The sequence below is a fragment of the Carex rostrata genome, chromosome 9 (genome assembly GCF_964058835.1).
Source record: "Carex rostrata chromosome 9, lpCarRost1.2, whole genome shotgun sequence".
In the NCBI taxonomy this organism is placed as follows: Eukaryota; Viridiplantae; Streptophyta; class Magnoliopsida; order Poales; family Cyperaceae; genus Carex; species Carex rostrata.
Genome location: NC_135926.1, coordinates 5,606,916 through 5,679,004, shown reverse-complemented (window position 1 = coordinate 5,679,004; position 72,089 = coordinate 5,606,916). Strand labels below are relative to the sequence as shown.

The 72,089-nt window shown below is 33.0% G+C and overlaps 6 protein-coding genes and 2 long non-coding RNA genes across 8 annotated transcripts in view; 3 read left to right on the top strand and 5 right to left on the bottom strand.

The window, feature by feature from the left end:
* LOC144559201 (protein DETOXIFICATION 27-like) overlaps positions 1-9,899 on the top strand; it is a 10,137-nt gene extending 238 nt beyond the window's left edge. Inside the window, exons 1-9 of the mRNA XM_078308195.1 lie at positions 1-145; positions 6,562-7,103; positions 7,221-7,307; positions 7,499-7,555; positions 8,764-9,002; positions 9,172-9,290; positions 9,382-9,468; positions 9,564-9,663; positions 9,724-9,899. The exon at positions 1-145 is cut by the window's left edge and continues 238 nt beyond it. Of these exons, the coding sequence (XP_078164321.1) occupies positions 1-145; positions 6,562-7,103; positions 7,221-7,307; positions 7,499-7,555; positions 8,764-9,002; positions 9,172-9,290; positions 9,382-9,468; positions 9,564-9,650 (1,363 nt within the window). The 3' untranslated portion in view covers positions 9,651-9,663; positions 9,724-9,899. The remainder of the gene's footprint in view (positions 146-6,561; positions 7,104-7,220; positions 7,308-7,498; positions 7,556-8,763; positions 9,003-9,171; positions 9,291-9,381; positions 9,469-9,563; positions 9,664-9,723) is intronic.
* LOC144559202 (uncharacterized) lies at positions 680-3,060 on the top strand. Its single transcript, XR_013513103.1, has 2 exons — positions 680-760; positions 2,990-3,060. It is a non-coding gene; the product is annotated as an uncharacterized LOC144559202 (long non-coding RNA).
* A 6,882-nt stretch (positions 9,900-16,781) lies between the features above and the next one.
* LOC144559766 (RING-H2 finger protein ATL32-like) lies at positions 16,782-17,936 on the bottom strand. Its single transcript, XM_078308883.1, has one exon. It carries the CDS (start codon positions 17,845-17,847, stop codon positions 16,813-16,815), a length of 1,035 nt encoding a protein of 344 aa, XP_078165009.1. The 5' UTR covers positions 17,848-17,936; the 3' UTR covers positions 16,782-16,812.
* Positions 17,937-22,805: 4,869 nt separating this feature from the next.
* Positions 22,806-24,049, bottom strand: LOC144559910 (putative RING-H2 finger protein ATL36). The gene has a single exon (XM_078309078.1). The coding sequence runs from the start codon at positions 24,047-24,049 to the stop codon at positions 23,042-23,044; it is 1,008 nt and encodes a 335-aa protein (XP_078165204.1). The 3' UTR covers positions 22,806-23,041.
* Positions 24,050-29,393: 5,344 nt separating this feature from the next.
* On the bottom strand, positions 29,394-29,891 carry LOC144559909 (putative RING-H2 finger protein ATL35). Its single transcript, XM_078309077.1, has one exon. It carries the CDS (start codon positions 29,889-29,891, stop codon positions 29,394-29,396), a length of 498 nt encoding a protein of 165 aa, XP_078165203.1.
* Positions 29,892-35,032: 5,141 nt separating this feature from the next.
* On the bottom strand, positions 35,033-36,576 carry LOC144559908 (E3 ubiquitin-protein ligase ATL9-like). The gene has a single exon (XM_078309075.1). It carries the CDS (start codon positions 36,287-36,289, stop codon positions 35,033-35,035), a length of 1,257 nt encoding a protein of 418 aa, XP_078165201.1. The 5' UTR covers positions 36,290-36,576.
* Positions 36,577-46,401: 9,825 nt separating this feature from the next.
* On the top strand, positions 46,402-47,149 carry LOC144558934 (uncharacterized). Its single transcript, XR_013513058.1, has 3 exons — positions 46,402-46,535; positions 46,628-46,741; positions 46,871-47,149. It is a non-coding gene; the product is annotated as an uncharacterized LOC144558934 (long non-coding RNA).
* A 6,274-nt stretch (positions 47,150-53,423) lies between these two features.
* Positions 53,424-54,759, bottom strand: LOC144559205 (E3 ubiquitin-protein ligase Os03g0188200-like). The gene has a single exon (XM_078308198.1). It carries the CDS (start codon positions 54,529-54,531, stop codon positions 53,536-53,538), a length of 996 nt encoding a protein of 331 aa, XP_078164324.1. The 5' UTR covers positions 54,532-54,759; the 3' UTR covers positions 53,424-53,535.
* Positions 54,760-72,089: the final 17,330 nt, after the last annotated feature.

Here is a 72,089-nt window from a genome sequence, read left to right as displayed (position 1 = left end):
CGTAGGACCCGCCATATTTAGTCGCATAGTGACCTTCAGCATGAACGTCATTACACAAGCTTTCGCTGGGCATTTAGGAGATCTCGAGCTCGGTGCGATTTCCATTGCGAATACTGTCGTGGTTGGATTCAATTTCGGTCTAATGGTACGCTTACTTAATTAGTTTAACGTAATTTTTTTATTATTGGCATTTTTAATCAAAATAGTTAGATTCATGATCGGTTCTCAGCCTTTCTCGAGTGCCAGCATGGTGGCGTTACTTCATGTGTATATATGTTATATTTTCTGGCATTTATGATTCATCTAGAAGATACACGGGCTGACGGTGGTTGTCGTTATTTCAATCGTGAATACAGCTGTCAGTAAATGTAAAAGATGGCTTGTTTCTGTTCGTGTATCCAATTCTGTTAGGTAGAGATGTAGAAGGCAACACATGAAAGAAGGTGCAAGGCGGTATCAGTTACAGCTAGAACCTTCTTCATAGCCATTTTTTTTTTCTTCTCCTTCTAAAGAAAATGAGTTGTGGCCCCTAGAATTTAGTTTCTTTGATCCTTATTTTAGAGGAATTTTTAGTGTGCAATTTGTGCTAACATTAAACAATACCATATTTTAGCAATATGTACGTATCCCCTGCGGTACTATAGGGGATGAGGTTAGCTCGTTGACGAATAAATTAAAACGGACATGCCTTAGATTGACGGCCACCCTTGAAAAAAATCGTGTCAAATTAAAACGGACTGTTAGGATCTCATTCTACGCGGTGTGGTATCTCATTGGATCAGAATTCCTTCAATCCACTTATCCAAATAGGAAGATAAGTTCAAGCAAAAAAAAAAAAAAAAAAAAAGGAAGAGAAGTTGGAATTGGCCAAACTGAACATTGGACAGGCTTGTCTGGTTATACAACAAGAATGAGACACCTTTCGCGAGGATAAAAAAGTGACTTTTTGCGACGGACTACTCTTATTCTTCAGCTTTTTCTTTTTGCGACGGTACTTTTCGCGAGGGAGTACCGTCATAAATTTGCTTTTTCTCTCGCAAAAAGTATCTACATTGTTGTAGTGAATTAATTAGTAGTATCTTTTACAATTTCTGTTACTGACCCCTTGTTGATCTAAGAGTACAAATTATTCTTTTGCTTCCAGCCTTCCACTATTTAATTTGGAGTATCAAAATGTATATTTAAAAAAAAATTTGAAGATTACAACTTCTTTTTACAATTTACATTATGATTTGGGTCAAAGTGTTTGGGAGATATTTATGAATTGACCTTTTCTATTTATTTTATTATCTGACATGTGCTGGGATATCTCAGATAAAAATACTTTCTTGGGTACTCGTCCTATAACTATTAAATATTAGTTTTTGTTTCTTAACCTTGAGTTGGTAGGTCTCATACCCTTTCCACTGTTCTCTTCTCAAATAGATGTATTATTGCTTGTGGTGGTGTTAGTGTTAGGATACAAAAATTAGCTATATTTTCATCCTAAAAAATGCATTATTATCAAAACAAATTACACTTTTTTTTTATGTCATTTTGTAATCCTTTCCTTCTAATACACCCTTGCTACTTCACCACAAATATTCTGACCAACATGTCATATCCAATTTTCTTTTTGGTGTGCTTATATATGTTTTTTTTTTGTTACTTCCTATATTATTTGGCAGCAGTTTCTTTCTCTGATGTGTGGCTATGAGGAGCTTTTATTTTTCTTGAGACACATAGGATCACTTCAAATGAGGAAACCAACAAAAAAAGTTCACTGTCAGACCCCATTTTACACGGAATTTTGATTTACGAAACCGACTGTTCACTTGTAAAGTTACTTTAACACATTGAGCATCGGATACTTTTCTTGCTGTCTTTCTACAATAACTCGAATTCGCATCCTCTGAGATATCTCATATTTTGCGTGACTTTTTGGAAAATCTCAACCATTGCAATACGTTCTGCTTGAATTTCAAAGCTCAAAACTGATCCCCTACGTCACCCCTGAATAGGCACCGGACACGTCGGTCACGTTGGTCACGCAAAATATGAGATATCTCAGAGGATACGCACTCCAATAACTCGGGGGACCTTAGGAAGAAGCGATCAAACCAGAGAATGATTAAATGTACCAAAAGTCTAACCATCTCATATTAAATTCAATGGAGGATCGAGTACATACGACATACAGCCTATTATAATTTGTTTTTTCTGTCAGTACTCAGTACATCAGGACAGAATAAAAAATATATTTTTGTGGAAATTTCAATCTGAACAATTATTGGGTCCAGCCAGTTTTTTTTATCTCTATCAAAAAGCTTATGCAAACATAAAGTTCTTCCAATGATTTAGGGCATTTAAAATAATTTAAGAGTTGATTGAATGATTGTATTATTTATTTATTCGCTATATTGTAATATTGATAGAAATCATAACTTTACAATGTACATACAGTTTGAGTATTTATAAGATTACAATGCTAATTGAGCCTTTAGGAATAATAATATAATTAATTGGCTTATGAGCCGTTGGAAATAAACCAAAAAGGAAATAGTGGAAGCAGAAAGGAAAAAAAAAAAACAGTGATGTAGATTTTGCATATATTCACATGGTTAAGCTAAGTATCTCCAACATAGAGCTCTCCAATGTAGAGGGGCGGTTATATATCTCCAACATCATTAATTATTGCATAATACCTAGGCAACATTATATTAGGTTAATAAGATTAAGAATTCAATTTTAGAAACTTCATTTGTAGATACAAACAAAAGAGGAAAACAAATTGAATGTATGGGCATACAAATAAAAAAATTTTGCGGTTTTTTTTTAACCGCTGTTTTGGAAATCCAAAACCGCAAATTTTTTTTGCGATTTGGGTAGATTTTAAAATCCCGTGTAAATTTGGTTAGCTTTTGAAATTTAATTATTATTTTTTGAATATTTATAAAAAATTCGGCTGTTAGGATCTCATTCTACGCGGTGTGGTATCTCATAGGATTAGAATTCCTCCAATCCACTTATCCAAATAGGAAGAGAAGTTCAAGCAAAAAAAAAAAAAAAGAAGAAAAGAAAAGGAAGAGAAGTTGGAATTGCTGAACATTGGATAGGCTGTCTGGTTAGTAGTATCTTTTACAATTTTTGTTACTGACCCCTTGTTGATCTAAGAGTACAAATTATTCTTTTCTTCCAGCCTTCCACTATTTAATTTGGAGTATCAAAATGTATATTTAAAAAAAAAAAATGAAGATTAGAACTTCTTTTTACAATTTACATTATGATTTGGGTCAAAGTGTTTTGGAGATATTTATGAATTGACCTTTTCTATTTATTTTATTATCTGACATGTGCTGGGACCTGAGAGATCTCAGATAAAAATACTTTCTTTGGTACTGGTCCTATACTGGCTATAACTATTAAATATTAGTTTTTGTTTCTTAACCTTGAGTTGGTAGGTCTCAATATCTCATACCCTTTCCACTGTTCTCTTCTCAAATAGATGTATTATTCCTTGTGGTGTTAGTGTTAGGATACACAAATTAGCTATATTTTCATCCTAAAAAATGAATTATTGTCAAAACAAATTACACTTTTTATTTATGTCATTTTCTAATCCGATCCCAAATTTTTTATAAATACCCAAAAAAAATACCAAATTACGAAATCTTTCTAGTTTTTGAATGGATTTTGAAAAATACCCCTTCCGGTTACTAAATAACCAGATATTGATCTTCTTTCCGGTTATCTAATTCCTGGATATGGGAAAAATGTCCGGTTATTGAATTCCCGAAAAAGGTATTTTTTTTATAACACGGTTTAGGTAGAGGGAGAGAGAGAAATCGATGTTTGTTTGGCTTTTTTTTTTGTTTTTTTTACAAAACATAAATTTTTTAAATTTTTTTATTTTTTGTATTGAAATATTAGAAATGTTAAATATATTTCTTTGAAAATAGATATAATAAATATAATTTGATTTATTAGAAAGACTGCAACAAATAATCTGGATCAACATTTTTCAGGTCGGATTTTTCGTGGCTGTAAGAAAAATTAATATATTTCTTTATTTGTTATTGGATAAAAAATAAAAAATGCTTAGATTATGAGTTATTGATCTCGGTTCAAAAGTCACTTCTAGATAAATACATAAAATATTGTTATCCTTCTAGTACATATAATTACTAAAAAGTTGTATCTATTTTTGAAAAAAAAATTTAAGTTATTTAATGATTGATATTAAAAAAGAATTCTCAAAATAGATACAACTTTTTAGAAATTAAATGTACCAAAAGGATCACAATATTTTCTGTATTACCTAGAAGTGAATTTTGAAACGCGATCAATAACTCACATTCAAAACATATATTTTTTTTTTCCAATAACACATAAAAAATATATTAATTTTTCTTACAGCCGCGAAAAATCTGGCTTGAAAAATGTTGATCCGAATTATTTGTTGCAGTCCTTCTAATAAATCAAATTATATTGTATTCCATCTAATTTCAAAGAAATATATTAAACATTTCTAATATTTCAATACAAAAAATAAAAAAATTTAAAAAATTCTGTTTTGTAAAAAAATAAAAAAAAACCAAACAAACGCTTTCTCTTTCTCCCTTTGCCTAAACCGTGTTATAAAAAAAAATATCTTTCCGGGAATCAATAACCGGATCCGGAACCAACTTTCCGGTTATCAAGTAACCGGACATTTTTTCCATATCCGGGAATTAGGTAACCAGAAAGAAGATCAATATTCGGTTATTTAGTAACTGGAAGAGGTATTTTTCGAAATTCATTTAGAAACTAAATAGATTTCGTAATTTGGTATTTTTGTTTGAGTATTTATAAAAACTTCGGCCATTAATTCCTTCTAATACACCCTTGCTACTTCACGACAAATATTCTGATCAACATGTCATATCCAATTTTCTTTTTGGTGTGCTTATATATGTTTTTTTTTGTTACTTCCTATATTATTTGGCTGCAGTTTCTTTCTCTAATGTGTGGCTCTGATGAGCTTTTATTTTTCTTGAGACATATAGGATCATTTCAAATGAGGAAACCAACCAAAAAATTTCACTGTCATATAAAGTAGAACCCCATTTTACACGGAATTTTGATTTATGAAACCGACTGTTGCACTTCTAAAGTTATTTTAAGACATTGAGCATCAGATACTTTTCTTCCTGTCCCTCATAGTTTCTACAATAACTCATGGGACCTTTGGAAGAAGCGATCAAACCAGAGAATGATTATTAAATGTACCAAAAGTAATCATCTCATATTAAATTCAATGGAAGATCGAGTATATACAGCCTATTATAATTTGTTTTTGCTGTCAGTACATTAGGACAGAATAAAAATATATTTTTGTGGAAATTTCAATCTGAACACTTATTGGGTGCAGCCAGTTTTTTTTTTATCTCTATCCAAAAGCTTATGCAAACATAAAGTTCTTACAATGATTTAGGGCATTTAAAATAATTTGAGAGTTGATTGAATGATTGTATTATTTATTTATTTGCTATATTGATAGAAATCATAACTTTGCAATGTACATACAGTTTGAGTATTTATAAGATTACAATGCTAATTAATGAGCCGTTAGGAATAAACCAAAAAGGAAATAGTGGAAGCAGAAAAGAAAAAAAAACAGTGATGTAGATTTTGCATATATTCACATGGTTATGCTAAGTATCTCCAACATAGAGATCTCCAATGTAGAGGGGCGGTTATATATCTCCAACATCATTAATTATTGCATAATACTTAGGCAACAGTATATTAGGTTAATAAGATGAGGAGGGATCGGATGACACCCTTTTTTGGTGACATCGGATAACATCATGCATTTTTAAAGTTTTCAAAGTCCAAACAGTCGATCCAAACCGTTCAACATAATAGATATGTTAAAATGTGCTTGTAGATCAAATTTTACATTTTTTGGAATTTTTTTTACTATTTATTAAGTATTTAACAAAATCGCTATATTCAGACTGTTGAATTTTTGTATCCATCTTAATAAGTAGTAAACAAATTCAGAAAAATGTAAAATTTGATTTGCAAGCACATTTTAACATATCCATCAAGTTGAACGGTTTGGATCGACTATTTAGACTTTGAAAATCCACGGTGTCATCCAATGTCACCAAAAAACGGTGTCATCCGATCCCTCCTCTAATAAGATTAAGAATTCAATTTTAGAAACTTCATTTGTAGATACAAACAAAAGAGGAAAACAAATTGAATGTATGGGCATTTACATTCTATTGACCATTTTTTTGTTGGGATTGCGCCTTTGCTATTCAGGGATGCGAGGTTCTTTCTAGACTTCTAGTAGATCACTCATATGCTTTGACATATAAATAACGATTTGCCCTTAAGAAGCTACACCTAGAAACATATCTGTTTTTTTTTTTTTTTTTTTTAAATTATTTCCTTTTCTTTCTCCTCGTGCAATAATATCTGTATGACAGGGTTGCCATTTTGGATAAAGCTAGATACAATTTCCTGATATATCTCTAATATTATTAATCAAAAATTATTTTAACAATGTAACTGTTCCATCACTATGTACAGCTTGGTATGGCGAGCGCACTAGAGACGCTGTGTGGCCAGGCATTTGGCGCAAAGAAGTACCACATGCTAGGAGTATACATGCAACGGTCATGGATTGTGCTTTTCTTATGTGGAATTCTTCTCCTACCAATGTATTTTTTCGCGACGCCAATTCTTCTTTGGCTGGGTCAACCAGCTGACCTGGCAGAAATGGCAGGGACAGTCTCTGTCTGGTTCATTCCCCTCCATTTCTCCTTTGCCTTTCTCTTCCCGCTCCAACGGTTCTTGCAATGCCAAATGAAAAACTTTGTCAATGCTGCCATATCGGGTGTGGCACTCATAGTGCACATATTTGTCACCTGGCTTTTTGTGTCCAAGTTGCAGTTTGGGTTGATTGGAATTGCACTAACTCTCAACTTCTCTTGGTGGGTTACTGGAATACTATTGTTCGGGTATGTTGTGTGCGGTGGATGTCCACTTACATGGAAAGGATTTTCCATGGAGGCATTTGCAGGTTTATGGGAATTTTTGAAACTATCTGCGGCTTCAGGTGTTATGTTATGGTTAGTAATTAGAATGTGTTATTCATATGCAATTCCCTTTCTATTTTATATATTTATATTTTGGTAGTTTATGCAAATTTTTTGTGTATCTTTTGTTATAAACTTTTGTTGGAACAGCTTGGAGAATTGGTATTATCGAGTACTTATACTATTGACGGGCAATTTGAAGGATGCCACAATAGCTGTTGATGCCCTCTCGATCTGGTATGTAACTCCCAGTTTCTTAACCATTCTTTAAATATTATCGTGTCACTTGTTAATTAGTTAATTACGATATTGCGCGAAACAATTAAGGAATAATGTTTTTGCAATTTAATGTTTGTAAATATTCTGACAAGCTTCCTCTCTCTATTATATATTTGAAATATTTTTATTTTTTAATTGGTGGCATGCAGCATGAACATAAATGGATGGGAGATGATGATTCCATTGGCATTCTTTGCTGGCACCGGGTAAGTCAAGAAATCCCTTTGGACCCAAAAGTTGGATTGAGAACTCCCTTGTATATCTTTTAATTGTAGAAACATCTAGTAAAAAAATAGGGAAATCAACAAAATTAATGGTAAATACATAAATATAAAGAACTCTGTTTTTGGTGGTCTCCCGAACATGTGTATTTTTCTATCTACATCTAACCAAAATGGAAAGAGATGTCAATAAAAATTTTCTAGGACCGCATTTTGTCCAATTATGTTCACAACATAGACTTGAAGCAGAAAAAATACAAAGAGCAGGTATGTTGTCTAGTATGGTCAGAATTAGCGGCTCAAAAGCTACAAACACCTGAGTATTCGCAATCAATTTTAAGAGTTGTTACAGCACATAATCCCAAAAGGGCTGGAGAAGAGGCCATACCTAGTTTTAAAGAGGAAACAAACAAACAAAACAGTTCAAATCCGGATGATTGCTTCCACAAATAAAATTCCAATTATTTTATATTTTATATTTGTGTCATGAAGTTGAATTTCACCATGCATATGCTGATATAGTGATATGCTTGAACTATAAAGGACAAACTAAAATGAAATAATTTCTAAGTGTTATTTTTTTTTTTAAATGGTAGGCTACCTATACTGTATCAAAAATAAAATAAAATCAGTACATAGCTATTATAGTATTAATATGTTGTTATATAAGGGGCGGGAGGAGGGGTAAAGTAAAAGGTAGAGAGGGAGACTAACATCCTAGAAATGGTTGAAAAGATCCAAAATTTGATATTTTACTTTGAGTGAGTCTATGGTACTATGCATATTACGATTTGGCACCGTGCTACGGCTCTGTATTCGAGTTTTCAAATCCTAACGGTCGATCCGAACCGTTTATCTTGTTCTCCATATTAATATGTGTTTGGAGACCAAATTTTACATTTTTTGAAATTTTTTTACTATATTTTAGATTTATTGAAAATCACTGTTTTTGGATGGTCCAGAATTTGGTCTCCAAACACATATTTATATGGAGAACAAGATGAACGGTTCGGATCGACCATTAGGATTTGAAAACTCGAATATAGAGCCGTAACACAGTAACAATCCGTGATATGCATAGTACCATAGACTCACTCTTTTACTTTATTGCCATCCCTGCTCCATTTTTCATTTCACTGATAGATTAACTAGTTTACTGTCTAATAGCATATTATTTACTTTGCATTTTAAAGAGTGAGAGTAGCAAACGAGCTCGGAGCTGGAAATGGTAAGGGGGCTAAATTTGCGACAAACGTGTCAGTTGTGACCTCTTTTATTATTGGTCTATTCTTTTGGGCTCTTATTATGGGCATTCATGACAAGATTGCCCTTATCTTCACCACAAGTCAAGTTGTACTAGATGCTGTTGATCGGCTAGCCATTCTGTTGGCTTTCACTATTCTTTTAAACAGCATACAGCCGATTCTCTCTGGTTAGTTTTTTTTCTTTTTATTTAGTGCTGTGTAGTCAAGTATGACAGGACCTATTTCTGATTTAAAATATATTTCTTCTGACCAATATCTGCATATATTTCTTAGGGTCGAGCAAATTTTGTCATTTGTTCTAGATTTCTTTCTATAACAATTTCTTAATATAATTAGGAGTTGCTGTTGGCTCTGGATGGCAATCAACTGTGGCCTATGTTAACATAGGTTCATATTACTTCATTGGGGTACCTGTTGGTGTTGTTATGGGTTGGCTCTTCAATTTGGGTGTTTTGGTAATTGCTTTTTGATGTATCTTTTGTTTTCACCTAATAAAAATAAGTAGAACCTAATTGTAATTATTGACAAACTTTTCATTAATAATAGGGGATCTGGGCTGGAATGATCGGAGGAACTGCAATTCAGACTCTAATACTTGCTATTCTTACCATAAGATGTGATTGGGAGAAAGAGGTTTTTTTTTTTTCACTTACCACCCTTCATTTCCTTGTAATTTTTATACAAACCCTCATGCATATCATTCCTAATACAAATCGCATATGTTGTAGGCAATGATTGCAAGTACGCGTGTAAACAAGTGGGCTGGTCCTAAGGACGAAAAAGCTCGAGCTTGTAATGTAGATGAGGCGGCTTAAGAGGATTAATGAAGCAAGTAATGATGCAGGCTTTTCACCTACTAATTATCAAAAACAGGGGGGAGGGGGGGATTCAATTAAGTAGTACTTTTAAGAGTATTCATGGGAGTATCAATTGTAATTCATGATTATTTTCATGTAGTCTTGTATATCCTTGTACAATTTTCGAATGCCAATGGTATAGCTTGTTAGGATCAGGGCCGAAGTGAGAAAAATAAGACCCCAGGCAGTGTTAATTAATTTTTTTTGCCTCTTGGTTTTCTTTTTGTCAGTAGGTGTCTTTCCAGTAAAGATTTAGTTTCATTGTAAATGCTAAATCAATAATTGCATGTGTAAGCCGTTGGATATGTCTGTCAAGCGTCAAGTACGTCATTTATCGGTAAGCCATTGGAGGAGAGATGGTTGGAGCTTTCTGGAACTAGTGCGCGGCCACACAAGGAGGATAGTTAGAGCTTTCATAGACAGAAGTTTTATGCATGCAATTTTGTTCAAGTAGTCTCGGGAATATATAATTGACTTGAAATTTTGTTAATTAAATTATATCATGGGGTAAACTAATCAGAAACATTATTTAAAACGACCTTAATTGTTGATAAACGCATTTTTAATCAGCCTATAGAAATGAAACTGTAATATAAAATATAATTATACTTAATTATCTGCAGAATTTCAAAACTAGACTAGAGTAATCACAATTTTTTCAACTCTAATGCTTTTTGTTGTTGTTAAACTAGGTTAGCATTACAATGAAAGTTAAATTGATTTCTTAACAGTATAAACGAAAAGTTTAACATAATCCAAGATATACAGACACGAAGCATAATGCCATGGGCCTTGGGCTGAAATAGAAGGCCCGATCAGTTTTCTAAATCTGTTGGTATAGTCAAGCAATTATGAATGTGTTTTTTCTCCTCTGAATACCTCCAATTCAAGTAGTTTTGCTAGAGATCCATTTTGCATATTATATCTAACTAAAATATTTTAATTAAGCTGCAAACATTTGCTCTTGAATGCGCCACAATATTAGACCAATGTGTTATTAAATTAATCAGGCTCCAATTAAACTCGGTCATAAACAGGTAAATTTTCAAGCTCTATCTGAGTCCATGAGGAATCAATTTCAAGCATCTCATTTTTGCCTGTGTCTAGGAATGCAAGTAATTGCCTACTCGATATATTCATTGAATTTGAAGCCTCAGACATCTCCGATGACGCTGCAACCTTGCTTTCCACCTTTTGTTGTCGATTCCAAGAGAGAGAATTCATAAACGACTGAATCTCCTGATCCGTAACATTCCCTTTGTTAGTGTAATCTTGCAAACTGACTGCCTTTCGGTAATCGTGAGTTGTTTTGATATCTTTCATCACATCATCAGGCAGTATAAATGTAAACGTTTTCCATCCCCCGGGCATCGATTGCACATGTCTGGGTTCTTTTGATTTTGGTTCATCCATTATTGATGCCACCTGTTCTGACATGTGGGAACTGCAAGGAACATCCTTACATTCTATGTTTAGAGAGAGAAGGCGTTTACCTGCAATAACATCCGGATCTGAAAGGTTGGATCGACAGACTGGACAGGTTTTGTGCTCTGCTAGCCAGGTATCAATTCACATGGAACACATGTTGACATTCCGGGAGAAGTCGAAGTGTATCATTGTCCAAGAACTCAGACAAGCAAATGGCACACTCAAGTGGGCTCTTTGAAGCTCTCATATGTTTGACAGTAGCATAATTAATGAGCGGGAATGTTTCTATGACCTTTTCATCAACCCAACGATTGGTATTTCTGCGATCAGGTGCATCGGTGGCTGTAGTTATATTTGGATCTCCTAAACAATTACATAGTATATATAATGGGAGGAAACAACCAAAAATTAATATTGCCCCAACATCAAGCAGGATGAGCCCGATGGAGTCTGTTGACGATGATGAATCATCAGAGGTTTTATAGGGATAACCTTGGGCAAGTGCATATTGTGAGAAAGAAAGGATTAGGAGACAGATCAATGCATTACATAATATCAGGCTTAATGCTTCCTAAACAAAAGAAACACCAAAACCACATGCATTTTATGGACAGGGTTTAGGACTTAAGGTTACGCAACTCCACAATTTTTTTATTTTAATATTTTCACATTTGTAGTCACGTGCAGTATCTAACAATGCTTCTTTTGTCTTCTTTTCCTTCTTTGAAGTGGCCAATTAGTAGATTTTATAATACTGTAGGGGGAAATTGTATATTTAAAAAAAAAAAGTTCCATCTAAACCTAAAAAATATTATAATAAATTAAAGAACTTTTATAGAAGTGGTCAACGGATAAAGGTCTGTAATATTTCAAACAACAAACACAATGATGGAATAAAAATTGGTTGGTGTATTTCTTTTGTTGTTTGCATTTCTCTCTTTATTACGTGTGATGGTATTAGATCTAGGAAGCAGATAACAGTCCCCCAACTCTAGTCCTCAAAAATCTCCGAAGATTTTCAACTAATTCTGTAAACATCAATATTAAATCCTGTAAACATCAATACTAAATTATGTAAACTAATTCAACAAATCCTGTAAACATAAAAACGCGTGAAAACTGTTAAAAACGCGTGACAGCTGTTGAAAATGCGTGACAGCTGTTGAAAACGCGTGGCAGCTGTCGAAAACGCGTGGCAGCTATCGAAAATGCGTGACAGCTCTTGGGGACCACCTTCCGTGAACATACACATAATATCTTATAAACATACACATATTATCCTGTAAACATACACATATTATCCTATAAACATACACATATAATTCTGTAAACATACATAGTGTACTTAAAATTATAGCAGTTGAAATATCCTGTAAACATACACATATTATCCTGTAGACATATACATATTATCCTATAAACATACACATATAATTCTGTAAACATACATAGTGTACTTAAAATTATAGAAGTTGAAATTATGGCAGTTGTGACAGTTAAAAACGCGTCATAACTAAGCTAAAAAGAAAAAAACTTTTATACATGGAGATTTTTGAGAGACTGTAGCCCGGAGAACATTACCTTTTCTCTTAGATCTATGGTCGAATCTTACTAGTTTTATTTATCTACGCTGGTTGCGCATACGGTGTTGGACAAAACTCAAAATTTTGGCAAAGCCTTTTTTTTTTTTTTTTTAAATAACAAAGTTTGAATTTATCATATTGAAAGTGACACATATTTTAATAGATGAAAAAGTTAATTATCTTTTTTTCCCTTGTTGAAATGTCATTGATTCCCGTACTAGCCGACCATATGCAACTATACCCTTCTAAAATTTCCATGCGTCATCACTGTATATCGTTGGATTTGTTATGACAATTAATTAGTTGATGTCTTATTTTACATTGAATAATATATAGTTCTTGTCGACAATTTAGGAAACGAAAAACAAATTCTACGGGAAATTAAAACAAAGAGGAGGGTTCAAATGCCACCATTTTTTGTGCCTCCATCATGCCTCCATTTTTAAAAACTTAAATAACTCAAAATTTAAAACTTAAATGTCAAAATAAAACCGTTAGATGTAATCTATGTTATTTTCTCTATGTGCTCATAAAAAATTATCACATTTTGATTTTGCTTTTATATGAATCAATAAGTTGAAAAATCAACGTCTAGAAATTATCCACATTTGTATACATTTTTACAAGCTCAAGATGACAATCAAAACAAAGTTGAAATGCCATAATTTTTTACATGTGCATAGATAAAATGATATAGTTCATATCCAACGGTTTTATTTTGAATTTTAAGATTTAAATTTTGAGTTATTAAAGTTTTTAAAAATGGAGGCATGATGAAGACACAAAAAATAGAGGCATTTGAACCCTCCTCTAAAACAAAATAGCCTGTTAGAAATATACTGGACTCGGTTGTTGATTAGCATAGCATCCATGTTCTGCCTGGTTTAGCTCAGAACCAATTTGGAGGTGGGGTTTATGGCATGCTGGGCGAATTATCTTTAGCATTAATGCGCTTTCTGAGTTTAGATTTGATCCGTTTGTTACATATTATTACAAATTTTAAAAAAACCCATGCATATTGTGTAATGCTAGACTGTTCGATCTTCAATTGGATTATTCTGACATGGTGGGTCACCACACTGTCAGCGTCGGATTTATTTTAGCGCCATCGTCTGATTTTTCAGACAATAGCATGATTCGTGCAGCTCTGTTGTGATTACGCCATCTTCGTTTGATTCATCAAGCATCATTCTATTGGGTTTGTTTAACAATCGGAGCTGGGCCCAGCAGGATCCTCTATTGTCAGGAGAGATTCCGGCCACGACAATCCAGGGCTTGTACCATTAGCATGTCTTCACTCATAGAGTCAATTGGTGGCTTTGTCGGTGACTGTTAGTCACTAGGTTGGTCAGAATGCCACCACCTTGTGGCCGAGCTTGGAGTCATGGTATTGATTTTTTTTGTATTTTATCCAAATATTGAATGATTTCAATTAATTACTTTAATTGTTCAATATCGTTTCATCATTTAAATTATATTTCCTCTGTCAATCCTTGATTAAGATTCTAGTTCAAAGATTTTTCTAACAATTTCATTAATAGTAAGATTCGATTTCTCATTGTTTTTCTTGAATTTTATTCATGATTTTCATCTTTACCGAGATCCTTGCATTATTGCTCAATTATGTATGCATGTTTTTTTAGATGGTTATGTGAAAAATACTGAATTCATAATTTCAGTCAACTCAGAGTTGACTTTTTTCATTATTTTCAAAAGCTGGACTTGGGTAATTTATTTTAATTAATTTGTTAATTAAAAATTATGATTTTACCTTAAATACAAACATTTAATCATGATTTACACCTCATATCAGTTTTTTTTTTGATGATTTGAAAGAAATCAGAAATTGTGGGTTTCTCTTCTTTCCATTACTATTTACTGGTACAGTACCAGTTCAATACAGGTATGTTGATGAAGGACCTGTGGACTGGTGCATCAGTTCAGATTACGATTTGACAGCGACTTCTATACATGTTTTTTCCTTAATTGGCATGAATATTCGAATGGACTGATATTTAAAGATTGATTCACAAAACCTTAAACCTTGGTTGTCAGAACAAAATGCACAAAAACCTGCCGTTAACTCCCTACACGTTTCATTATTGTAATTTTCTTTTAGAATAGCTTGCTGTAGATAATAACGAGCACTCGAAAATCATAGAGTGCTTGAATATTAAGACTCAGATTAGTCTTTCCATGTTCATGAATCAAGGCATTCTCATTTCAGAAAGGATGAACTTAAAGAAAAACTGAAAATCATAAGATGCTTTTAGAACCAAAGACTTTATATTCATCTTTGCATATCAATCAAATAACAGCACCTTCATCTGATGGATTGATTTCTTGGATCTGAGAAAGGAATATGCAAAGAAGCCCACAAACTACTGTTTTTATTTATAAACCCGATTTTCATAAAGAAAGACAGAAATGAACAAATCTAACTTGTGCATTGCAAAAGGAAAACATTCATGAATTTCCCATGTTTAAATTATGCTCAGTAGCATCTATTCACACTCAGTTCATCAATGAACTGTTATTAAAACGGGATGTGACAACAAAAGAAGAAAAGAGACAAATAAAACACAAAAATACATCAAAACTCCTATGAATATGTTTATACTTTTTTTTGGAAACTGTAATTAAACCGAAAATGCAATAACAATAAAATTGTTGTAGCATATCAAAGATTAACATTCACAGAAAAGTAAAATAAAGAATTAGACGGCCTCAACAGTGAATATAAATTTTCCGTTAAGATTGAGCTTTAGCATATTACACTCTGATTTTATTTTGGCATAGGCTCCCCCTGCAAAATTGATTTTTTTTTGCAGGGGTAAGCTGAGTGATCCGTTCATGGAGAACAGATCAAACGCTTGTTTTATGTGTGAGAGCTTATTCTATGAAGCAAACCTCAGACCTTTGAGTGAAAGCTTATCCTATTAAGGATTTAAGGACATCACAAAACAATCTTCATGGTTGATAAACACATTTTATTCATTAGCCTATTGTAAGGAAACTGTAATATAAAATATAATTATACTTAATTTGCAGAAAACCAAAAAGTTTTTAACATTATATATTCAAGCTAAACACCCACGAAACACCAGGCCCATGGGTCTTGGGCTGAAATAGAAGGGCCGATCAGTTTTCTTAATCTGTTGGTTTAGTCAAGGAATTATGAATAATATGGTTTCTCCTCTGAACCCCTCAAATTTATATACATGATTGACACTTTCTTTATGTACATGCGCTGAAAGTCCAATTGTTCGATTAAACTGACCAGAACAAAAGATTGAAAATGACAACTTGATTCTTAATACATTCACTAAAATCTTTCTTATTTTTATAATGTATAAGAAAAAGAACATCAAGTACGTATATTGGAAGTTTAAAGGAACGGGTCAGACTGATTGGTGATCAAGAGTTAATTTATGACCCAACTGTCATTTAAACAAATAAAATATATAAGCCCCAGAAAGGTACCATTAATTGATTTTGGTTTACAATTGCAAGATTTTTCTGAATTATTTTGTGCAGAAAGGTTTCTTCGCAATAATAAAGAATGTTTAGGATAAACTGTTTATTTTGTAATTTTAATTTTCATTCTTATTATTTTTTTTTAAATTTAGTTTAGTTCTTTATTTTTCCCTTAGGCACAGCTCAACTGTTTTTTAGCTAATTGTTTTTTGTTTCACGCACTCTATTACAGACCTCTTGTAACAAGATAACCATTAATCAAATGAGGGCTTCACCCTCGTTTCTTTCTCTAAAAAACAATTTATAGTTAATTAATACATAGAAAAGTTAGAGATATAATTAAACACTCCATATCTCAATTAATAATTTTTACTGTACAAAGAAAACCACATCTTAGTAAAATGGCATTGAATATGTCAGTTCTGCAACTCTCAAGTTGATACTTGAGAGGCCCCTGTTCGAGATTGAAACAAGAGTAATATAATATCATCTTTTTGTCAATGCTCAAGTATTTTGCTAGAGATCCATTTTTCATATATCTAACTAAAATATTACAATTAAGTTGCAAAGATTTGCTCATGAATGCGACACACAACATTAATTAGACCAAAATGTTATTAAATAATCAGACTTCAAACTCGATCATGAACAGGTAAATCGTTAAGCTCTATCTGAGTCCATGAGGAATCAATTTCAAGCATCTCATTTTCGCCTCTGTTTGGGTATGCTAGTAATTGCCTACTTGACATATTTGCTGAATTTGAAGCCTCAGGCATCTCCACTGCCACTGTGACCTTGCTTTCCACCTTTTGTTGTCGATTCCAAGAGAGAGAATTCATAAACGATTGAATCCTCCAATCCGAGCTACTGGCATTGCGTTTGTAAGTGTAATCTTGCAAACTGGCCGCCTTTCGGTACTTGTGAGTTGTTTTGATATCTTTCATCACATCATCGGGCAGTACCAATGTAAACCTTTCCCATCCCCCGGTCATCGATTGCACATGTCTCCGTCCTTTTGATTTTGGTACATCCTTTTTCATTTCCACCTGTTCTGACATGTGGGAGCTGCAAGGAACATCCTTACATTCTATGTTAAGAGAGAGAAGGCGCTTACCTGCAATAACTTTTGGGTCTGAAAGGTCGGATCTACAGACTGGACAGGTTTTGTGATCAGCTAGCCAGGTATCAATGCAGTTCACATGGAACACATGTCGACATCCCGGAAGAAGTCGAAGGGTATCATCATCCAAGAACTCAGATAAGCAAATGGCACACTCAAGTGGGCTGTTTGAAGCTCTCATATGTTTGACAGCAGCATAGTTAATGAGCGGGAATGTCTCTATGACCTTTTGATCGACCCCACGACCTTTCCGTCTGGCTACACCTTCATTGTTGGTATTTACTAGTTCAGGTGCGGTGGTGGCTGTATTTGTATTGGGACCTCCTAAACACTTACGTGTTATACATAATGGGAGGACACAACCAAACAGTAAAAATGCCCCAACACCAAGCAAGACGAGCCCGACGATGTTGCTTGGTGATGATGAATCATCGTAGGTTTTATAGGGATGACCTTGGGCAAGTGCATACTGTGAGAAAGAAAGGATTAGGAGACAGATCAATGGTTGCGGTCCATGTGGGAATGCTAGATGTTGCTGCATTCTCATTCTTTTTTCTTTGAATTTGATTAATTGAAAGGCCTTGTTATTTCCGCTTTCAGATTATATAATATCGGGCAGGGTTTAGGACTTTTAGGTTATGCAGCTCCATGAAATGCTATTTTTTTATTTTAATATTTTACATTAGTGCATTATCTCACAATATTTTTTTTTGTCTTCTTTTTCTTCTTTGAAATGGTCAATGAAAAATTAATATTTGGAAATTCCTTCTAAACCTAAATTTTTTTTAAAATAAAAAATATTTTAGAAGTGGTAAACAGATACATGTCTATTAAATTGGTGTCAAAGTCAAACACAATGATGGAATATAAAATTGGTGTGGTCCATGTCATTTTGATTTGGTATTTCTTGCATTGTTTGCAATTTCTCTCTTTATTGCGTTGCGATTGGTATTGGTTCTATGGTCGGATCATCTAGTTACTTTTGATTTGTCTCCGCTGGTTGCGCAAAATGTGTTTGACAAAAATCACAAATGAAAATTTTGTTGGAACTTAGGGCCCATCAAACCGCTGGCGGAACCCTTCAAATGGTTAAGTCTTCTTTAAAAAAAAAACAAAATTTGAATTTATCATATTGAAAGTGATCACATTTTTTAATGGATGAAAACTTATATCCTTTTTTTCCTTGTTAATATTTAATTAGTTCCTGCACCAGCCCACCGAGACATCACTGTACCGTTGGGTTTGCTATGACAACTTGGTTAATCCCTTAGCCTGTTACAAAATACTGGGATTGGTTGTTGATTAGCATAACATTTATTTTTTTTTGAGGAAAAACCCGTAGGTAATTACCATGACATTTAAGTTGCGCCTGGTTTAGCTCAACACCAACTTGGAGGTGAAGTTCATGGGTCTACAGACTAGTGATTTGCAAACGGGCCGGTCCAGTCCAAATCCGGCTGGTTCATGGGTCTTCACGGTCCACGGGTCCCTCAGTCCATGGGTTGGCACGGTCCGGGTCCGACGGGTCCTATTTGGAGGGATTGGTCCAAATTCGTGCCATGGACCATGGTCCAGACCTACACGGGTTTGTCCGGTCCAATTTTTTGTTGAATGAGCAGTTTCAATTTTTGACCAAATTCAAAATTCGATTAGACCAAATGGCTACATGGATTTTTGTGTATTTTTATATCAAATTAAAAGTACTGAAGTCTAGTTTCCAGATAACATAATTTATCTATACAAAAATATTACAGATTTGTATGGTTTTAACGATTAATGGACAGAGATCAGAATGACTTGAAAATCTAGTGAGCAGTCTCAATTATTGACTGGATTCAAAATTCGATTTAGAGCAAATGGCTATATGGATTTTTGTGTTATTTATATCAAATTAAAGGTATTGAAGTCTATTTTTCAAATAACATAATTTCTCTATACAAAAATATTATATATTTGTACAGTTTTAACAATTAATTGACAGAGCTAAAAATTTTATACCGACACAAATTATACAACAATTAATATGAAAAAACTTAAAATAAATATTTTCTTCTTTTTTACATCTTATATGACCAAATAATACTTATAAATGTCAATTTTATATAATTTCATCGTTATTTGCCTCTTAAAATTGAGCCAATAATGGTAGATCTACAATTAAATGATTCCAAATTTGTTTTAAAATAATCAAGAGAAAACTATGAACATAAACAACACAAAGTTTCTTGAGTTTAGTGATGTCTAAACTTCGATCCAATGTGAAGTGTTTATAGCCCTTCGATGTTTCAATATTCTGGCAACTAGATGAATAAGTAAATGAATATAAAATTTGATTAAAATTTTCTACAATAAAATAAATATAATGCTATTTAATTTAAACGGTTCTAATCGACCAACAGACGACATATTTATGTTCGCTTTAACCGACTCACATAACTAGAGTTTATGACTCATATTTAACATGCATCAACATGAAACATAAACTCTTGTTTTGTGAGTTCACAAAAATAAACGGGAATATATCGTCCGTTGGTCGATCGAAATCATTGAAGTTAAAGAACATTGCAATTATTTTATTGTAACAAAGTTTGATGAAATTTTATTGTCATTTACCTATCCATCCGGTTGCCGAAACATTGAAACATCGAAGGGCTATAAACACTTCATGTTGGATCTAAGTTTAGACATAAATAAACTCAAGAAATTTTGTGTTGTTTATATTCAGAGTTTTCTCTTGATCATTTTAAAACAAATTTGGAATCATTTCATTGCAAATCGACCGTTGATTGATAACATAAAAATGAACGGTATAAAATTATTGGCTCTATTTTAAGAGACAAGAAACGGCGAAATTATATAAAATTGTCATTTATAAGTATTATTTGGCCATAAAAGTTGAAAAAAATTAGAGAATATTTTTTTGAATTTTTTTCATATTGTTTTGTGGTACATGAATACATGATGCATTACATAAATATGTTAGATTGATCATTTGTGTTAATTCGGATTTATAGTAATTTAAAATTGATAATTCGGAATTTTTTTTATTATAATATATTAGATTTATTTTTTATGAGTTAGATTTTTTAAATATGTTAGATTTATTTTTATATATGTTATATATGTTAGATTTTAATATGTTATGTTACATTTATTTTTATGTTATATTTGTAGAGTAATTTAAAATTCAAATTGAATTTTAGATTTCGTTTATGTTAAATTTCATTTATTCTAGATTTATGTTTAAATTCGGATTTTAAAATTCAAATTAATTGTTAGATTTTTTTTCTTTTTATTAATTGACTAATGTCTTATTTCAAGCTATTATGATCTCTGTCAATTAATCGTTAAAACTGTACAAATCTGTAATATTTTTGTATAGAGAAATAATATTATCTGAAAACTAGACCTTTCATACCTTTAATTTGATATAAAGAACACAAAAATCCATGTAGCTATTTTCTCTAAATCGAATTCTGAATATAGTCAAAAACTGGGACTGCTCACTAGAATTTCAAGCTAATCTGACCTTTGTCAATTAATCGTTAAAATTGTACAAATCTGTAATATTTTTGTAAAGAGAAATTATATTATCTGAAAGCTAGACTTCCCTACTTTTAATTTTATATAAAGAACATAAAAATTAACTATTTTCTCTAAATCGAATTTTGAATATAATAAAAAACTGGAACTGGTCATTGGAACTTAAAACTATTCTGACCTCTGTCAATTAATCGTTAAAACTGTACAAATATGTAATATTTTTGTATAGAGAAATTATATTATCTGAAAAGTAGACTTCCATATCTTTAATTTTATGTAAAGAATAGAAAAATTCATGTAGCCATTTTCTTAAAAATCGAATTTTGAATCTGATCAAAAATTGGGACAGCTCCAATATTTAATTAGTTTCTGTATCTATTTCGGGCCGAAACATACTATTTTGGGCTATCCAAAACATGATGTATTTTGGTTCAGTAGTCTTTGGCCGAAACTGGATTGTTTCGGGAGAGAACTAAATTGTTTCGGATCGAAACTGGACTGTTTGGTTCGGGTCCGGTTGGGTTTGGTCTAGGTCAGGGGGGTTTGGTTCGGGTTTAGGGGGGTTTAGTCCGGTCCGGGTCCGGTTCTTGATGGTTCTGTCTGGGTTTGGTCCAATCCAAGTCTATATGGTCCACGGGTTAGTCTAGTCCGAGTTTGGGCGGATCTAGTGAAAGACCTGTCCCTTGACCCGGTACGGTCCGGTCTGGGGATCCGATTCGGTCCGGGTCCTGTCCACAGTTTGGACGGTTCAGTCCTGGATCGTTTGGGTTTTTTCAAGGACTTCGAATCCTCTGCCCCACTGGGTGGAGGAATTTTCTGCCTCCTCAGTCATTGCGTGTGGGGTCGGTCACTGTTAAAGGGAGCCGGTCACTTTTAATTTTTGAATTGAGGGCCCACCTCAGACCCACACGCAGTGACTCTGGGAGCAGAAATTTCCTACCTCAGAAAGGCAAAGAATTCGGTTCCTTGTTCAAGACACTACTATACACTACACTACATATTCTGCCTGCCACCCATTAGACAAATCCTATTTAATTAAATGCTCTCGCTTGTTGCTTTACAGGTGATTCGAGCTACATTTGTTTTGTTTTGTTTATAGACTATAACGGCTCTGGATGTTATAGTAGTCTATAACGTTCTTTTAATATTTTGAAATTTAATGATTTCGTACCCTTTTTGAATATTTTTTATTTTATTTTTCTATTAAAAAAAAAATTGGCCAATCAAAGCCCATTTTTGTTCCCCTTCAAAAGATACCGCAAGGACACACACACACAGCATATATATAGCCCTTGTCCGTCGGACATAAAAGAAGACCAGTATAAAAAATGTACTGGTAGTTGGGTATCCGTATTGTTGGGTTTTTGTAAGATCTGCATTTTTTTATTTTACTACTTTTTAGTACAGCTACTTAATTACTAAATAATTCTTAATCCTGTCTTATTAGATTTTGATACCTGTGTAATTCATTGAGTTGAAAATTTGCATATGTGATGTGAAGTTATCGATTTCTGGGTTGCAGCATTGAGTGTAATTAAAGCTAAGTTGAGCCTTGCAATATTAAGACGCTCAAAATATTTAGTTCCTTGTGATGTGGTTTATGCTTTGTTGGAGAGTTAGGGTATAGCTAGTTAGCCCAGAAAAATATTCAACACAACCTAACTAAAATAAAGCTGAAAATTTCTTAGATAAAATAGATCAATTTTTTTCTTCTTATTATATCTGAAGATCAAATAAAAAAAATAAGGGCTAATTAATAAAACAATTTGGGTGGTTGAGGACATCGGCTATCCAAGTAATTGGTCGGCATAAAATAAAATAAAAAATATATATTACTCTCCAATTAAACGCCTGGAAGACAAATACCATTCATATCCGGCATATTTCAAATGCAATTTAATTGCATTTCCATTATTACATATCACAAATAATCATCTTCAAGTATATACAAAGAAAATTTATTTCTGCACTAATTTTTCACCAGCAGACTAAGATCTTTCACATTCAAAATGGTGGTTGATTCCTTTGTTTAAGGTCAAATTCATGGCCACAGCTCTAAATATCAACAATAAACACGCTAACAATGCCTCTAATCACCTCAAGTGAAGGTTCGGTAAAGACCCAAAATTGCCCATATAAGTTCAAACTCACAAAAGTGCAATTTTTTTTTTCTAATAACATAGATTTTATATGCATGTTCAAACTCGTTCATGAACTGGCAAATCGGTAAGATCAACCTCAACCAATGTCGGTTCAGTTTCAGAGGTCTCACCATGTATTGAAGGTACAATTAAATGCCTACTTGATGTTGCCATTGAAACCGAAGCCTCCACTCCCTCAGCCACTGTCGACATATCATCACCTTCTCTGTTTCGTCCGTTCCGGGATAAAAATTTAAAAAATGCATTCAATTTTCCATCCCTCCAACTCGCCTTCCCTTGGAACGTATAATCCTGCACACTCGTTGACCGCCGGTGCTTCTTAGTTGCTTCAATCTCCTTAAACACTTGCTCAGGCAGCATTAACGTAAATCTTTCCCAACCCTCTGTGATTGACTGTGCTCGTCTGTTCTCCTTACCTCGTAGACCATTGTCACTCTTCTGCTCATGTTCTGACACTTGCGAACTGATATCAAAATCCTCGAGTTCAGAGTTCATTGAGAGAAGGCGTTTTCCGGCAAGAACTTCAGGGTCGGAGAGGTTTGACCGACAAACTGGGCAAGTGACATGGTTCTCTAACCAGGTGTCAATGCAGTCTGTATGAAACACATGCCTGCACCCCGGTAGAAGCTGAAGAATGTCATCATCTATAAACTCAGAAATGCAGATGGCACACTCTAGGGGGCTTTTTGAAGTCCTTAAAATTTTAACAGTGGCATACCCAATGGCTGGAAATGTGTCTATGACTGATTGATCAACTCCACGACTCCTTGTTCTTGAAATATTTAAATCCGGTGTAGTGGGGGCCGTGGCAGTTGGGGGTGGCATCCACTGCCGTTTTGCATAGAGTGTTACAATGTAAATTACAAAAATTAATATTAGAAACATCACCACAACGAGGATGATCTCCGCTTTGGAAAAACCCCGCAAGGAGCCATTGCTGTTGTGCGTCGAATTTGAAGCAGATGTGGCAATGGTGGTTTCGGTTCCTCTGTCATCTGTGGAGGAAAACCTTAATAGTGGAATATATGGTTGTGATCCGTTCATTACTGCAACATATAGATGGGATTTCATTTTTCTCTTGCAATTTGAGAATTTGGGGGTCTTATGGTCGCAATAGTATATTGCTAAATTTTAGCCAAGTGTTGAAAGAGATGGCTTTATTTCAATTTTATTTGAAGTAAAGCTTTCTTTCAAATTTTTTAATTGGTATTTTTAAGTTGAAATTTGGTAAATGTTGAATGAGATGGCTTTCTTTATATTTTGAAATGGTACTTCTATATTGGAATCATAAACCATATATCATGACCTATTCCTTAATTGAGTGGTGTATTATTTTTATCACCTATAAGCTATAACACCAAATATTATTGGTTTCTGTATTTTAGAAAACAAAATAATTATTCAAACGATAAGACTTCTGAGATATATTAAAATGAGGATATGCCTCATGGGAAACGCAAAGGTTATCATAGGTGTCAAACTACAAAATTTAAAAGATAAAGGACTTGGTCACAAAGCACTTACAAAACCAATCAGGCTTAGTAGGTAAGTATATATATATTAGGTAAAATTCAAATTTAACCCTGGGTTCATCACTTTCACCTCCGCAAGAAACATCTATTAGTTTCCTGGATAGGCACTCAAAATTGTGCAATCTCGGAAACATACTCGCACAAAATGCAAGTTATTAAAGCAATGATGAATCAAGAATTAAGATTGAAAATAAGTCATTTTTGCTTTTGTTATTTAGTTTGTTATTTGGAGTTTAGTTGTAGACTTTCTGATTTATTTTTGTGGTTAAGTGTTAGTATTAATGTTATTCAAATATTTGAAAAAATCGAGCCGAAAAAACCTTTGCGGACTGAAAAAATAAATTTTTGTGGATATTAATTAAAGAGTTCTGAATTTTTATCACAGTTCCTGGCCAAAACACAAATAGTTTCTGGCCAAAACAGAGTCAGTTCCGGGGAGTTTCGGGCTTAGTTCCTGGCCAAAACCAAAATGCTGAAAAACAACATCTTCGGACATAGCTGAAATAGACTATTCCTTGCCGAAACTAAGGCTGAAACAGCTGCGCAGAAAACTGGATAGTTTGGACATAGCCGAAACAAAGCCAAAACTGAGCCAGAAAGCATTTTTTCGAGTAATGTTAATTCTGATTGAGTGAAAATCATTGAAAAAACTTCTATGACATAAGGAACTGCTCGTAAACTGTATGTAGGTTATAGAGGAATCCTACAATAATAGATAAAACAAAACACACAAAATAAAATATAAATCTAATAGTTGTGGACACCCTAAACTATGTAATCATTGAAAACAAAATATATGCTTGCATCAAACAGGAGTTGTGAAATCAATGATGGATGAAGAATGTAATTTTCAGGTATCTTCAAAGAGAGGTACGCTTTGCAACTGGATTTTTTTTGTTAGGATCATTTATTACCTAGCTAAATTTTAACATCTGATGCTAAGGAAAAATAAACATATCACCATTATACTTGTATTAGTTTTGTCACATGTATCAAACATTATTTCTAAGAATCAGATTTTAATTTGTGCATATAAGACTAATATATCTGCTATGAGTAAACCATGAATAAAATTTACATAATTTGATCGTACCAAAGCTATGATAATTTAGAAAAAAAATGCATAACATATCTAGTTCATGCTTTACTTTGTGACAAATTAGTATTTCGATCAAGCGTATATTATTTTCATATCCAAACTAAAACTTTTAAATAAGACAATATGAATGCAATGGATAATATTTTTGGTATAATACATCTTTCTTTCACTAGTATAAACCTAATAAATATATTTTCTGATTTAACAGAAATCTAGAAAAATTATATCTCACGAGCTTCGTGCATGATTACACTATATTTTAAAGCCTATAAAAAGTTCAGAAAAGATTTTATGAATGAATTTAGTAACTAAATGACAAGTTGTGATTATAAAATGTATATTCAAATCACCTTTGCAAGTGGCAAAATCAGCCAAGAAACAACTTGTTGTCTCTTTTTAGCTATATTCTAGCTTCTCATCTCATTTTAAGTCAAAAAATCAAGATGCACCTGAAATTTCAGCAAAATTCTTGCCTATTTCATGATATTGCTCTTAGATATTAATTAAACTAATCTGAAAAGGGAATATATTTATTGATTTTTATGGATGGAAATATTCTCATGTTTATCTAAAATCGAAAGGTGCAGCCTTGTTTTATCCATGATATGTATTTTGATCCCCTTATAATCGGCCACATTGAAATCTCGAGTAGATGTAATATGCAAATTACAACGTTCTCTGTACTTTCTTTTAGCCATCTTTTAAATAGTCTAGACTTGAAAAATTAATTTTTATAATGTTGTAAAACATCAAGAGTTATTCTTTCATGCATATCAAGTCAAATTAGAAGCCTTAATGAGTATAAAAACATCATACACGAATTGGAATAGTCATAAAGGCAACCAAACAATGTACAATCACATAATCAAGTAAAATATGACATTGTAGGGCCATCAAAAGCTACACCTGAAAACCTTTCAGCAAGATTCTTGCTTTTTCACCACTTGGATTGCAATTTTCAGCATGCTTCTTGATCCTTCACACGTGCATATTTTCAAAAAATTGATTAGGCTAATTTTTCACAAAAATATTAGCATGAAATATATCATTCCTAAATTGAAATCATTATTACCAAAAAAGAAAAAAAAACTGCTAATTAAATTCTCCTTATAAATGAAGTAGAGACAAAGTTCGTATTGCAAACTAAAACACCAAAAATATATAAAAACTCGTCACTTAGGACCTAAAATTTAAAACCCTAAATTTACATATATTAAGAGTATTTTTCTGATTTTAATTCATATGCAAAAAAATTCCAGCAACAAGAAAACCTTAGCAGAAAAAAAATTCCAGCTACAGTACAGATTTTCCGGCAGCAAATTTAGCAGCAAAAAATGAGATTAAGAACAATATAATTAGCACATTTATGCATATTAAAAAATATATAGTCTAGTCATGTCTTTGCTGCAATTTTCTAGTTTTTTATCTTTTTGAAATTCACCTAAAAATAATAAAAATTTCTGAAATAAACAATAAGGATAGCAAGAATCCAACTGCTATTTTTTCACTTCTTCTTGATAATAAATATGAATTAAATATATTAAAATAGTCATTAAAATTAAATAAAATCTTCTAAGCACCTGTTGAAATAAAATTTTGAAAGCTAGAATTAGTAGAGACCAATTTATCGGGTGAATGTGGTGCTTAACACCTTTCACATTCATAACCAAGGTACAAACCTAGCTATTATTTATGGGCATAAAAAAAAATTTAGATTGTGTATTTCCCGTTGCATTACGGGTGGCGACTCTAAATAAAATTTAAATCGCATTCAAAAGGTTGAGTCGAGTATTAGTTTCGTAGCATGGTAGCTACACCTGGTCTCTGTTGAACACAATGTGCCTGCATTGCCTGTACAGCTTATTCTGCCGGTAACCCCACTTCATTATCTTCAATCCTCTGAATATGCCTCCATGAAATAGCGCTATATTATGAATTTGATATCCACAGAATCCAAACCTCAGAAAAAATCAAGTGTAGAACCTTTTCAGTATTTCACGTTATCGGGTTTGACTGTAGACGACTCAAGCTAAGCTCATCCAGTCCTTTCACTGGTGAAAACCTTGCCTTTATGAAAGTATGCTGTACTAGACTTTCTTCCCCCTAGAAGAGCAAGCTTTCAAATAGGAATACCAAGTTTCTTTCGAGTCAAGACTGCTATTTTATTCCATAATTAAGAATGATTTTATGTATATTTTCTTGCCTTTTTATTTGGATGTAGCTAATGTATATAGAGGAGCAATGTAAATGAAATTTATAGGAAACAAATCCACAATTCAATAATTTCTATTTCCTAACTATTTTCTCAGTTCTGATACCTTTTGGCAAGTCAAACATCTTCTTTGATTCATACAATTTTACTGACTAAATGATCAATAGCACCTCCCAGAAATATGCACTTACATCTCACTGACGAGTGGTGATGACCTTCTGTCCACCTCCACCCACAAAACATCAATTTAAATGATCTCAACTTGTTTGAGCCAAAAGATTCCATCAGTCCCTGATTGACTGAGATACTGTCCCTGATTCCATCAGTCCCTGGTGAGTTGCTTAATTGTGACATTGTCAATGACCGCCATTGCTGCATCGGCAACATGTTCTTCTTCTTAGTGGGATATGAAGAAAAATACTAAATGAAGGCAAAAACAACAACGTTTACTGATCAGGCTGATGAAAGATTTTGGAGTCAATTCAGTTTGTAGCTGGCAGAGAAGGTTGACTGGGCTAGTGCGTTTTAACAAAGCAAGGAAAAATGTGGTGGATGCACAAATTTGATCGACAGTTAAATTGATATTTATGAAGCTTTGGCACATAAATGTTTCCCCATTTTTTTACTTATTGGAAAAAAAAATGACACAAATTAATTTTTGGGGGCAAACAAAGAAACTTTTTTTTCATGAGGACCAATTTTGGTAAGGCATCATCCGCAAGGGAAAACCTCGCAAAATAAGTATCTTCTTGAATAAAAAGGTAATTAGGCAAGAACAGTCAAATTGGTGTTTACTAGAGACAAAATGATGTAGGGTAAACTTTCTTTATATTATCACATAAAGATGTTTTTGAATTCTGAAACTACTATGACAAAAAGCTCATTATCTTTTTAAGAAAATAGACAGGCAAGTCTAGCACTCTTAAGTCATAATTGTCTACCAAATGTTAAAGTTGCTCAAAATAGGAGCCCAGATGCAAATTTAGAAGAGAAATGAAAGAAAATAGTGCAGGAATGAGGCTTCAATCACGTGATAGCGTGAAAGTTCTTAACATTATGATCGCCGTCAAGTAGTGAAGTCATCGGGCTCTGTCTTGGATTTAATATTTTTCAAATATGCAAATTTAGTTCACAAAACACCAAATTTTCCATTTGGGTTCCTTGTAAATTTTTTTCCTCTTCATTAAAAAACAAGTGATACATTACTTCAGAAATTAACTAACTACTCGAACAATTATAACACATCATTTAAATAAAAAGCAACTATCTAAAATGTAGGCTATTATTTTTCTTTTTCCAATGCTCTCTTACGCCAAACTAGCGATTAAGCGTATATATGAAACACTATTTTGGTACCAAGAGAGCAACTTCTTTCTTTAGGCTAATTTATGATATCATTATTTTGAAATTATGTAAACATGATGAACAACAGAGCTTAAACAGCCTAAATTAAGTTGAGAAAAAAAAGAAAATATTGACCAGACAATTGATCAATTATGTACATCGCACCGATCACAATTTACCAATTATATACATAAAATTAGACTATGATGCCACAGGGATGACCACATCAGGCCCATCCGCGATATCTTTCTGTACATTTTCATGTAATTGAAGGGGGGAACTATCTGCTCTACTATGTGCACCTGACTCTGATTGCCTCAATACACCCTCTGCGCCACTGAGGTTACCACTCGACTCCGTTAAATATGAAACCTCACTCCCGTCTTCCATATGGATCACATGACTGTTTCTCGCTTGCCAGAGAGTGTATGTTAGGTCAGAACGGTAAATTGGACATGATGTGTGTGAAGCTAACCATTTGTCAATGCAGTCCTGATGGAAAACATGGTGACATCCCGGGAGCATAAGCAGAGTGTCAGAACCGGTATATTCAGACAGACAAACAGTGCACTCGAGTGTAACATCCTTTCGCCCCTTCAGGTTAGAGTATTCAACAATGGGAAAGCTCCTTAGAAGTGATGGATCAAGACCATAAGATATCTCACCCTGCATGACTTCATTTTCTATTCTAGCAGCCATAATACGGGCACGGCGACATCGGTGAAGGGATATAATGCATATCAAAAGTAATATCAGGACAACAAAGAAGAAAATGATGTGTAGTAACATTAATGCTGGAATGGGAACCATCTCTGTTGCTGTATCTGTCCTTCTCGGGGCGCGCAGGTGACTGAGCTAGCTAGTGACGGTTGGATTGCGAGAAGTAGAAGGAAAACATATAGGATAAATGAATGCATTGTGAATGGAGATTGTCAATTGGGAAAATGATGAAGGGGCTATGATTGGATTTATTGAAAGAGAGATCGACTTGATGAGATCGAGGTATCAATCTTATTACTTCTAAGTTACAAGCTCTACTAGCCTCTAGTTCATCATCCAATAAATAAACAAGTAGTAAAAATACAATATATATACAAGCGATTACACAATATAATAGATAATTAGGACTTGAAGTTAAGGCGTTGGTTCCTAATTTGATAATGGGTATGTGAATATTATATTCTTTGGTGTTGGTTCCTCATTTGATAACAGGTATCTGCATTTTGAGAAATGTAATAAAACAAATGATAAATAGTTAGCATCAACTTAAACAATGTTCGATAAAAAAAAAAGCTACACCAAAAAGTTTGTTACTTGTATTACCATTTGTCTTGTTAAAAAAGAATGTTTTAGTGTCTACATTAAGAATAAATAAATAAAACTTCGAAGAAAATCAATAAAATTAATAATTAAAGAGTCAGTACTTGCTGACACAATGGATAACAGGTTTGGAGTTGTAGAAAAATTAATTAGTAGGTCGTTAGCCAATTATTAACTAAAAATGCGTCTTTTGCTGGTAACACCAATCAAATCATACCTTTGTACCGTTATGTACGTATAATGTTCTTAATTATTTATAATCTTATTTGATGTTGAGTTAATTTTGTCAGATACTTTATTTTCCTATATAAACATTTAGTTTGAAAGCTTTTTTTGTTTTTGTTTTGGAAATAGAGATAGAGATATTTGCCTTCCAAATTCAATATCGTTAATACTATTTATCATTCGATTATATTTCTTCCCTACAAACCCTTACTATTTTCTTTAATCATTAATTTGTAATATCTTTCTGATGATCCTAACAAATTTCGATTTGTAGATCCGCTGTAGGCCCGTAACCATCAATTCGTTTAAATGAAATGTAAGAAACCAAAGCAGTTGGGTTTTTTGAAGCCCATGAAATGCCCAAAAAAAACAAAAAATTGAAAGTGAAACAAACCGAAATTTTTGTTACTATCCAAAAAAAAATTCAAAATTTACAAATTTACATAGGTTTTACAAATTCAAAAACTGTCTAGAACGAAAAATTATTTTCCAAATCTAAGGCCTATATCCGGAAAATAATTTTCCGGATCCATAGTGTCTATTTCTGAATTTGGGGTTCCAAGAAATAACTATCCGGATTTTTTAATTAAATAGAAAATGTTGTGATTCATTTATTTTTTGTATTGAAATATTAAAAATAATTTTATATTTCTTTGAAAATAGTTGGAATACTATATAATGGAATTTATTAGAAAGGCTGAGACAAATAACCCGGATTAACATTTTTCAGGCCGAACTTTTTGCTACCGTAAGAAAAACTAAAATATTTATTTATGTGTTATTGAAAAAAAATAAAAATATTTTGGATCTGAGTTATTGATTTCGGTTCAAAAATCACTTCTGAGTAAATAAAGAAAATATTGTGGTTCCTCTAGTACATTCAAATTGTAAGATACTCCATCTATTTTCAAAAAAACAATTTGATTTGACATTTTGTAATGATTGCAAATAAAAAAAAATTTCAAAACAGATGGAGTACCATTTAATTTGAATGTACTAGAAGGAGCACGATAATTTCTTTATTCACCCATAAGTGGCTTTTGAACTGGGATCAATAACTCAGATCCAAAACATTTTTATTTATTTCCTAGAAATACACAAAGAAATATTTTAATTTTTCTTACAGCCTGAAAAATGTTTATCCGGGTTATTTGTTGTAATATTTCTAATAAATTCAATTATATAGTATTCCATATATTTTTAAAGAAATATGAAACTATTTCTAATATTTCAATAGAAACAATAAATAAATAATAACATCTTCTATTTGTTTAAAAAAATTCAAAAAATCATGAATCCTAGAGATAATTTTCTAGAAATAGGATTTGAGAATCCGGAGAATTATTTTTTGGATTCAGATCCTAGATCCAAAAAATAATTCTCCAATTTGGACAGTTTTCGGAATGTTTATAAAACTTGTGCAGATTTATAAATTTTGAAATTTTCTTTTGATATTTAAAAATTTCGGTGAAACAAGAGTAGAGGCCGGAGGAATCCATATCACCTGAGCTATGATTTTTGAGTTTGAATCCGTTCCGTTTGTCTGGATAGCATAAATTTTGGATTTGAGCCGAATTGGTCTGAATTTTGATCGGACTGTTCGGATTAAAATTAAAAGGAGGAATTTTACGTATACCCTCAAAAACTTCAAAATTATGTATTCTCTTCTCTAAACTTCAAAATTACATATTCTACCCTCTAAACTTTCAAACTCACAAATTTACTTATTTTATGGTCTTTTATATTAATACTCATTTTAAAATTATAAAATAGACTATTTTATCCTTTATTAAAAGCATAAAAACAATTGTGGTTTATTTAAGAAAAAATATTGATCTTATAAGACACTCATTATATTTTTTTTATCTTTTTATGAAGTAGAGGGAATTTGTAAGTCTTCCAAGCGTAGAGCTCGTAGGAAAAACCTCTGAAATGATTTTCATATTGGACCGTCATTCTCGGACGATGAGAAATTGGTTCAATTAATTTACTAGTGTTTTCTGAATAATATGAAGCCAATCCATTAAATCTTTTAGGTCCCTACATACTCACCTCGACGGTTTTTGAAAATAGAATTTATCAAAGAAAATGATTCAATTGAATGAATCCAAAAATGCCCATTTTGCCATTGAAAACTTCATACTCATTATACCCTCTACGTTTATAAAATATCCATTTTACTCTCGAAAAACCAATAAAATATAAGACCGATATTTTTCTTAAATAAGCTACAAATTTTTTTTATGCTTTTAATAAAGAGTAAATGGACATTTTATAAATTTAAAATGAGTTCTAATATAAAAGAAAATAAAAAGAGTAAATTTGTGAGTTTTGAAAGTTTAGAGAGGGCAATACATAGTTTTAAAGTTTTTGAGGGGTATACGTGAAATTCCCCGGAATTGAAAGTTTCTGTTAACTCAGAAGACGTCAGGATGCAGTAGAACAGCAGCTACATGATGACTACAGAAATAACATATCAGTACAATATAGTTTTTCCTTTTTTGAAAAGAATTACCAAATTAACCAGATACCTTTGACCACAACAGAATTGTGTATTCTACTTTCATTGTAGGTTGGTCCGACAATCTGATATTTTAGATAGTTAATTACAACAACCTGATCAATGAACTAATTAATTGGGACCATAATATCAATCAAGAGAGAAAAAAATCTGACAAAATTGCTCTCGGATGACTCAACTTTTTTTTTTTTGAGTAAGAATAGGAGGCATGTTCTTCTTTTATTAATCACAATTAGTTATATTCTTTTTTGAGAGAAAAGTGAAGGTCATGCTTTTAAGTTTCATTAAACTGACACCAGTTTGCCAAAGAGCCATATAGGAGATGCAATTATTGAAAAAAACTGAAAGACTAAATAAAAAAAAAAATGAAGCAAATTGTGAATTTTAAAATAACAAAAAAGTCTTAGTAGCATAAATTCCGGTTGAGTACTTGCCTTTCTTTCCTCCATCAAACTACAAAACCTCTCAGTTGTTTGAAAACCAACTGATGTACGTACTCATCCAGTATTTCTTTTGTCAACATTTCCTCATTGGTGCTCTCTTCCTTAAATATTCGTTTGCATCTTTCTATCCACACAACAAAGCAAATCACAACCTGTAATCTTCGGATTTGGATATATTTGCTGTTGATTATGTTGTCTGCATAGTTTCCTTGCAAGTATCGGGCTTAGTTACATTGTGTGATGAAGTTGAAATAAAAACAAAAGTTAAGAGCATTATATGTTTTTTCTCTTATGTGCTAGGATAAAGATAATTTAGAGAAATTCACTTCTGGAAAAAGATAACCGCTGGTGTTTCCAGTGGTTGTTTTCGCCGGAAAAGCAGTTGGAGCATCTTTAAAGAAATTTATTTTTAGGGAACTTCTCTAATTTTTCTTAATTGAGGATATGAATAGAAATTTCAGTTCGGAGTATGTCAATATATATTCTTTTTATTTTACCAAATGTTGCTTTTGGAGTTTCGGTGACGCGCACAAGAAAATATTATTCCTATCTTTCTTCTTCAAACGAAAAAGGTCCGAAAATAAGTGATGGCAACACTTCTTTTATTATTATTTTTACCACCTTTTTCTTATTCATGCATATGGCTTCTAGACTACTACTCGTGCAGTGCACGATGCTCATGGTTTTAAGATTTGCTGACCACGTTTCGAGATAAACATCTAATATATTATTAGAGAAGCGCAGAAAATGAATGTAAATAATTAAGTGAAACAGTTGGGAATCAATGAAAAACAAAATGAGATTCTACTATATTCATTTTTGTTATATTATTATAAGTCTTATTGTTATATTATTATGAGTCTTAATGGATACTGGGTACTGACTTGTCTTTTTTTTTGTTTTGGTCTCTCAAATGGGAAACGGTTTATATGAAATTCGAGAATTTCTCCGCAATATAAGGGTGTGGACTAAGATGATAACATAATATATATAATTAAAAAGACTAACAAAAGTAATACATAACTTTTGCAATCCATTATCAATTCAATGAACAATATATTATCTAAAAATAGGACTAAAATCCATGCTTGAATAATGTTCTACCATCAACGAACTTATACCACAATTAGTATAAAAAATCGTATTCCTACAATCCTAATTAGGCATTTTATTTTCTAATTCAGAGTACTGATCAATCCTTGCCAGAAATGGCCTGATCAACAAATTTCGAAACAAATCTCAAAATGTGATGACACAGCATACAAAAAATAGCTTCTTTTCAAAAAATTTTAAAGTTTTGAAGAAAAATCACAAACAAAATCATAACCTACCTACACGCGATTAAGTGTCACTAAGTCAGCTGCTTCTCTGTCCATCACTCGGTTTCCCCCTTCCAACGGTGAAGACGGAGCAGACTTACCATTAACGACACTTCCCGGGCTTAATTTGATTGAACCACTTGCTGCGTTCCCGCCTTGCAATGGTGAAGATGGGTCTGACTTCCCTTGAGGAACATTTTCCGGGCTTAATTGGATAGAACCAGATCTGATGCCAGCCATTCCAGTTACAGTTACAGTAGATGTTCTTCCAACTGATTGTGTGTCATTCCGAGGGGCAGTAACTGGAGATAGCCTTCCAACTGACCCTGCATTGGCCTCAGCTACTTCATTACTTGGGCTTAATCTCAAAGAACCTGATCTGAGACTTGATGTTCTGAAGTTCCCAAATGGGGCTATTCTTTGAACCGATCCATCTCTTCTAACCGATCCGTCTCTTCTAACAGATCCCTCCCTTCTAACTGATCCCTCACCTGGTGCTCTCCTAGATGAGAATACACGAAGGAAAGACCACACCTTCCCGCTCTTACTAGCCGGCAGTACCTCGTACCGATGACCACCAATTCTAGCTGCCAGTCGTTGCTCCCCCCTTGACGCTTCAATATCCCTCTGCACGTGCTCAGGTAGCCTCAACGTGAACCTATCCACTGCTGCTACTGCCAAATGGCTTTCACCATCTGCTGATTGCAAGTTGTTTTCACTGGCAATAATTTCCGCATTGTGGGTAAGGTCAGATCGGCAAACTGGGCATGTGATATGGTTCTTCAGCCAATCATCAATGCACTTTGGATGGAAAGCATGGCAGCATCCGGGCAGGAGCAGGCGTATTTTATCATCATCTTCAAATTCAGACAAACACACAGCACACTCGAGAGGTCCATTTCCTATTTTTATCCCTTTGACACCTACATAATCAATAACTGGGAAAATATCAACCAGCGATTGATCAAGACCGACACTAACCCTAGGCACCCTATGTGGTTGAACTTCTTGTTGAACATCTGTGCCAGTAAACCCATGACGATTTATACAGATAGAAGCTATGCTTATCACCACAAAGACGAGGATTATGAAAGCAAGCACCAACACCATCGTGAGAGAGAATGTCGAGGTGGTGTACCCGGGGATGCTTGGCGTAGGGGGCGATGATTGTGCAAATGCTGGTACAGACATATGTAGGAAAAGAAAGATGATCACACCTGTTATAAATTTTGGCCTTTTCATGGTAATGGTGATAGGAAAGCAGTTCATTTTTGTGGGATTAAGTTGAGAGACGTGTTGAAGATAAGGGTTGATGAAATTGAGATGACAGGCTTTATACGGTTGGGAAGGAACTAGTACGTGTTGACCAAGAAGGACTCTGTATTTAGAGATAATTGGTTTTACGTTTTGGATATAACTTAGCTAGTAGATTCTTCTTGTTTTATTTTATTTTTTTCTTCTGCCGAGAGGACATTTGTGATTTGTTCTCACGGCACCTCTCAGTTCCGATTGGATAATAAGTACCTATATTTCAAGTTCTTTTGATTAAAAAAGAAAAATGAAGACAACTTAATTGGAATCATTCCTTCCTTTAGTTTATATAATTTTTTTGTATGCATATGTTGACTATATGGTGCAAGGTACTAAGGTCAAGTATGAGATGAACATAACCGAATTGTATATCGGACACCACTATCTCCCCCAGATTAATTTGTCACGCAAAGCATGACTATTTTGTAAAAATGTTGCTATACCATGTAGTAAAAAGGATATAATTCCAGACGATTTTTGTTGTCTTCATTAGATCCAATTAACTCTGTTTTATGGCATAAAAAATTAAGTACATAGAATTACAGAGTCACTATTTACGAAAATAGAATAAAATGGACGCTACGCTAGTAGGGACGAGTCACGCCAAAATTAAGATGTTGTCAGCAGAGTCCAATTTTAAAGTTGAACAAAATCAATTGCATATGTTCTCTGTTTAAAATTGAACGCTCTCACTGACAGTGTCTTTTAATCCTGAATAAGTTATATTTTCGTAAATAATGTGTTTATAATATCATATATTTATTTTATTTATTTTCTTATCCCATAAAATAATTTCGGATTTCTAGTCTGCTTGTGCTAGAACAACAAACTTTAATTACTATTGGCATTTGAGTATGTGATTTATTTTCTACTGATAAATTATTATTCATTGTGAATCTTAAATATTGCAAAATATATAATTTTCCAATGAGAACTTTGTACTTAATGATCTCATGGGTAGTTTTGAAGTACAGTTGCCCGGTCAATCATTTTTTAGTGTTAGAGCTCAATTTACAATATTTTATTGTTAACAATTACTACGGGGCCTTCAGTTTTTCTCCTTCTCCCTTGGTGTGCATTTTTTTTTTTTAATATTCTGTGTAAACTATATGGTTTTCTTCTGTGATTGTATTTCATTTTTTTAAAATATTTTGCTGAGGAAGCTACAAATTGGACCTAAAAAATTGCCTATATATTGTATGTCGCCTATTGTTTGACTTACACGTAACTGTCTTGAATTGACAAAATTGTTAGGAAGAAAGGAAAATTTATAGTTTCAAAAAATGTATGATCAACCCATGATAATTGCAATTTTTGCATTTTTCTATTATCATAGGTGAAGTCCACGCCTCAGTCAAAGTCGCTTGCATTTAGGGCGTGTTCGGCGTGCCACTGTGCCCGCGGGAAAAAAAAAAATTCATTCAGAGTGATTTTTTTTTTTCCCACGCGAATAGTGTTTTGGCCATTCAAATTGGATCAAAACCCAAACCCATTCCCGTTCCCGCTTAGCAACCGAACACGCCCTTAATGTTTATGTTCCTATGGGATTGTTCAAAAAATGTTTGTGTTTATGTACTCTCTGACATGCTTTCTTTCAATTTGGCATACCACTTCTTCAGGTAATTTATTCTATGCACTTTTGCAGTTATATTGTATTTAATTTTTTTATTCGATTGTACTTGAATTAAAAATAGCGATAAATTGAGGGGGCATTATGTCACAACCGTATAAATATGAGGTACTGGCGGCGCCACAATAAATATGGGTGGAACTTTTACATCAGGGTATATTCTCCATAGTATTGTAATGGAATTGACCTTCTTAGAAATCTGATGAAGGTTACCTCTCTGTTCTAGAATGCTTGACTTCTGGAAACTTTAGAAAGCAAAATAACCATCAGGCTATAACCATGCTTCTTGTTGTAAATGTACGCTGTTTTAAAGGAAAATAATTACTAAACTTAGTTGTAGAGTGGTGGATATGGCAAGGTTAAACTTGCTCTAGAGAGATGGCTGTTTGAAATTAATTAATAAATGAAAGATGACACTGAAATAAAATGAGCGATAAAGAAAATGTTGAATTTTCACACCTGTGTTGCAAAAGATACGAAGATAAATGCACCTTAATTTCCGAAGAAATATCTGTTTTGAGAAATAAAATGTAAAAAGAAATTATTTAGTCCATCTAATTCCGATCACACGTCCAATTCTTCAAACTCAATTAACTCATAACGACTTCCATAAATTCCTTTTTTCAAATTTCCATGCACACTTTTTTTTTTCTTTTATCTTTCTTCTTTCATCCGTAGAACAAAATTTATCTTTCTCCTCTTTTTATCTCTTTTGAAAAGAGAAAAAAGAAAAGGTAACACAGTTGACTAAGAAAAAGGTCCTAATTTTGTTAGTTCGATAAATATATTCAGGTAATTTATTCTATGCACTTTTACAGTTTGATTCCTCCACATAACTTTGGCGAAAGTTTCAAAAAAAAAAAATTCTTTTGGACCATCTCCTCTCTCTCATAGTTCTAACTCGCTATAGACTAAATATGTTTCACCAGCTTATAGGATTGCAATTATATATTCTTCAACATTTAACTCTGATTTTTTTTTCTTTCTTAAATAAAAAAATTGCGAGAATGGTAATAAATATTTAATTTAGTGACAAAAATAATGATTTAATCTTCTATATTCTTATCATAGGTCTAAAATTAAGATGATCCTTTATAAATATTAAGCAGTTAGTGAATTGATCCAATCTTTACTTTTAAAAAAATGGAGAAAATGCAGTTATGTTTGTACAATGCATTAGGATGTTTACATGGAATGGGATATAATAAGTATGTATTCTGATCTTTATATGAAATTAGATACAAATATTCGATATTTGAATATCCTTATTAATATAGATATGGTTTTAAATGTTAATTAATTATTCATATCTGAATAGTTGATATATACCATATAGTTTAATATATATTACAAAAAATTTATGTTATTCACCATTATAAAAACAACAGATATCCAATCTATATTTGTTTATATCTGATCCGTATCTTATCCATCTAATATCTGATTCATATTCGTATCTGAAAAATAAAAGCGGATCAATTGTTGATTTTACCACTATCCGATCTGTTTGCACCCCTAAAGGTGACCCGATCAATTGTTGATTACTGAAATTGTTAATATTAATCAAGGTTCTAAATAACGTTTATAGCGGCATAGCGGGGATACAAAAAAAAAGCTTTACCGAGCGCAGCTATAGCGAAAGCTATCATACATAGCGTTTTTTTTTTTTTTCAAAAATTATACTTTATATTTCTACTAATAATAAACATTATCTAAAGTTTCATAGGAAAAAAAAACACCAAATTGATTAAGAAGTTCTAATATTATCTCAAGGACTAGATTTTGTTTTAATTTCTGGAGAGCCCAACGCACAATGCATGATACAAATAATTTAATTGATATAGTCCGACACACAATACATGATACAAATAATTTAATTGATATAGCCCAACGCACAATGTTCAAATTTATTGATATAGCTTCTTAAATAAAATAAAAAAGTCCATGTAATTTAAATCAGTTTGGACTTATAGGCCATTTTTTTTTTTGAAAAAAATGGGCAAAACCCACCTATTTCCATTCAACAAGAAATCATATAAATCATTCGGTTTAGATACCATCATTCTGGTACCACATATGCACAGACAAAATAGAAAAGCACCTACATAAGTATTACAGTCAAATACCTCAGACATGCATTTACCTAAACAGACCCAAAATAGTAACATATACAAGTCTCACCCAAAATACAAACTGACACTAAATGAAATTAGTCATAGAAGTCCCTGTGATTATAGAAATAGCAAAATATGACTTCTTCAATCTTCAAACTTTCTCAACTCATGTCACTATCTATACTGCTGCCATCAGAAGAACCTGAGCATAAACCATCAGATGAACTAGTTCTAATCCCAAGCATATGGGTTGTAGCCACCATTGTAATGGTAGGCAAACCTCCTTGTAGGTCCTTTGTCTCCAAAGGTATCATACAAATTAAATTAGACAAAGCATCATATGATTGGTTACTACATCAAAATTTAGCTGTTGATAATAAGCCCATTTAAATTCCAAAATAATAATAATAAGCTCATGTAATATAGCGGACCAATATTGCCGCTATGCGCTACGCGCTATAGCGGACTGCTATTGCCTCTATAGCGGTCGTAGTTCAATTAGTGCAGTTTTACTCTGTAACTTGGTTGTTTAGATCTAAAACCGCTATAGCTAGCTATTTAGAACACCGGTATATATTAACCAAGAGTAGCTAATTAACGAAATTGTTCATAGCCGGAGCCATATTATACTAGATCAATAGAAAAAGGTAAAAATTGAAAAACAAATTGAAAAAATAATTGATTATGTCCTACCTTAAGTGACTCAACCTACGCCTCAAGCCCTGTTATTCAGTCATCTACCCTTATGTTATAGGAACCAAAATATTAATAGCTAATAATTTCTAAGGAATCATAAATATACAGAATGCAATTTGAACTAAAGACTATTATTGACATTTTTCTAGCTTTCCAATGGGTCGTTCATAAAAGCAGGGGGAGAAAACAGAAAGAGAGACAGAGAAATAGAAGTACATTAAAAATAAATATATTTATAGGTTTCCTACATATGAAACAGTACCCAGGTGAGCAAGCACTGCACTAACCCCATCGGGCGAAACAAACAGCAAATATGGTTACAAATGGTACTAAATTTCTCCATGGCTCGGTATAAATCATAATCACCAAATAAATCTCCAAATACAAGAAACACTAACTTGACCAAGTCTGAAGCTCCTAATTTAGACCTGATCAAACTCATGAATTGGTACCATATCAGCTCGACCACTCACTGAGCCGGACAGTACTCGCTCTGTGCTAGATGCAACCATATCGGTTTGGCCTCTGAATGATCCAGATCGTGCTGAAGGCTCCGTGCTAGATATGACCATATGGGTTTGAACCCTGACTGATCCAGATCGCACTGGCTCTGCGCGGACCATATTGGTTTGACCTCCGACTGAGGTAGACCGCATTACCACCATGCCAGAAGCAACTGCATTGGTTTGGCCTCTCAATGAACCAGATTGTACTGGCATCATGCTAGATGCAACATTATCTACTCTAGCTCTCACTGAACCAGATCGTACGGGTGCCACCTCTCGAATGCTTCTGTTTCTTCCAAGAGTCAAGTTTCTACGAAGAGAACCACCGAGCCTAATACTTCTACTGCCTCCCCCGAGCTGTTGTCCTCGCCTACTAGAGAATGTCCTGATGAAGGCCCAAACTCTCCCACTTTTACTCATAGGTGTTCCCTGGTAACCTGAACCAGCAATACTAGCTGAGAGCTTGTATCCCCTATGTATCTCGATATCTCTCAGAACATGATCTGGTAGCCTCAGCGTGAACCTGTCTGTCCCCTTCATGGATATGGACATCTTATGTCTTTCATCTTCGGTGATTACACTGCCATTTCCAGTCTCTAATTGTGACTCAGTAAAAATAATATTAGGATTGGTTAGGCTTGCACGACAGACAGGACATATGTCATGGTTGCTCAACCAGCTATCTATACATTCTGGGTGGAAAACATGGCAGCATCCTGGGAGTATGCGAAGGGTATCCGAGTCATTGTACTCTGACAAACAAACAGCACATTCGAGCGTGCCCAGATTGAGTCCCTTGATCTCAGAAAACTTAATTATAGGGAATGTATCCAGCACCGACTTGTCAAGACCTAACTGCCTCACCACCGGTATTACCCACTGGGGTCCATTTTCATCGATGGTTGTACGTGCAATTGGATTGGCAGTTGTAGCGGAATTAGGCCCACCACAGCTGAAGAAGACAATCAAGAAGGCCGTTACAATGAAAAGAACTATGAGCGCGAGGAAGATAAGTGCGAATGTGAGATTGAAAGAAGTAGATGTGGTGGTGGTGTTGTTCGGATCGTAGCTTGTCTCTTGTGCTAGCACCGATGGAGCTGCGAGGAGAAAGAAGGAGAATACGGAGATAACAAAGGTTAAGGCATTGTTGGGTTTGTTTAGGTGATATTGATTCATTATTGATTGATAGCAAATGGTCATATGAAGATCAAGGGCCTGAAAAGAATGTATGAATATTGATTTAGTTAAACAAGCAAGAGAGAGCTGGAGTTGCTTATATTCTGCAACAGAATAGAGGCGGTACAGCATTAGTACTTGTTTTTGTCTTGTTTATATGGTTACTTTTTATTATTATATTGTCAGTAGTTTAACTTGAGCCATCTAAATGAAATGCGCATTTAAATATAAATAAGAAATATTTAGCTCAAACTGAGTAACTTGTTTACATAATTACTGAAATTATACTGGTTTGAAAAATGGTCTCTAATTGATTAGAGCAACCTCTTGTTTGTTTCCGTTGATCGAATATTATAGACATGCAGTCGCCCCAGGACTACTTAAAATATACAAATATTATCTGGAAAAGCATAATGCCTCTATCTTTATTGAGAAGCTAGTTGTACCAAACCCTTGGGCAATTATTGATTGCGAAAAGGCTCATTACATGTTCATGAAAAAATTCAAAAAAAAAATGTAAAAAGCTACTATATCTTGAGTACATTTTAAGTAGTAATAAGTGTCTTTAATTTACAAACGAATTATTGATATCGCATTGTCCTTGAGTAATCGGAATAGATCCTTTTCAGTATTACAAAAACAAAGGTAATTAATTAACTAAAAGAACAAAAGTATATAGATCTTTCCAAGTAATTAACTAAAGATGAGAAGTTTTTGTCATTTCTTGATTATGCAAGGTTTCACGCAAAGTTTTATAGATATATTATATCTTGTTCTAGATAATAGGAGACCAAGTGCGTTACGATTGGACTACGGAACGTTCTGTCAGCGGTTACTAGTATAATATGTTGCGTGCTTAATTTAAATTTAAATGAAAAGAGTATTATGATGAACTGATCAGATCTAGAATCATAGAGTAATTAAACTAGTTGAATTACGTGTGCAGTAGAATGAACCAAAGAAATTTTTATATAATGTGCAATATTATATTGGAATAAGCTAACATGCTATGCATAGCATAGAGCCCTCCATACAACGCCTTGGATTTCGACTTTTCAAAATCTTAACAGTCGATCCAAACTGTTCATCTTATTCTCCATATTAATATGTATTAGGAAACCAAATTTTACATTTTTTGGAATTTGTTTACTATTTCTTTAGATTTATTGAAAATCGCTGTTTTTTTATGATCCAGATTTGCTGAAAACAGCGATTTTCAATAAATCTAAAGAAATAGTAAAAAAATTTCAAAAACTGTAAAATTTGGTCCCGAAACACATATTAATATGGAGAACAAGATGAACAGTTCGGATCGACCATTAAGATTTTGAAAAGTCAAAATCCAAGACGTTACATGGAGGGACTCTATGCTATGCATAACATACTAGCATATTCCATATTATATTATTTTCTTAAGCATTTGAGAAATTGTGTTGCCCCTTCAAGCTCCTAAATTAAAATTAATACAGTTTTAGGAATGATATTTTAGAAATAATATTCGACTTTTTCGAGATTTGTTTATATAACTAGGGTCCAGCTTAGAATTGATAATATTTGTACGTAAGTTCGTTTTCTTATAACGTGTTTTGTATAATTAAGGAGGAATATGCTAGCATGCTATGCATAGCATAGAGTCCCTCCATGCAATGGTTCGGATTTCTAATTTTCAAAATCCTAACGGTCGATCCGAACCGTTCATCTTGTTCTCCATATTAATATGTGTTTGGAGACCAAATTTTATATTTTTTGGAATTTTTTTAATATTTCTTTAGATTTATTGAAAATCGCTGTTTTTTTATGGTCCAGATTTGCTGAAAACAGCGATTTTTAATAAATCTAAAGAAATAGTAAAAAAAATTCAAAAAATGTAAAATTTGGTCTCCAAACACATATTAATATGGAGAACAAAATGAACGGTTCGGATCAACAGTTAGAATTTTGAAAAGTTGAAATCCGAGCCGTTGCATGGAGGGGCTCTATACTATGCATAGCATGCTAGCATATTCCTAATTAAGGATTCAAAAGTTCTTCCAATTCGCATTACATTATATAGTAGTTACTGCAATTTTTCTTTGTTAAAACCACAACGATAATTTTATTTATTTTATAATATTTAAAAACTATTTTTATTACGCCATATAATCAAATTAAATAAACAAAATTAGTACGAGGGAAAAAAAGCAAAAAATATTGCATTACTTTTATGTTATTTAATGCATAAAAAAATCGCAAGTATAATTCTTTGAGGAAGAAGTTAATAAAACAAACATTTTTTTTTTTTTTACATTTTGGAATGTACTAATCTTGCAAACAGATTTTAAAATATACGGATCCATCTAAAAGGAAAAATATTGCCATTAGGAAAATATATATATAAAAAAAAATTAACATATTGGCAGTGGCGAGGACAGTGTATTGCAGGGGTAGGTGCTTTTTTTTTTGGACCGGGTTCAGAACTCAAAGCCCAGAAGCCAGATAAAAATATTACTCTCACCCTCCACTGTCAGACTAGGACTACTAATGATTAAGGTTCGACTCAAATTCGGTTTGATTCAATAAGAGAAACAAAATAATTCGACTCTTAACTCGGCTCGATTTTGAAAGGAAAAACTTAACTCAACTCGGCTCATGTAAACACTTGTCTCGACTCGACTCAACTCACGAGCCGGCTCACGAGCTAAGTTGAATATCTCGTCTTCAAGTTCGTGAATTTAGTTTGTGGACATTTTTCAGAATTTCCTCTCTTCTGTCGTTTTGGCTTTATTGACTTGTTGACCGTCAAGGACCGTTGGGTCATCTAATTTGACCGTTCAATACTGGAATCTAAAATCCGAAATCTTTGGAGCAAACAAAAATCAGAAATCTTTATTCGATTATTTGATAAAAATTAAGAGCAAAAAGTACGATTCCTGCATTAATATCCGGTCCAAATTATTCTTCTATTTTCAAACTAAATAAGTATCTGATTATATGTTTAATTAGTTGCAAAAGCTTTTATGACCTTGTGCCTTGTGGCCGTGTAATTTGTTTAAGAATAAATTTGAAGGATTTAAACATGCCTTCTTTTTTATGAATTTCACAAATGCGCCTTTTTGTAAAATTCAAAAATAACTCCTGCAAAACAAAATGAAAGTTGAAAATGATAGATACATCTACAACCGATCTATACACTATTTATTGGAGTAGAACTAAGGTATTCTTAAGTTCCCCAAGTCCTTGGTGAACTCAAGTCTAAAATTTGTTAAATCAGTTTCAAATGACAGTTTCGCCTATCATACGAGTATAAATTCAATTGGTATAAATTCCAATTGGTCAAAATTAAAATGTTAATAAGTTAATCTTAATGCATTCATTTTTTGAACGTTTTTTTTACCACTTGAGTTTATACTAAATTAATTCGAATGTTTAAAATTTTTACATGTAGATGCATCACTCGTAAGATAGGCGGATTTTAATAGTCCAGATTTGTCATTGAAAGCCAATTTAACGGATTTTAAATTTGAGTTCACCAAAAAACTTGATGAACTTAAGAACACCCTAGTTCTACTCCTATTTATTGATGGATAAGAAACAGAGTTTGCCAGCTATTCCGTATCTTATTTTATGTTTAAATAAATGATCGTAGTTATTTGAAAAAGTAATCAACTTGTGTTATTTTAATATTTCAGTTAAAGATTAAGCTAGTGACTATTTCGAATAGTTAAATTAGTCTCTAATATCACTAATTATTTAAGTTATTTGCTCATCTAGTTTATCAATATGAGTCGGCTCATGAGCCGTTTACATGAGCCGAGTCGAGTCGAGTTTTTTCTTTTGAAATTGAGCCAAGTTGTTTGAACTTTTTCTAATTTCGAATCCGATTCGTTATGAAATATTGAGCCGCTCAACTCATTGATTCGTGAACCGGCTTGACTCATTAGCAGCCCTACTGCCAGAGCAATGTACGCGAGAAAAGAAAAAAAAAGGATCGCCACGAAGAAAAGGATCATCGCCGCGCTACCAGCCCGCCTGTTACCGCTGATCGCCGCATGGAACCCTCTAACCCTAGGTCTTAGCCGCCTGCCTGCCTCTACTGCTGTCCGGTAAATTCCCTTCTCTCAATTCTCTAAATTCTGATTCCTTTGTCCTTTATTTTGTTAGAAACTGATGTGTTACTGTTGATAAATTGCTGCAGGACCTTATATGTAATCGGCTAATCGCGCTCTCCTTCATGGCTTCATCACCATTTCATTGATTAAGCAAAGAAATTTATCAATTTTATGTTTTCTTCAGAAGACTGGACACAAAGGTGTAGAACAGTAGAAGAATGAATTTTTCTTTCAAATTGGGCTTTCTTTTTCTTTCCATATAAATATATAATGCTTGAATTTATCTTGGTGTAACTTTGGTTTTATCTGTTTGTTTATTTCTACTTCAGGCTTGAATAGTCTATTGAAAGCTTATGAAGACAAATCAGAACTCAGAAGAAGAAGTGAAGAACGAATAACTTTTGCAGTTAAAACACCGGTATGATAATTTTTCCTGCAGCAGTGCTCTGCATAGTATGTTTTGCCATGGTTTTGATACAAATTTATACTCACTAAATTCTTAGGAAAATTGTACTGTAATTTTATGATGTCATACAAAGTATTTGACTTCAATTTTTTTGGCAGTTTTAATTTGTCTTATTGCAATTTTAGAAGCAGTTATAATTTACCAGTAAAACACAACCGCATAGTACATACCTGAACTTGTAATTTGTCCTATTGCAATTTTAGAAGAGAAGAATAATTTCAGACCAAGTAGTTCAAGCTCCAGTTTAGACCAAGATAAAAAGGCCATTGTATAAAAGGTCAATATTTAGTTGGAGCATAAAAAATTTCATTTTCAAATTATGTATGCTAATTAGTATTGTTTAAATGAGGACTAAACTCATTTTCTTGTTCTCATGTAGACCAATTAGTAAGGTACGTAACTCTAATTTTTTCCAATTGATTAATAGAGAATGGACCAATACTCCAATTGAAAAACCGAGTAAGAAATTCAATGGAAGATTAATTCTTGAATGATTGTTTAGTTACTTACTTTCAGAGTGATCAGTTGTTTCATGAGGTAGATGATGAACGAATTATGCAACGATGGCAAAATATGAAGAGCCGTAGAATAATGCTTTCTCCATTGACTTGATTTTGTAGCATTAATATATTTCTTTTTTTATATAAAATAATATTTATTATAAACTTTTGACTTAGTTGAAACCTTTGATGTTCATTTATATTATCTAGACTTCTTGTTTATTTTAATTGATGATGTAATTTTATATTATGTTAAAAAAAAATTGATATAAATTTTTTTTATTATAAACTTTTGACTTAGTTGAAACCTTTGATGTTCATTTATATTATCTGGACTTCTTGTTTATTTTAATTGATGATGTAATTTTATATTATGTTAAAAAAAAAAATTGCAACGTAATTATATAGTTATGCTTGCCTACGTACCTCTAACAGAATTTCTAGCTTTGCGAATATGATATTGACCTTCTTTTTAACCGACAAATTGATATCAAAATGGCAGATAGAATGAAGTTATCAAGGCATAAAACGTCAATTAAATAGGTTACAAAAATGGGTCAAATGGCTGAAAATTATAAGTTATATATAACTCCACTCTGCATGAGGCAGAGAAGAATAATAATATACAGAATATATATATTCGACAATCTTGTTTGTTGTGATATTCAAATCTATATATAAAAATTAATGAGCTTAGCTATCGATTTTTTTTTTTGTTTGAACTGTCTTGTTAATATTAACTGAACAACTTCTATAAAAAGAAAAAGAAAATTATATACAGGTCTACTTTTTTAAATCTGTAATTAAATATATAGAAACACCTTGAATTTTCTCTGATCGATCTCAATCATGACCGGTAAATTAGTAACTTTTCTGTGTATCTCTGCACTTATATTATACTAAGGTAGATATAGTTTTTACAAGTTGTATTTTTATTAGTATGCAATGTAGGTTATTTTACTTATTTAGGCATTCTGGACTTGAACCTTTGTTTATTTAGGTAGTTTAGTTATTTACTTATTTTACATGTATGTTTTTCTATGTAGTTGGATCTTTGTTTATTGCAATGAAATTGCACCTACGGGTTTCAATAAAAAAAAATAAAAAAAAAGCTAGATATAGTTTTGGTAAGACTCAAATTAACTAATCAAAATTTAGAATTAACTAGTTGGGCCCAAAATTTGCGGTCCATTTCTTATCTGAGAAAATGCTTTTTAAACAACTTCTTGGGCTTATGTTAAGTAGGCCCATATATCCATTTTACGGCTTAGCGGTGTCATTTCTTACCCCGTGCAGGAGCGAATTCAGATCCAGTTCGGTACCGAAAGGACTGTAAATTTTTAAATCCAGACTGTTTTTTAACCTGGTACGAATCTCAAAACGATTCTCCTATATTTACAATACATAGTTGCATACTGAATTCTAATCGTTGATTCGTCGGTTGATGTTTATTTGCAATTTGGTGCGGTAGCTCTGTTGCCTCGGATTAGGGGTGTCAATGGCGCCCTTTTACTTTTATTTGATTATGCAAACGCTAATACTGGAAATAAAGATCTGGAACAAAGTAATTCTATATAATCCACGCCGCAAAGGGTTTAAAGAAAGAAAAGTTCACGTAGAGAAAAGATATTTTTCTAGTCATTGCACTAGTAGCGTCTACGAGCCTCCCGCTTCGGTACCATCTCCTTTTTTTTATGTATTTGAAAATATGAATAAGGTAAGATTTTTTTTCGCTAGTTTATTAGGTATGAGTAATGATAATGAATTTTTTTTGTTATTTTATTCATTTTTGTATAAGATGATTTTTAAAAATAATATTATAGATATGTGTGTGTGAAAATGATATATGATACAATAAAGTTTTCTATTTTAATAAATTTTCATAATGCAAATTAGTTGTGTTAATTATTATTTTTTTCTTTCTTTTTCTTATTTCGAAAAAGAATTTATCAAAAACACAATCGAAATGTCAATAACATTTTTTTTATCCATTTACCTGATCCATACCATATTCGAAAAGACGAATAACAATAAAGATTTTTTTTCATATCATAACGAGTATAGATATGAAAATAACTTTCACCCGACCTGTATGGTACCCGTTGACACCCCTACCTCGGATGTTCCTTTTTTTATTATTTTTTACGGAGAAAAGGAAAGGAGGGGGGTTCACATTGCAGGGACTCGATCAGACGTGAACGGTGGACCATCAGTTTGAATTTTTCGAAATGGATAATTGAGTGGTCTCTCCGACTCTAGGATTCAAATCTGCTCATTTTCTTGAGAAAAAGAACACTCCCTTATTTTTCCATTCGAATTGTTCAAAATCAATGACACAGCTTCAATTACTTTTTTTCTTTTATATCAATATAATATATTAAAACGAATTAGATGCAATTGAAACCATATGATCGATTTTGAACGGTTCGGATAAAAAAATAGAGAATGCTCATTTTCTTAAGAAAATGAGCAGATTTGTATCCCCGACTCCGAGTGCCCGAGTCCAATTCAAATTTGATGGATGAGGATCTTGATGCCCTGTGTCGAATAAATTTGAAATTAGACAACGGCTCCAATGTGTTTGATCAGATAATCAACGGTCTTGATTTATCTGGAAGCAACGATTTTTTCTTTTTCTTTTTGCTTTAGCTGACAGAAAGGAATAGAGACATTAAACATAGACAATTTTTTATTTCTGGAAATTAAAATGGAGACAACTAGATAGAGAAAAATTACTCATTTAAAGTTTCAAATTTTGAACTACGTCGACTTAAATATCACAAATGCTGATCACTTTTGACTCAACTTGTGGAGTCCATATCCTCTAAGGTAACAAAATATTTTGTTTAGATCCGGAGTGGCCGATCAAAATCCCTAAACACGGCGACTTTTAATATTTATGTGTCTTCTGATTGGACGGTCCGGATCTAAATAGAAATATTTTTGTTACCTTAGGTGATATAAATTCCAACTTGCATTGGTTGTAGGGGCGCAAACGGATCGGATACGGATCCGTTTTTATTTTCCGGATACAGATACGGATTGGATATTAGACGGATACGGATACGGATTGGATATTAACCGGATGCGAATACGGATATCCGCTTTTTATAATAGTGAATGACATATTTTTTTTCAAAATATATATTAAATTATATAATATATATCTACTATTTGGATACAGATAATTAAAATTCAAAATCATATCCGTATCCGTATCCGCACCGATATTCGGATATCAGATACCTGTATTAAATTTTCGGATACGGAGTCGGATACGGTCGGATAATATCCAACCCGTTTGCACCCCTAATTGGTTGTTTGTCTCATACTCTCCAAAAAATTTATTTCTACCATATTTACAAAAAAAAAAAAAATCAAAACGCTCTAGTTTAATCAGAATTTGAAATTCACTCAGACCGTCAAATCATTTAGCAACCTGAAAAACTAGGAGGCGCTAATTAGCTCTGCGGCCTAGCCTGAAAGACTCCAAATGAAATAGATGTGAGTGCAAATGAGATACATACCAACAAAAATAGATGCCTCTGACCAAAGTAGATACATTTGACTGCTTTGGTGGCAATTATCTTAAAAAAAAAAAGAGGCCGTTATTTTATTTGGAGGCTCCTAGACTAGAAAAGCTAAATGATTTGGTGGCATGAATAAAATTTGAATTCCCATCAAATAAAGGTGTTTTATTTATTTTTATTATAGTATAAATACAAATTTCTGTCATACTCTACAATGCATACATCAAAAAAGTAAATTGTCAAATATAAACCAAAAAAAAAAAATACACTAAATTACATAAGAACCTACCGATATGAATTCCTAAAAAATAAAAATTGAATTGAATTAAGATCAAAATATTTAACTTTAAATATTTACAAAAAAACATTTAATTTAATTGTAAATCTAGAATCTCTAAAGCACTGTTTGAGTTACTAGACTAAAGACTTGCTCTCAAGTTTTTGTAAATATGCTTTTTCTAATTTACTGAGTAAGAAATTCACTATGATATATATATACACTTTTCGAACTTATTAGGCTAAGGTGCTTTATAAAGCATGGGTCATTTGATGCTTTACACCCTTTTATGTTGTTGTCAAGGTTTAAAGAGCCGATCCAAACCGCTCAACATGATATTTATATTAAAATGTGTTTGGAGACCAAATTTTACATTTTTTTAGAGTTTTTTACTATTTTTTTTTAGGATTTTTAAAAATAATTATTTTTCATATAATTCTGGACCGTTAAAAAACAACATTTTTAAAAAATTCTAAACAAATAGTAAAAAACTCCAAAAAATATAAAATTTGGTCTCCAAGCACATTTCAATATGATATCATGTTGAGCAGTTCGAATCGATTTTTTGGACCTTGATAACAACACAGAAGGGCATAAAGCATCAAATGACCCGTGCTTATAAAGCATCTTAGCCCATCCCTATATATATATATATAGAGAGAGAGAGAGAGAGAGAGGAGGATTCAAATGTCTCCATTTTTTGTGCGTCCATCATGTCTCCATTTTTTAAAACTTTAATAACTCAAAATTTAAAACTTAAAAGTCAAAATAAAACTGTTAGATGCGATCTATGTTATTTTCCCTATGTGGTCATAAAAAATTATAACATTTCAATTTTGTTTTTATATGAATCAATAAGTTCAAAAATCAACGTCTAGAATCATTCCATATTATATTGTTTTTATCGTAAGTGTGTAACAAAATTTATTAGTTAGCAAGACTTTTTTTTTTTTTTTTTTTTGAGTGTAACCAGAAAAAAAAAAAGTCTTGAATTATATCATTTCTCATGCATATATACACAATTTAGCATCTGTACTATTTCTTAGAACCTTATCGATGCGTTAATTAGATCGGATTATGTGAACGCTTTCACATGTTCATTTCATTTTCATACATTAGGTATTACCTGAAACAATACGCACTCGTTTTTGGTCGGTAATGGCTGGCACCTTTTTCTTCAAATTATTGCCTAGTTTAAAGATTTTAATATGCTGTGTGTGTGTGGTTAATAACCTCACCGGGCGGTGCACGTTGGGCCCAGCTAGACGCTTCTAGAAATTTAAATGAAACATGCCGGTGAATGATTACAACTTTCTTTTTCCAGTTTTAGTAATCACTGTTCAAATTGACTTTGATTTCTGTCGTACCTCTCAATATTATTTTTGTTATTCCCCCAATTAAATTAAATTTCATTTCTGAAAACTAGTAAAGTTTCCTTGATTTTTTCATTCTTGTATAAATTATATGCGAAATTGAAATCTAACTACTTTTAAAATCTAAATTTAAAAAAAAATTCAAAATTTCTAATTCAGGACGTTTGTTTGTAATCTTTATTAGTTATTAATATATTTTAACTTAGCTATAATATTTAAAAATCATTTTTCATATGTTACTCTGTCTTTGAATTATTTTTTATTCGTTTCATTATTGTTGAAAAAGAACAGAGGGGTGAAGTCCTCTCTTAATTTTTCTCCGTGGATACAAGAACTTTTCTTAATACTTTTCCAAGATTTGACGCTTCCAATTGTGAGCACTTCACAATTTTAAATGCTGCATATTATGACAAACATTTTCAGTAATTTGCTTGACCGGTATCCTAAAAAATAGCAATTTTCATGATAATTGCATTGTTTTATATGATGGAGATATAATACGTTTAAATATTGATATATAAAAATTTGATTAAAATAATGTTATTTTAATTTTTCCATTATTATTCAAATTTCATTAACATTAGCTAGTAACTTACCTCAACGGAGCGCATATTAATTCAAATAGAGTTAAACGAGCCCGATTCAAACTTTAGTTACGGCTGCATTTATTTGCATATGATTAAAACATTTGAAAACCAAACAAGTAAATCGACCAATTCCGGAGAACGACCCGATCTTTTTCTTCAATAATCAGGCTATAATTAGATAAATAAATAAAAAACCGGCCAGTATGAAAACGCAAACGGAGGCCAAGAAAAAAATATCTAATAAATCGCACACAATCAAGTTCATACCCGGTCAAGCAACGCTATGTCCGAAACATTGCTTAGTCTTTGACCTTGATTCTCTCCAGATGAAGATGATCCTATGCTCTGGCTATTCATCGGCACTTCGGCAACTTCAGAAAGCGCAAAAACACGCTTAATTGACCTCGAACCAGAATCAGGCTCTCTCTGCCACGCAGTAGAGAATGACCGAATGAACCCCCGCAGCCTCCCGCTCCTCTCGTTGGTGCTGCCCCTTCGGTCATATGCATAGCCCGCAAAACTCACTGACCGTCTGTACTTCCTCGACTCCTCGATTTCCTTTATCATATAATGCGGCAACCTGAGCGTGAACCGATCCACAGTATGGATGACTACAGATGGTTCGCCAGATATGTCGATTTGAATTATCTCATGGCCTTCGGTTGCTATGGTACCAGTTCCAGTTCCAGTTTCTTCAGAGGTAGCATCTGCATCACCAATTGGCATGGACGGGTTGCTTAGGTCTGCACGGCAAACTGGACAGGTGGTGTGATTTTCTAGCCACTGATTGATGCATTCCGGGTGGAACACATGGAAGCATCCTGGCAACAGTCTAAGTGACTCATCATCCGCAAACTCAGATAGGCACACTGCACACTCAAGCGGGCCTTTGACAGTGCTGAGCTTCTTAACAGCTGCATATTCCATTATAGGAAAAGTCTCGAGCACCTTATTGTCAACACCCTTTTGTATACTCCTCTGGCCAGACTCACTGCTTGTTGTCGGGGCAGTACCTCCGGTGGGCCTGTTGGTTGTAATATCATTGATGTAGCGGCGTTGATAGAAGCAAAGAGAGAATAAGGCAATACCAAAGAACAAGACTACAAGACATCCGAAGATCACACCTGTGACTGTACTGAAACCACCGTTGTTGTGAGACGGTGGCGGGCCCACACTTTGTGCAAGCCCGAGACAGCTTCTCTGGAGGAGTAGAAGCAATAGTAGATGGTTGGAGTTCAAAATCAAACGGTGATCCATGGCCACCGAGAGGAGAATCCTGTGAGAAGAAGCAGTGATCAATGGCAGACTGGCCGTGACGATGGTTATAGGAGAATGCAAAGTGGACCCCGTTTGTTGAGGGGAAATTAAGGGAGGTGAATGGGATTTGTTTTTGTTTTCACCGGGGAAATTTTAGCCGGGAATCATCATTTCAAAGCAAGTTTTTCTTTCGATGCATATATTTATTTGACCCTTTGTTATGTACTTATGTCTATGGTGCGAGGGACAGGTTGAATTTGTCCCAAAATAACTGAAAAAAAAATGAATTAATAGGACGACCTTTTTTTTAGTTTTATGTATACGCTATATATTTGCAATCTCCTGACTTTTGCGGGTGTAAGCGCTGTGACTAGTTGACTTCTCATCCGTCTAGAATCGTTAAACTTAACAAGATTGATTTCTTATGTGTACTAGAATGTGACTTCCAAAGACAGAGTCACTTTGTAAATGTTATCGATTCTGAGCCGTCCGATATATTTGATCCAAGGAATGCAAGCATCATAATTTAATTAGAAAACTCAAATATAAAAATATGAGGTTATCCTGCTGCAAGTTTCCACAATTGCCTTATTTTTTGTTTTGTTTTGCTATTTCAATTCTTAAATTTAGATGAAAAATTCAAACGAATGATATTATTCTTCCTCGCATTGATGCGTTCACATGTACATTTTTAAGCTTGTTTTATATAAAATAAAAATATTAAGAAATTAAGAAATTTAACGCCCTAAAGTTAAGTTAGAAATAATTTTATTTGACTTTCGATTTTGTGCAAAACAAACTTAAAAAAAATTCTAAATTTCAAGAACCATGGATTACTCGTGGAGAACAATAAATTTAACGGATTAAATTGCTGAATTTTTAATTAAGAAAAATCAGTACCAAAAATGATTATGGCAACTCGTGGGAGTGGCACCTTCCTCGCACAAAAAATTGTATAACTGTTCAATTAAAAAGTGGTTATTTGGATAACAAACTCATGTAAACAACAATGACAACCAATATATATATAGACCATCAAAAGAAAAAGAAAAACAGTTTTAAGGTATATATATTTTAATGATGTTGATAAATTGTGTATCAAATTTGATACAATTGGAATGCTAACTATTCATTGATCAAGCAATATATATAATTACCAGTTAAAATTTATCGGATTTTAATTCGTAAGCAATTAAATTTCAGGTTATATCAAATTCAATACAAAATCTCTTTAACTATTCGACAATTTATATCAATAAATGTTGTCATTGATAATTAAGAAAAGTATCTCATCCCAAGTTAGATCACCTCAAGGCTAACAATTTTTCCACAGCCGGCAAGGACAGTTTAATATATACCAGAAACCTCAAGGCTCCATGATCCTCTTCTGCTACCCTTTTTGGGTTGTTACATTATATATGTGCCAACCCTGTTTTTCCGAATATACCAACAAATTAGCAAACAATATCGTATTGGGTGAGACAACATCTTTGTTATGGAGTAGACTATAGGGTGTTCCTAAGTTCATCAAATTTTTTTGTGAACTCAACACAAAATTTATTAGATTGGCTTCAAATAACGAATTTAAACTATTGAAATCCTTCTATTTTGCGTGTGATACGACTACATGTCAAAATTTTAAAGTTTCGATTTAATTTAGTATAAAGTCAAGTGGTCAAAATTAGATGATTTATAAATTAATTTTAATACGTTAATTTTTCGGATGTTTTTTGGCCACTTGACACTATACAAAATTAATTTAAAATCTTCAAATTTTTGCATGTAGATGCATCACTCGTAAGGTAGAAAATTTTCAATGGCTTAAATTAGTCGTTTGAAATCAATCTCATAGATTTTAAAATTGAATTCACAAAGAAGCTTGGTGAACTTAGGAACACCCTAGTTTTAATGTTTTTACTTTTTTTTACTAATGTTTTTTTTTTTTTACTTTTTGTACTGAATAAGTTATTGGTGAAATTATGAACTTATGATTAGCAATAAGAATCATAATAATAATAATAATAATAATAATAATAATAATATATATTGTGGATAACTGCATGTGATAGGAGGCCAAAATGTACACGGCAAAAAGAAAAGGGGAAAAGAAAATCAGTTTCAAAATCATAGCAACTGACGTAAGGGCAAACATAAAGGGAAATTAATTGATTAAAAAAAAGTTGGAGAGAAGAAATCGGTAAAATATATCTATTATTCGTTAAACCTTTCTTAGAGCGCCCTATTTTGAATTAAAAAAATAATCACTTGCTTTAGTTTAAAGCAAGTTGCACATTTTACATTTTATTAAAAAAATATAGAGGAGGGTTCAAATGCCTCCATTTTTTGTGCCTCCATCATGCCTCCATTTTAAAAAACTTAAATAACTCAAATTTAAAACTTAAATGTCAAAATAAAACCGTTAGATGTAATCTATGTTATTTTCTCTATGTGGCCATAAAAAATTATCACATTTTGATTTTGCTTTTATATGAATCAATAAGTTGAAAAATCAACGTCTAGAAATTATCCATATTTGTATACATTTTTACAAGCTCAAGATGACAATCAAAACAAAGTTGAAATGCCATAATTTTTTACATGTGCATAGATAAAATGATATAGTTCATATCCAACGGTTTTATTTTGAATTTTAAGATTTAAATTTTGAGTTATTAAAGTTTTTAAAAATGGAGGCATGATGGAGGCACAAAAAATGGTGGCATTTGAACCCTCCTCAAAAATATAATATATAATATATTTAAAATAAATATTTAATCTTTTAATTGTTCAATTTTGAGAGTAAATTATTCGTTTTCATATTTATGACGTACAGAAACATATAACCAAATACCACTGTGTATAGCAGAGAAATGAAACATTTGTTATTGGAAACCAAACAGTTAGAAGACATAATATTTTTCTTACACTAACTACATAATTTATTTTTTAAATAAAGAATGAAATGAATATTTTATAAGTTTAAATTGGGTAAAAAAGTGTAAATTGTATAAATATGTCCATATTTTAAATTTAGAAAGTTAATTCTCCCCTCTTATATTAAGCATGTAGATATCTTGATCCGTCAACAACTGTAATTTAATTATTTGAATTTTAAATTGTTAAGATAAAAAAAAATCTACAATTATGATTTTATGTGGTAATGTATTGATATTTATTGTGTTGAAGTTTGTATTTAGGTCTTTGAACACCCGCTACACTGATTTTCTCCTTACAATTTCTTTATATGAATGTTGCAATAAAAACAGTTAATTGATCATATTTATATCTTCCTTTTACATTATTATTACAATAAAGTAACAAAATAATTAACATGTTTGTTCACTAAATATTGATTATCTTCATATTTAACGGAGAGAGGTAAAAACAAAATAGTCTATTTCATTGTTGAATAAAAATAAATTATAAAAAGACAAATACTGTTAAAAATAAAAAAAATATTTGGTGTCATTTACTTCTATTTTTTATATTTTTTTTAATTTTGAAATTGTAGCAAAGTATGAGTACAATAGTGTATTATATTATGAACTTTAGAGGGGAGGTACGCAATTTTAAGGTTTTCTAGGGATATACATGAATTCCCTTTTTTATTAAGTATGTTTTGACTTCTGGCTTTCTTAGAAGAATAGCTTCGCACCAAACAAACATTGAATGGAAACCCTGTCTGCACTTTTCTTTAGCATGATACAGAAGATCCAATATACCTGAGTTTTGACTTTTGACCAAGCGCAGAACAAGTGAACAACACATGCATTAAATCATCGAATATCTCCTCGAGAACGGAATTTACGCAGATCTGACCGGTCAAATTTTAGTTAGTAGTGAGATTCTTATTTTCAATCTATATTAATTATTATAATTTAAAATACTATGAATTCTGACGAACAGATTCGGTAGATTTGGACGGATTTTATTAATAAAAAACATTAACATATATAACATAAGTAATTACTATCAATATTAAAATATAAATAACGAATATATCCAACAAATAATAACATAAATAGAGTTTTTAATAAAAAAATACAATTTTTTTTTTACATTAGTATTCTAGTTCAAGTTTGATTGTGGAGTACGAGCTAGAGAAAATCTCTTACATCACATTTGAGCTGTCAAACAATAAGTAAAATAGAAAGAGTAAGAGATGAATTGATTTGGAATAAGTTATTTCATTTCTTCAGACAAATTAAATTATTTTGACAAAGAAATTTAGAAATCTAGCTTCTATATTTTATTAATCAAGACACAAGTAAGTGTCAGTTTTACATAGTGTTGTACCCTAGAAAGTTGCCAATTTAAATAAATGGAAATTGGCACCAATTTAGATGCTTGAACAATGCTAAATGTGCATAAAATCTTCCCAATATGAAGGGAAATGACATATTAAAGTTCATGGTAATATTCTACATTGAAAACCATGAATTTTGATATTTTATACAGATTCTAACTCCAAATGGTTAAAGAGTTATGAATTTTCAAAGGAAATGCTGACATGGCAGCTCCTGATTGGTGCCACATGGCACAGGGTACCCCTAGCATTAAACCTGGCTTCTGTGGGTGCAATATGGGGTATACCAAGCCTAAACCTGACCCCTGGGACCCATTGTCAGCCTCACATGGCTATTTTCGTTGAAAATCGGATATGGGTGAACTTAGTGCATGAAGAATGAACTCCATACACCAAGCTGACAGCAGAATGGTGCACCATGCGCCCAGACCAGCCAAAACGAGCAAGGGAGCGCTAAGTTTAAACTCAGCGCCTTTAAACCCTTCATTTTGAGTGCGCTAAGAGCACCATACACCATAACACTGCCCCCTTGTGCGGCCTACAATGCGCCAAGCTTATACAGAGGGAAAAGGAGATGAAAGAGAGGGAAGGCACAGGTCAGTGAGGCCGACATGCGGGCCCCTTTCTCTGACATCTTCTCCTTCCCTCCTCTCGCGGCCTAAGCCGATTTTTTGAGTTCTAAATTCGCCTAAATTAAGAAGGGATTGAAGCAAAGCTTATATAAGATTGAAAGAGCTACCTTCCCTCTTCTCTCTGCCCAAACCTCAAGGATTGTCTCTCTCTCACAAGCTTCAATTTGAACCGAGAAGAGAAGAAGGGTGAAGTTGTGAACTTGAGCCAGAGATGCAATCAAGCTTTGAAACTCAACAGGGATGCCAACTAAGCATAGACGACACTACCTGTGTGCTCAATTTGAGGTTAAATGGACTTAGAAAGGTGAATTGAACAAAGAATGCCAGCTCAGCTTCTGCCATGGTTGAGAGCATCAAATTGGTTATGCAGATGATAAATTGGACCCTAGTACATGATAAGGGAGGCAACACGATGCTCTCTGTCACTCCTACAATTATAAAGCTCAATAATCGAGAAATGACCATGTTAAGCATTGAAATGGCTCGGGTCCAGCACAACATAGCTGATGTAGCTGTTAACACCTTTCCTGGTCCCCTGGACACATGGCAAATAGGCCTAAGGTCATGACAAAATAGGAGAATATACTCCTGGAGCCTGAGAGCACGCATTCCCTCATACCTCATCCATATGGCAGTAAATCAAGGGCTATTGATGCCCAGAGCTGTTGTTAATGCAATCTAAGGGCTCAAATGCATCCAACACACTCAAATGACATGTCAAAGTATAATTGGGTGATCCCCTGCCTTGATGGCATTCAAATAAACATAAATCAACTAGAGGCATTTGATCAAGCACCTCTGGCCAAGATGAGACCACCTCAGCCCTACCAAATCCTGAGCTGAGCTCTTTGCCTATAAAAGGGCACCTCAAATGAAGTTCAAAAGACCCCACAGCTAGAGAGAAAACACACACATTGAGCTCTGAGCATACAACTACACATTACACACACATTTACACACATACAAGTGGTGCACACACACACCATAAGCTTCCTCTGTGATTACAAGTCTAATTCCTAGGTAATTAGAGCTTGGATGCAATGTAAAGTCCCTAGGGACCTTGTTTGTACATTATTTTCATTAATAAAGCTTTTATTCTAGCCATTTGATCTTCTTTTCTTATAGCACTTGCTTCTTTTCTGTTCTGATGCAATAATCTTCTTTAAAAACACTTAAATAATGTATTTAAACATTAAAAACATAAAATGTACTGTTTTGATACAAACTTTTCATAAAAAGTTATATTTTTGTACATTTTTCTCTATTTTCTTTCATTTTCTTCTTCTCTGCCTCCCTTGATTCTTTTTGTAAATTAATTAGAGGTAAAGATGAGTGTAGTGAGCCACAGGCATCCTTGCTCATCTGACCCTTTGATTTCTTTACAAAAATAATCAAAATAAGGGAATAAAGTGACTTTAAATAAAAGATAAATGCACAAGGGTTGTTTAAAGTGAGCCACAGGCATCCTTTGCAACTCTCAACCTAATGATCACTTGAGAAGGCCTAATTGCAAATAAAACTAGAGAAATAGTAAGGTTATGCTACCAAAATGGCTAATTTCACTATTTTAAAGGGTTTATTTGCAAATAGTGAGAAACTAAGGTTCAAAGTGTAAAAAGACAGCCATTGTATTGCTATATGTCACTTACATCTATGAATCCATGAAGTTTTGATGATAATGCCTCTTGAAATCAAGTGAGAGGGTATAAAAACATGATTTTAAAACAATCAGGGACTTCCCTGCAAAATTACAAGTTCTGACATGTTCAAAATACATTAAAGTGATGATTTCATGATCTTTGAAGCCTTTGATCCTTTCTTCTTTAATACTGGTACCAAACAGTGGCTATAATGCCCTTGAAACTTGTTATTGAACTCAACCAGACCTATGCCAGGCCATGTGACTCCCTCTGGTAACCTATGGTACAAAGCCAAGTCAGAACTCAGCATTGCAATGCATTAGAAATAGCATTGGTACAAAGGAATGCATTGAAATAGGCCTTTTTGACCTCTGCTGATAAATCTGATAATTCAGGCAAATGAAAGGACTAAAGTGAAAAATGGACTTCACAGTCAGATGGAACACATCAAGACACACAAAATTGATATAAACTTCATCTCATTTGGACATTCCTATGAAAAGTTATGAGGATTCAAAGTTCATCTTTTTAAAATGGAAATTCTGTATTTAAAATGGTAAAATTACCATGAATACCCCTGAGCTTGATCAAACCATTTGACTGAGTAAATGAGCTCAGAAAAATCCCAAATTTGGAACAAAAATCCCTGACATGTATATCTTTGAATTCATGAACTGAAAACCACATATCCTGCACAAGATTCAAGAGGAAATGATTTAAAAATATTGAAATATATATGTTCTTTATGCCAACTTGATCCAGATTCTGATCTAATGCAAACCAAAGCTCCCAAATCCTTCCAATACAATCTAAATGACATAAAAGGACTCTTTGAATGCCCAATTCGACTTGAAATCCATTGTACCTGCTATTGGTACCAATTCGGTACTGAAACCGAAGTGACAAAACCTAAATCATACCCAAAATCTATTTAAATGGGAAATTGATGCCTCCAGAACCTTCTATAGCCTCATACGAGCCTAAACAACCAATCAATTGAAAGAAATCACAAAGAAATCGAACAAAATTGATCTGGGACTCAATCGGTACCGATTGGTACTGTAGATGCCTATTTCGCCGCCTCTGATGGTCGCCGACGGCCGACAATGGTACCAATAGACTCCTGACAGCCTCACGATCACAATCATGTCCTTGACCGGCGCCGCCGTGACCTAGATCGGCCAGAAGGAGTTCATCGGGGAAGAACCCTAGCCGAGAAACCCTTCTGCACGAATCTTGAAGCAATCTCTGTGATTAACGGCCCATGTTCAAATCTATAAATCAAACAGCTCCTGACAGTATGGGACCCCTCTGTCAGTGGCTCAAATGAATTAAAATGACATGGCACTAATCTCAAAGCCCAAATGGATTAATCTAAAGCCCTGCACATTAATTGATAGCCTAGTACACATCTCAAAGGCCCAAAGCCCGAATCTTGAAGGCCCAGCACCAATCTCAAAACCCAGAAATGATTAAACAAACTTCTTTTACATATAAACCCCTCTGTTTATTTAAAATATGCAGAGAAGCCCCTATAAATTTACATAGAGGCCCCTGTCAGAATAAAAAAACTTCTCAAACAAGCCCTTGAAGGCCCAAATTTCATTCCAAACCCTGTTAAAAGCCCAAATTATAGCCTCAGGTCCCTGGAAATTTACAAACAAGTCCCTGGAAGTATAAAATCTTCACAAATAAGTCCTTTCAAGTCTTTTTTGGCCATAACTTTTTCATACTAACTCCAAATCAACTCAAATCAGTCCCAAATGAACCCAAATTCAATTTTCTATAATTCTAAATAATATTTGAACATATCCATGTCTCATAAATAATCTGAAATGACCAAAATACCCCTATCTCGACATATTTTTATAAATAAAAGTATAAAAATGACATCCAAATGCTCTTTTCATATTAAAAACGTATAAATGATATTTCTCAATAACTTTCTCACATTTTAAACATATGAAATCCACGTCTTCATGCATACATCATGACAATCAATCAAAACATGCCTATAAATTAAATGAGAACCAACAACATGACCAAAGCAGACCATACATGAGTCCCTTTTAGCCCCTTTATTCAATTCAACCCATATAGGCATACATCCCGGAATGCTTGAGGTCTTCAGGTAGACTCGAAAGGTCTTTCTGATGTAATTAACGGCGGGGGCTTGCGCCCGTCGGGAGTAAAACGTCCTCGCAATCGAAAATAATAAAACCTCCGACAACCGATCATGAACGTAAGTTCGTCATAAGGGGTGAACCAGGAGGAATGCAGAAAGCAAATTCCGAGTGAATCCCTTCCCCTGAGTTCGGTGACCCGCTCACATTCGAAGAGATAGAGCACTGAACCCAGCTGGGAATATTTCCACTCACCCACACTTAAGACATCCCGCACCGTTAGCTAACCTGACGCCGTGCAACTTTCTGCGCCCTACACATAGATAACAAACAGATTAATTTACTTTACTTGTAGAATACACTTTCATAGGTAAAATATTCATTTCCTAACATCTTACTCATCTTAATATATTAATTTAAATAATAGTTCATACTACCATACACAAGGGCGGATTCAGATACCATGGTAGCTTTTAATCCATTAATTAATCAAGTAATACTTAAAATACAATCAACATGATAAACTGTCACACCCCGAGACAACCCGCCACGTAATAATACGTAAGGCGTGTGCACATCACATACATTATCAATAATAAATACTCATGCAATATGTAAAAGTCAAACGAAGTCTTTTAACACCACAAGTAGTTCAAACACACAACATAAATTCAACATGAGATCAAGACAAACATGGAAAACAAACCGATAATTGCCATGTCAGTCAATGTATCCACTTCTAAAGAGAGAATTTAAAATTTAACTAAAGAAATTAGAAAGATACTTGAGCAGTCAGCTCGTTGCCTTCTTGATCCGCATTCCTCCTATTCGTGCTCCTCGCCGGCTTCATCATTTCCTGGAACCCACATAAGTGGAAACGGGTGAGAGATCGAACAGTCTCTCAGTACGGGATTTAGTTCCAGTCCCGGAATTTGTCAAATTTACTTATTATTACAAATAGGATATAATTATTATATCCTCACGTGTCATGCAATATTTAAAACACACCCACACACACACACACTTCTTTAATTATCTTTCAAGTTTTCCATTAATTCATTTATTTGCCAATCCAGTGGGAAATCCATCCAACACCGGAAGACCGCCACTCCGCTGGGAAATCCATCCAACAACGGAAGACTTCTCACTAGACGGGGAATCCACCCTACGCTAGATATTGGCTGTCTCACTAGACGGGGAATCCACCCTACGCTAGGTCTTGACCCGTGACGGGAAATCCAACCAACGCCACGTTGACGAGGGGTCTAGTCGAACCTAGACCCAATGTATACATTCCAACATGCATTCAACACATGTTGGCCCCTTTCCTTTAACATATCTGTTACCTTTTTCGTTCGTCATTTAACACTACACGATATCATGCTCAACACACCCTACTTACAAGTCTTATGATCGATATGAAATAATCCTATTATAAATCTAAACAAGCCAAAGGGATCGTTCGATTCAACATGCGCAATTCCAAACAATTAAATAAATAATATGCATACAAAACGGTAAGTACAATTTGACAAGGTCCAGGAAACCCGTACCTGATATCTGAGTAACTTCTAAATCTTCCGATACGTGGCTTACGTCTTTTAAAGTCGACCCTAATACACAAATATACCTTTAATTAATAATATTTAAAATTACTTATTCTCGTTTCCTAAAACCTGTAATACTATGTCATAAATTTCAACTCTTAAGATTTTTAATTCCTAAATAAATAATATTTGATTGTAACTAAAATTGAAAACTTAATTACAGTATTAGAAAGAAAATAATTTCAAGAGAATACCCTTTAATAGCTTATATTTTCCAGGTTTTAATCTATTTATTATTGACCACATACTTTTAATCATCTAGAAATATAAAACAGTTGAACTACGTACAATCTTAATACATATATTTGATATTCTTTATGTGGAGCCTAAAATTATATATGAAGCTTTAAGGGATATATATATTGAAAATTTATTTACTGTTTTATTAAAATAACAACTTGTAACAAATTTAGTATTAGTAAACTCACGGATCAGATATTAATTTTGATGAAATGAAAATAAAACCATGCATGATTTATTAAAATAAAAATTAATTTCTACATACAAATCACACGATTAATGAACAAATTTATTTCTAATTATCATAGATCTACTTAATTATCAATTCAGTTGATGAATCAAATAATAATATAATAATAATAATAATAATAATAATAATAATAATAATAATAATAATATTAATAATAATAATAATATAGCCCATATTATAAACTAATCGATTAAGCGAAATAACATAAATTTGATTACATAAACACAATTCAATCCATAATTTTGATACTTCAATTTCAACTATTTTTTACTCACATCTATGCCAGCATTTGTAATTTAAAAACACAACAAATAATTTATCATGAGTTTAAATAAAATTGAAAGTAATGAAATTTTGACCACGTAATAATTTATGTTGAATATATTTTTTAAAAACAACTGATCCAACGGTGGCTTATGATTTTACTGTTTTGTTAAGCCACCGTTAGATCAACGATTTTTAAAGTGGCTTAATAAATAGTAAAAAAATTCAGAAAAATGTAAAATTTGGTCTCCAAGCACAATTTAATATGGAGAACAACTTGAATGGTTCGGATCGACATTTTGAACTTTGAAAATTAAAAACAAATTGGTAGCACCAAAGCTCAGGAACTACCACTTTGATCTTAGACAACCTCTCTCTATATATATAGTAAGGCTACCATGCTTTGCAAATTAAAGTGGGTGTTTTAATTTGCGCTCATATCTCTAGTTTCAAAGTATAAAATGTCGATCCGAACTGTTTAAGTTGATATCCATATTAAATTGTGCTAGGAGACCAAATTTTATATTTTTTGGAAATTTTTTACTATTTTTTTATAATTTTTGAAAATCACTATTTTTGATGGTCCATAATATTCTGAAAAACACTGATTTTGAAAAATTCTATAAAAATAGTAAAAAAATTTCAAAAAATATAAAATTTGGTCTCCAAGCACAATTTAATATGGATATCAACTTGAACTGTTTGGATCGACATTTTGAACTTTGAAACTAGAGATATGAACACAAATTAAAACACCCACTTTAATTTGCAAAGCATAGTAGCCTTACTCATACATACATATATATATACATATATATATATATATATATATATATATATATATATATAGGACGTGGCTACGGTGCTACGGGTAGCTAAGAGGCCTCCGTGCTACGGCTCGGATTTCGAGTTTTCAAAATCCTAACGGTCGATCCGAACCGTTCATCTTGTTCTCCATATTAATATGTGCTTGAAGACCAAATTTTATATTTTTCTGAATTTTTTTACTATTTATTAAGCCACTTTGAAAACCCCTGATCCAACGGTGGCTTAACCCAACAGTAAAACCAGAAACTACCGTTGGATCAGCGGTTTTCAAAGTGGCTTAATAAATAGTAAAAAAATTCAGAAAAATGTAAAATTTGGTCTCCAAGCACATATTAATATGAAGAACAAGATAAACGGTTCGGATCGACCGTTAGAATTTTGAAAACTCAAAATCCGAGCCGTAGCACGGAGGCCTCTTAGCTACCCGTAGCATATTAGCCAAAACCTATATATATATATATATATATATATATATATATATATATAGGACTTGGCTACGGTGCTATGGGTAGCTAAGAGGCCTCCCGTGCTACGGCTCAATATTCGACTTTTTAAAATCCTAACGGTCGATCCGAACCGTTCATCTTGTTCTCCATATTAATATGTGCTTGGAGACCAAATTTTACATTTTTTGGAAATTTTTTACTATTTTTTTAGATTTATTGAAAATCGCTGTTTTTCAGACAAATCTGGACCATAAAAAACAGCGATATTCAATAAATCTAAAAAAATAGTAAAAATTTTTCAAAAAATGTAAAATTTGGTCTCCAAGCACATATTAATATGGAGAACAAGATGAACGGTTCAGATTGACCGTTAGAATTTTGAAAAGTCGAATATTGAGCCGTAGCATGGGAGGCCTCTTAGCTACCCATAGCATATTAGCCAAATCCTATATATATATATATATATAGAGTACGGCTAACGCGCTTCCTCTAGCATATGGGCCGAAATGCTTCCGGTGGAAAGTTGAAATTTCAAAATCCAAAAAGTCGATCTGAACCGTTCATCTTCTTCTCCATATTAATATCTGCTTGGAGACCAAATTTTACATTTTTCTAAAATTTTTTACTATTTATTAAGCCATTTTGAAAATCGCTGATCCAACGGTAGCTTCTGATTTTTACTGTTTGGTAAGCCACCGTTGGATCAGCAATTTTCAAAGTGGCTTAATAAATAGTAAAAAATTTCAGAAAAATATAAAATTTGGTCTCCAAGCAGATATTAATATGGAGAAGAAGATGAACGGTTCAGATTGACTTTTTGGATTTTGAAATTTCAACTTTTCACCAGAAGCATTTCGGCCCATATGCTAGAGGAAGCGCGTTAGCCGTACTCATATATATATATATATATATAAATAGCCTAATATGCTTTTGGTAGCATATGGGCCGAAATACACACGGTCAAAATTTGAAATTTCAAAATCCAAAAAGTTAATCTCAACCGTTCATCTTGTTCTCCATATTAATATGTGCTTGGAGATCAAATTTTATATTTTTCTGAATTTTTTTACTATTTATTAAGCCACTTTGAAAATTGCTGATCCAACGGTGGCTTAACAAAATAGTAAAACCGTTGGATCAATGATTTTCAAAGTGGCTTAGTAAATAGTAAAAAAATTTCAAAAAATGTAAAATTTGGTCTCCAAGCACATATTAATATGGAGAACAAGATGAACGGTTCAAATCGACTTTTTGAATTTTGAAATTTTAAATTTGGACCGTATGTATTTCGGCTCATATGCTACCGAAAGCACATTAGCCTATATATATATATATATATATATATATATATATAGAGAGAGAGAGAGAGAGAGAGAGATAAGCTAATGTACTTTCGGTAGCATATGGGCCAAATACACACGGTCAAAATTTAAAATTTCAAAATTCAAAAAGTCCATATGAACCGTTCATCTTGTTCTCCATATTAATATGTGCTTGGAGACCAAATTTTATATTTTTCTAAATTTTTTTACTATTTATTAAGCCACTTTAAAAATCGTTGATCCAACGGTTTTACTATTTTGTTAAGCCACCGTTAGATCAGCAATTTTCAAAGTGGCTTAATAAATAGTAAAAAAATTCAGAAAAATATAAAATTTGGTCTCCAAGCACATATTAATATGGAGAACAAGATGAACAGTTGAGATTGACTTTTTGGATTTTAAAATTTCAAATTTTGACCGTGTGTATTTCGGTCCATATGCTACCGAAAACACATTAGCCTATCTCTATATATATATATATATATATGAGTAGAACTAGGGTGCTCTTAAGCTCACCAAAGTTTTGGTGAGCTTAACTCTAAAACTCATCAAATCGATTTCAAATGACGAATCCGAACCGTTGAAACCCGCCTACCTTACGTGTGATGCATCTACATGTGAAATTTTTAAACATTCGAATTAATTTAGTATAAAGTCAAGTGGTAAAAAAACGTTCAAAAAATGAATGCACTAAAATTAATTTATTAACCTTCTAATTTTGACCGCTTGACTTTATACTAAATTAATTCGAATATTTAAAAATTTCACATGTAGATGCATCACACGTAAGGTAGGCGGGTTTCAACGGTCTGGATTCGTCATTTGAAATCAATTTGATGTGTTTTAGAGTTAAGCTCACCAAAACTTTGGTGAGCTTAAGAGCACCCTAGTTCTACTATATATATATATATATATATATATATATATATATATATATTACGGCTAAATTGCTACCGGTAGCACTTCGACCTAAGTAATTACGGGGGTCATATCTTCATATTTGATGTTCAAAAAACAAATTCAAACCGTTAGATGTTCAATCTGTATTAAAATGTGCTTGGAGACCAAATTTTACATTTTTTTGAAATTTTTTACTATTTATTAAGATGGTTTGAAAATCGTTGTTTTTATTAAAATTCTGCACAATTATTTAGAAAATGTTAGAAATTGTTAGGAATTAATATGAATGGTTAGAAATTGTTTAGAATTACTATAAAATTACTATAAATTATCTAAAATTGTTAGAAATTGCTTCCAATTAATATAAATTGTCCAAAATTGTTTGCAATCAGTATAAAGTGTTAGAAATTGTTTATAAATTGTCCAAATTTTTTTATAATTAATAGAAGTGGTCCAAAATTGTTTAGAAATTGTTTAGACATTGTTTAGACATTGTTTATAAGTTGTTCAAAATTGTATTATTAATTTTTATTATTTTAGTTTGCAATAATAATTTTTATTAATTATTGTAAATTGTAAAAATATGTTAGAAATGTAGTAACTTGATATTTTCATATGTAGTATGGCCAAATCTAAACAGGGATGATCACAAGATACAATGGAGACCGGAGATAATTCATATGGTGATGAGCTCCGAGTCGCTATCTACGATGATGAGATGCCACCACTTTCTACAGGTGATTATAAGTTAATATGAAGGTGTCACACACAATCATTTTTCTTTAAAAATATGTTCTTACTAAGTTAACTTCAATTATGTAGAGGATAACTCGGGTTGGACATTCCACAAGTACTGATTGTTGAATAACAACGAATGAAACACTTATTACAACAAGTATGGAGTTCCGGTGTAGATTGGCGAGGTCAATCAAGCTTTTTATTATTTAATTAATTTAATAATTATTTGTATGTAACAAAACTAATATTATTTACATGCAGGATGGAGTCCCTACCTGGCATGCCGATCCCACTTTCACTATGACTGACCTTACTGGGATGATACCGGGTACAAGGTGCACAACCTTTGTAGACCACGATACGTGGAGACCAGATAGCACGACAATGAGGCTAGTGGGAGTGGGTCATAGGCTGTTGATAGGCATACATTATATACATATTTGATCTAGTTCTTATCATAAAATAACACCAAATATCTTGTATTTTGAATATAAAATGAATATAATACACCTATAATCAAGTTACCGTGTTTGCTTGGCTTTAGACAGCAGGAAACAACAAAAAATGAAGAAAAAAGCTCCCAGTGCGGACACACTCATACCAGTGTGGACGCACTCAACACTTAGACAAATTTTCAGCATCTCAGCACTTCACAGAAAAAGTCTGAGCCTAATGCGTCCACACTCACAGCCAGTGTGGGTCAACCCATCCGCACTCAACACTTAGCCAATTTTTGTAAGTTTTAGATTCTTCAGGAAAAGAGAAGAGTTCAAGGATAGTGCGGACGCACTCAGAGAAATATGAAAAATTTTCAGAGATCTAATAAGTTGGAGCCAGTGCGGATCAGACCACCCGCACTCACCACTAGTGCGAACGCACTAGACCCGCAGACAACTATAATTACACATTTTGACAGTTTTACTATTTTTGGCACCACCAGGGATGCGTTTGAAGAGCCAAATTTAAACATGACAGTCTGAAAAATAATGCAAAGATAGCACCCACTAACCCCACATTCTAGTCTCTAAATTGGGCATGGTCTTTGGCTATAAAAGAGGGGGTTCATTCCCATTCAAGTCATCATTCTCATCTCTCTCATCACTCCTTGGTGCATGTCTATTTTCATAAAATACAGCGAAAAATCTGCATAAATTCTCGAAGTTCCAAAGGCTTTTCAAGGAAGGAGAAGAAGAAGATCCGAGCAAGATTGAGATTTTTGATTTGATAAAGGGTGTAATCATTTCTTTATTTTATTTCTTCTTATTTTTGCCAAACTTTGTAATGGATCTCTCTAAGAGAGAATAGATCTCTCTCTAGGGGTTTAGGTTAATCAATAAACTTGTTTAATTTTATCTTATTCGGTTATTTGTTTTTATTATGATTATTTTATGGGATTTGATTGTTAATTTCTGTGATTTATCATTTGTGTTAATTACATAGTTTAATACTTGAATTAGACACGTCCCATGTTGGATTCGAAAGAACTAATATTGCTAGGATGGGATAGGAGAGTACCAAATTATGAATACAAATACCTTAGGTTTGGATTAGGATCTAACCAATTTTTAATCTAAGCTGAAACTATATAAATTAAGGTTAAGGACTTGGTGAAGGACCTAACTGTGAAGTCAACCCCTAATTAGGACATCTCAAATTGAAACAGATATTGGTATGAAGGATTTAATCATGAAGTACCAATATTTGAGGAGATGAGAGACTAACAAGAGCTTATGGTCTAGGTATCTAGGGTGAAGGACCTAATCGTGAAGTTCGAATTACCTAGACACGTTATTAATTCACGAAAGTGACCCTTTTTAACATATTAGGTTAGAAACCTCATCAAATCATACATGAATTTAATTAATACCAAATAGATAAAATTAACAAGGGATTGTAGACCGAATGCCCCTAGATCTCCTCCACTTGAAAGCAAACCAATCTTTATTTTCTTTGTTTTTATTCTCATTTATTATTTTAAACTCCTCTCTTTCGGGTATTGAACCCAAAACTAGGATTATTAAAACAATACCCCCCAATTTTACTTTATTGCACTTTACTTTCCTTATTTATCTAAAATTAATTGTTAAAGTTTAAGCTAAGTATTTAAACGTACTCCCTGTGGTTCGACACTTTAAGTACTACATTGATTGGTTGTGCGCTTGCAACATACCTTTCTTTGGGGTATTAAAGGTAATAAATTTAAAGGCATAAATAGTATAAATCAAGCACAATTCCATAACTCCAAAATACTCATCAGCTGTA

Excerpts from the sequence above, each read along its gene's own strand:
- LOC144559909 (XM_078309077.1), bottom strand. The coding sequence starts at position 29,891 with ATGGCTGCTAGAATAGAAAATGAAGTCATGCAGGGTGAGATATCTTAT.
- LOC144559205 (XM_078308198.1), bottom strand. The coding sequence starts at position 54,531 with ATGGATCACCGTTTGATTTTGAACTCCAACCATCTACTATTGCTTCTA.
- LOC144559908 (XM_078309075.1), bottom strand. The coding sequence starts at position 36,289 with ATGAACTGCTTTCCTATCACCATTACCATGAAAAGGCCAAAATTTATA.
- LOC144559766 (XM_078308883.1), bottom strand. The coding sequence starts at position 17,847 with ATGAGAATGCAGCAACATCTAGCATTCCCACATGGACCGCAACCATTG.
- LOC144559910 (XM_078309078.1), bottom strand. The coding sequence starts at position 24,049 with ATGAACGGATCACAACCATATATTCCACTATTAAGGTTTTCCTCCACA.